Source organism: Gouania willdenowi, chromosome 7 (genome assembly GCF_900634775.1).
Source record: "Gouania willdenowi chromosome 7, fGouWil2.1, whole genome shotgun sequence".
Classification (NCBI taxonomy): domain Eukaryota; kingdom Metazoa; phylum Chordata; class Actinopteri; order Blenniiformes; family Gobiesocidae; genus Gouania; species Gouania willdenowi.
In genome coordinates this window covers 19,928,145-20,000,233 of record NC_041050.1, presented here as the reverse complement: position 1 = coordinate 20,000,233, position 72,089 = coordinate 19,928,145, and the positions used below count along the sequence as shown (strand labels likewise).

At 39.1% G+C, this 72,089-nt stretch overlaps 3 protein-coding genes across 3 annotated transcripts in view; 1 reads left to right on the top strand and 2 right to left on the bottom strand.

Annotated features, from left to right (window-relative positions):
* Positions 1 to 9,685, bottom strand: part of stk35 (serine/threonine kinase 35) — a 16,199-nt gene extending 6,514 nt beyond the window's left edge. Inside the window, exons 1-2 of the mRNA XM_028453467.1 lie at positions 8,956 to 9,685; positions 5,593 to 6,380 (exon numbers count right to left, since the gene is read on the bottom strand). Of these exons, the coding sequence (XP_028309268.1) occupies positions 5,647 to 6,380; positions 8,956 to 9,508 (1,287 nt within the window). The 5' untranslated portion in view covers positions 9,509 to 9,685 and the 3' untranslated portion in view covers positions 5,593 to 5,646. The remainder of the gene's footprint in view (positions 1 to 5,592; positions 6,381 to 8,955) is intronic.
* A 40,221-nt stretch (positions 9,686 to 49,906) lies between these two features.
* Positions 49,907 to 51,953, top strand: pdyn (prodynorphin). Its single transcript, XM_028453455.1, has 3 exons — positions 49,907 to 50,069; positions 50,295 to 50,434; positions 51,177 to 51,953. The coding sequence occupies exons 2-3, from the start codon at positions 50,309 to 50,311 to the stop codon at positions 51,663 to 51,665; spliced, it is 615 nt and encodes a 204-aa protein (XP_028309256.1). The 5' UTR covers positions 49,907 to 50,069; positions 50,295 to 50,308; the 3' UTR covers positions 51,666 to 51,953.
* Positions 51,954 to 52,835: 882 nt separating this feature from the next.
* On the bottom strand, positions 52,836 to 68,097 carry gmeb2 (glucocorticoid modulatory element binding protein 2). The gene is made up of 10 exons (XM_028454125.1): positions 67,824 to 68,097; positions 64,310 to 64,467; positions 63,005 to 63,090; positions 61,288 to 61,412; positions 61,088 to 61,191; positions 57,553 to 57,710; positions 56,263 to 56,331; positions 56,041 to 56,178; positions 55,749 to 55,871; positions 52,836 to 53,877 (listed from the first exon to the last, which is right to left on the bottom strand). The coding sequence occupies exons 2-10, from the start codon at positions 64,450 to 64,452 to the stop codon at positions 53,264 to 53,266; spliced, it is 1,560 nt and encodes a 519-aa protein (XP_028309926.1). The 5' UTR covers positions 64,453 to 64,467; positions 67,824 to 68,097; the 3' UTR covers positions 52,836 to 53,263.
* Between the last annotated feature and the right edge of the window lie 3,992 nt (positions 68,098 to 72,089).

Here is a 72,089-nt window from a genome sequence, read left to right as displayed (position 1 = left end):
GAAACTTGAAATAACTTTGGATAAATGGATACATAATGCTTAGCAATAACGCAGGACCACCGGCATTCTTGTGTAAATGCTACATGCACTGCCACATTTGCCCAACTCTGACTACGGGACAGGATGTATTATACTAGACACAGAAGGTGGTGTTGATCAACTTAAAAATATAAATCCAGGTCCTTTTTGTTGGGATTCTAAAGAGCCAACAACTAGAGTGACGTACTAGCACGTGTTCATACATGTTCTGGCACATTAGCAAAGCTCCCATTCATGTGTACCTATGGCATCCCCGCTGTCAACAACCTCACCTTACAGGCACAGCACACAACATATCCCCAGGGTTAAGCCACATGGTGAACACAAACACACGCACAAGAAATTTTGTGAAATTATTGAAAGTTTCAGGATTTTGTTAAAATTGAGAGTTCTTTCAACAATTTCAGATTAAAAAGGATCATGTGATATAAGCATAGAAAAATTGGGGGCCCAACAAATATTGTGGAGTTTCATTGAGTCTGTGTATCGTATTTTTATGACTGATAACCAATGCTTTTAAAACCTTAATGAGAAAATGTAGTTCATATCACCCATCGCTATTTGAAGTAAAAATAAAAAAAGTATGAACTTTAGTCCGTATTGCCCACAGCATAAGCTGAAGTCTGAAGTCCCAGACATAGCTGTGCATTAACAGTAGATGTATAAAACTCGCTATTGGAAGCCATCACGCTGCAATGGACCCACGGGAGTCAGCAGGGAGGCAAAGACACCCAAGGAGACCCAAGCTATCCACACATCTGCCCTATAAATCCAGTCGCCCACAGGCCAATCCCCCAAGCACAACTGAGCAGGCTTGTAGCACCAAGGGCACAATCGAAAGCAAAACTATACAGAAAATCTCAACAGATTTCAGCTAATGAAGGTTTGGATAAACTAGAACTTAAATGTATTAAAGACCTCAAAAAAAAAAAGACGACGTGTGATTCCGGCAGAGGCGCACACCTGCCCATTGCTAACAGTGGGACGATATCACATTTACTCTGTTAGCTTTTAACAAATACAAAATCCTAAATAGCAGTAGTCTAGGAAAGCACATCACACTGTACTTGTGAGTATTATCACCGTGTTGTTGTCATCTGTCCAAACATTTAACCGGCTCCTAACATAAATACACACATGCAGCAAAAACCAACAGGATCTAATCCCTCCCTCCAACTAATGACGTGTTCTCCCATTGAACCAGCGCCTGGCTGTAAGTCCAGTTGCATAACCCTGCTGTTAGAGAACGAGGCCAATGTGAACCAGAGTGCTAACACGCTACAGCATCTTCAAAATCCAAAACCACCATGCTGACAGCTGTGAGCTAAGCACTATTACATCACAGAGTGTACTACTTGCAGTCAGGGGTTGACTGCACAGTAGTTGGAAGGATTGGATAACTGTTAGAGTTCCTTACACAAAAGCCTTGGTCAGTAACGCGTAAAAACAGGCTGTTGGTGTGGGTCACTTAGCAATTAATTAGCGGCTGTTTGATGTACAACAAGACATTTCTGCTCTAAAAAGCAAATTGAAACAACTGATATCTTTAAATGACATTTTTGTCACCTGAAAAGATACTTCCTACTGTGTTTGAGTTTGTTTTGGAGGAGGGGCTGGGAAACATGTTTTGTAGACTGCAGTGGGTGGAGCAAACTTCTGGTACACATGAAGGATTTCTAACAAATGTTACATAACAGCTGGTCACCATGGCTAAAAACCTCAATTTTGTAATGATGCATCGCTGTCAATATTGTCTGCAATGAACTTACACATTCACTTTTAACATATTTATTATAAATTGTTTAATTCTACAGTCTCCATCTCTTAAAATATGATAGAGTATTTTTTGGCAGATAACACTAATAACTTATGTGGGGAACTGAGGCCTTCGTTGACTAAATGTGAAAACATTTAAATCACTGCGTAAGTCAAACCTTAACCCTAATCCTAACCCTAACCCATATCAGCTCATGAACTCTGAGTCAGCGGCTATTGTAGCCTTTTTAATGTGTCCAGTGTTGATGTATTCAATTTCATTTGTGTTTGTAAGGAACCTGTTTACACTTTAAGTTGGGAATTGTTTTATTTATTTATTGTTGATATTTATCGTGATTTTTATAGTTACCGTGATGAATACCAAAAATTATCAGGAAGTTTTTTTAGTCTACATCGCCCATCCCTAGTTGGCACACTTCAGGATATGATTTAAACAATCAGTATGGTCAGTAATCAGATCTACCCAGTGCTACTTGGGTTAACAGTACGCACCAGTGCTTGATGGCTCAAAAACTTTAGGTTAATTTCTTTGAATACATTTGCTACAAAAATGTTGAAAACTAAAAGCCCAAAATGCTTGTTTAGAGGCTTTGGCAATAGCAGGCATTTTGATGAGGTAAACGTGAACACATTATTTCAAATGTACCAACGCCGTTCATTATCACTACCTTCCTGCCAAATTGACGTTCATTTCTGCATCACTCTCTCACGCACACTATGGTTGTCTGCATTGAAACAAAGGTGGTTTACCCTCAGGGCCAGGTTGTGCCATACAAGGTTCATTTAACACAGTGTTTCCTAAACTTTTTCTGCTGCACCATCCTTTGAAGAATTAAAAACTCTCATGGCACCAGCAAAAGATGTATTTTTTAAAGGATATAGTTGCCATTGTGATTGTTACTCTATTGTTTCTGCTTTATGGAGTGTTTATTGTTCAAACATTTCTAAGCTTCAAACTAAAAAAGAAACTCTTGGAAATGACACTCGTTGATTCCAGTGTTTATTGATTCACTAGTATTTATTTAACTAATAACTAGTTATGCAGAGGATGTTTTCAGATAAATATTAAATGCACACAATTATTTTGAAGACAATGTTTGACCTTTTTTTCTTTGCTTAGTGTGAACTATTTTAGATAGATTAGTTGACAAGCTGGAGGAAACATCAGTGCAGTCGACAAAAAAATATTGTCCGTTAGCAACATCTCTAGTTTATACTAGAGATCTCTAGTTTATACTAGAGATGTTGCTATACTAGTCACTAAAACTCACGAAATTCAGAATAAACAAAGGTAAACACTGAGGTAAAAGAACAATTCGGTTAACGGAGGGGTTGACAGACCTTTGGTAGCAAAGTAGACTATGGATTATTACAGGACTATAGAATGGGTGAGTGTGCATAGCAGGGAGAAGATGTTAATAACATAAAATGTGGACATTGATGACATGTAACTAAGCACTAAAACATAAATGCTGTTTCAAGTTGGACTTTCTACGGTCAGAGTTAGTCTAACGCAGTGGTTCCCCAAAGAATAGCCACAATTGTTACCTTTTTCAATAAAGGTTCCATTTTTCTCCCTAGGAAAGGTTCTTGAAGTTTTGTTACCATGGGGGACCTGAAAATTGTTATTGTTCAAAGGAGGGCACTGATCTAACATGTCATTGTCAACAAAATGATACACGAAAGCTGATTACGTGATTATAAACATGGTAATGCCTACATTGAAAATGGAACTTATGTGTATTTGAAGGCTAAATGTTCATATAAATTATTACTATGTAGTCAACCAAGGTAATGGTTGGTCGACCAAAAAAAAAAAACGGAAAATGAAAGAAGATGCAGAGGATGATGAGGAGAAAGAAAAAGAGACAAATATTTTATTTTGGCGTTTTGTGATGCCAATTTGCTTTTAAACACAAACCATTTATGATTTGAACCTTATTCAAGCTTTGAACAGAACCAACAACGCAAAAGAAAAACCTACAGGTCTGACAGACATTAGGTATTTATATCTGTGCCCGACCTGAAACCGGCAATTAAAACTTATTTTTTTCCTCATACAAATGACATATTTACGTTTGTTTTAGTGGTAAGCATGCATTAATAAACTGTTAATGTCAACATCAGATCAGCGCATGGGGAAACAAACGCACGTATAACACAGGTGCGCAGTGTGCCTGCGGTGGCAGAGACAGCAGTGGATCTATTGACATTAGGGATGTAAAGATTAATCGTGAGGTTAAAAATCGATTCAAAGGTGTCACAACTGGGTTCACATCGATACTTTGATAAATTGAATAAATATATATATATATTTTTTTTTTTTTTTTTTTGGACCATCTATTTAGAATTTGAAATTCAGAACGCACCACTGTGTTTTAAATCAGAAGTGTGGAAGCATTTTGTCTTCCCCAAGATAAAATGAAAAAAGCGAGAAAGAAAGACCATGTGAAATCGAAGGTAAGAGGGGCACAGAGAGGAAAAGGAGAAACGAGAGAGAGAATGAAAGCCATAGTTTGTTTATTTATATTATTTCTTTGACATGGGATTTGTTTTAAAGTCCAATTGCTAAGACACAAAATGAATTTTCAGCCGCACTTTTAAAAAGAAAAGGAACTATTATGCAGTTTTGCATAGTTTACTGTAGAGCGAGGATTTAAATGAATAGGCTTCTTCTTCATTTGTACTATTTCTTCATTTATTTCATTCAGGATTTATTTTTAATTAAATTGCATTGTTTTGCAGAGTTTATCAAGGGATTCTTTTGACAATGAAAAATACAAGAAAATTGTACAGTATTTTTATTTTTGAACGAAAAAAAAAGAACATTTTTCAGTTTATCTACAGTGTCATTTTGTAAAATAAATCGTGAGAGAATCGTATCGTGAACCCAGTATCGTGTCGGGAGTTGAGTGAATCATTACATCCCTAATTGACATAAGCCACGTATTAAATATAAGGATAATCCTTGTTCTTGTGCAGAAAAGCATTGATTTAACATGCTTGCGTTTCAAGCCTGTCTTAATTCGTTCCCTCTCTGCTCTGAGGACAGCGCACTGCGCTGACAGCTGAACCGCAACACTTTTTTACAGCTGTTGCTGGACATAGAATCATGTTCGGTATTGAAACTGATACCATTCCAATGAAAATCTTGGTCGACCACGACGGCATCGACCAATTAGTCGACTAAATGTCCAAAGTTGGCCGCCCTATTTACTACAAAGAGATATCTTACACAACTTAGCAACGTTTTATATATATTACCTAATATGCATTTATATGATGATGTGTATCACGTTAGGATATCTAATTGTAGCAGGACATGCGGAATTCTGATAAATGCGTGAAACTTATTGTGACATACTCCAAAAGAAACAGAAATAAACAACAGATATATGCTCTATTTGAGAAACTTACCTGAACAAATGCCATCTGAAAAAATTCCCTACAATATAATTATTTAAAACCAGCAGGTTCACACGATCAGTAACTAAAAAGTAATTTCTACTCCGGTCAGTGACCGTGAGCGCCAACATTGTTAGAGCTGACAGGAAGATAACGTTTTTCTGCCCCAGTTAAAATACTGAATTCCCACATGTTACAAAAGCAGATCCTATGACTAATGGTTATGTTTCAATAACTGAGATTATATAGCTAAGAATAACTGTTGTAAACTACGGTGAAAGGCTTACTCTCTGATTGCTTAAGGAAAAAACAACAGTAAATACAAAACTGTGAGAGGAAGTTAAATAAAAAAATAAAAAACAACAGTCTCACCTGGAAAGGTAGGGGTTCCCTGCTTGTGCTGATGAAGATAGAAAACAAAAGCTGTCACGTAGCACACGTAACTTGGTCCATCCGCACCTCCAGCTGGAGAGCATCTGGTCGGTCCTGAGGGTTGACTGCTAGCATGTCCTGAAGTAGTTTTTTCACCCCCTCAGACATTGAGCTTCTGGCCTTCTGTGGGATGTGGAGCACCATCTTTGGGTTCTCCAACAGAGCCTCTCCGACAGGTACAATCTCTGTGCCTTGTCTGACGTATGTCCCCAGCAGTTCTCGCTTGGACTCTGCGTCGATAAAGGTGATTCGCTCGATCATGGCCCAGATGATGATACCCAAAGCAAAAATGTCCGCCTTGGCTGTGTAGTGGCCCTCCCACACCTCAGGGGCCATGTAGAAGTCCGAACCACAAGCAGACGACAGCCAGAACTTGTTTATATTGTTCTGGTTGCTGCCTCTGCTACTTTCTTTAGAGGCGGGCTGTTCTTCACTGTTCTTACAGTTTAGGCCAGCACATACTTTACTGAGGCCAAAGTCAGCTACTTTAAGAACAGGAGAACCAGATTTCTGTGAGATGAGGATGTTATCTGGTTTCAGATCACGGTGGACGATGTTGTTCTTGTGTAGGAAAGCCACAGCACTGGTCAACTGACGCATGAAGCTCCTATTAGTCTGCGGGTCAGGCCGACGAGACAGGATGTACTGGTTAAGGTCCCCGCCCTCACAGAACTCCATTACAAACCAGAGGTAACATGGCTCCGCTGGGTATCCCAGGATGCGCTCTCCTAAGAGGGAACATTTGAAAAGTTACAGATAAGGTTGATTAGATCACAGTTGTCAAAGAATGTAATCTAGAGAAACAGTACCCTGACATCAATTCTTGAACGTGTCAGACAATAGTCATTTATAGGAGGAATCTCACCGCATATTATCTTACTGATCAAGTACAAATGTTGTTTTTACTACATGTCAGATTAATTAAACTGAGCTTTTGAGAAATCTTCAAATTCAAGGGTAACTTTCCAAGTGTATTTTCATGGTATTCTTATTTCTATTCAATAGTAGTTTGATAGAACAAGTAGCACATTCAATTTTTGTGTAATTTCTGTTTTGTGTTACAGTAAAGTAATTACTGTAACATCAAAGCCCCCTATTAGCATTAAAGTCCCTTTTATTAAATGATTGTTATTGTCTGCACTATGGGGGCCAGCATTGCTGGACTGATCCCTCACATTTGACACTACAAAGAATTATGTAAATTGTGAATATTTCATCAGTTAACAGTTTAAGGATACATAGCTTTGAGTGAACTGTAGCATATCTTGTTTGTGCTTCAATTTGAGAAAGAAAATCATGAAGAAGAAAAACAAGGAAATGACTTTATCTTCTTGCTTAACCTCACATCTTTAAGTAATACATTGCTTTTAGTTGTATATGCAAGTAAAATTTTTAACATTCTTTTAACTGAACCATTCACTAATACTTCAGATATATTTACAAGTTCTTACACAATTTCAGTTTTTATCAAGTGTTCACTATGATGAAGCAACTAATGTCTTCTGTACTCATAATTACACTTCTTATATAATTTTTTTGTAGTGTGGAATGTTAGAAAAGGCTTGATCAACTGATGTTACTCAAACAGAGAACAATAGTCAACAACAGTAGGGTACTTTGTTGGAGTGTGAACCACAGCCACCTATAGATAGAAGTGATGGAGCGGAACATTTTATCAGAGAGCTTATATCGGTGATTTTAGATGCAGTCCGATAAAATCCGATATTTGTTTTCTGGCTGACATCAGACCGATATCAATATCGGATCAGGACACCTCTAGTTTTACTGTTATGTTGACAGTATTACTAATCAAAGCTCCTTATTTTAACTTAGTAGTGCAGCCATAAAGGTCTGTGTTCCCCGTTGACCACTACAAACATCAAAACGTCTTCAATCACAGACAAGTACAATCTATTACTTCAAAAAACTTAACTGATTGCTTAGTTTAACTTAATAAAATATAACTGGAAATGTTTTCACAATACCACACAAATCCTGAAATGTTTCTACAATCACTTGATACCCGTAGAAACAACCAGGTCCTACATATTTGATTCCTGCAGCCTCAGTGGTGATTCTTATATAACACTTAAGCTATTTAAAAAAAAAAAAAAAAAGCAGCCATCAAAAGATATACAGGGCTTAAATCTCAGATCTTTAACAACACGTTTTATTGCAATGTGCTTAAGATGCAAATGTGGGCTTTATGTCATTGATACAAAAATGACCATGTGTCTGTAACCATGAGACCCCACAACCAAAACAAAGGAAGCAAAATGTAGGTCAAACCGGCCACATGATGACAACGTTAAAGAACCAAAAACATTGAACCTCTAACAATAAAGTGCATCAAATTTGCATTAATACCATGTTGTATAAGTTAATCGTTACATTTCAGGGGTAAATTGCCCTGTGTCAAACAGTGAGTTCATGTACAGCCAAGTAGTACACAGTGTTCTCTTGCACACTGAGGGAGTCACTGTAAATAGACTGAGCATCTACTATAGATCATGTATGGAGACGTCAGACACAGAACACAGACACTGAATGTCAACAAACCCAATTTCTGTGGTTTTGTCAAATATTCACAATGCAACAGTTAACAATATGTTGTACCATTCCAGCGAGTATGTTGTGTAATTGTTTTTATTACATTAATAAAAAGGTGTGTGTTGAGAATCCTTGGAAATGGTAACTTATTAAAGCAACGCCAAATATTTTGTCCATGTAACTTAGCATTGAACAGACTTTTACTGCATGATGGTGTTTAGTACAGTTTGGTGTGAACATGAGACAGCTGGGGGTTCCCTGGGGCTCATAGAGAGATCACTCTCACCTTTAAAGCCGCTTAATAGGATTCACTCTAGGCCTGGGCAATGAATCAAGATGTCTACTTTTGGCTATGTAGATTATTACAATATTGCCTATGGCGATAATTTATTTCTGAGAGTTTATTTTGTATTAACATTTAGAAGTCGCTGCTATTACTACTTCTTAGAACAACATGAAAAGCACAGTTAGTGCCTTAAACAAGCCGCACTACAGAACTCACTCACACATGCTGTCCTTTAAGGGAAACAGCCAAAAGTGGCACACAATGTGCAGCCGTTTGTGAATAAATGTGGGATTTTGTATCAACAAATTGAACCCTGGACTGTCAATCATGCAAGACTTTATTAAGTTATAATATCGAAATTCATATCAATTATCGCCATTTTGAAAATAAAACATATTGAGATATGAGTTTTGGACCATATCACCCACAGATGTTTACTACATTGCTAACAAAACATGATGTAATACCTTTAAGAGAAGTCTCCACCAGGCGCAGATACTGTCTGGACCTCTTGTTTCCGTGGCTCATCTTCTGGGCCAAACCGTTCCTTTGCAGCACACATTCCTCCAGTTGCACGACATTCTGGTGACGGTTCTCCAGGCTCGTTAAAGCCCAGAACTCAGCCAGAGCCAGCTCCACGTTTTCCGGGGCGTCACACTGAAGCCTCTTCACCGCTACTTTGGCCCCAGTTTTCCGGGCAATAGCTTCGTACACCACCCCGTAGCTTCCTCGGCCGACCTCCCGCAGCAGGCTGTACCGAGGAGAGGCGAGCACAGAGGGCTCCCTTTGGTCGTGTTGGATGAAGCTAATGGAGAAACAGTCTTCGTCGTCTTCTATCTCCTTTGTGGACTCGATGTGGTTGTTGTTCCCCACAGTGAGAGACCGCAGAACTTTACCAACGTCCCGTTTCATCTTGGCGGCCACGCTTCGCCTACAGCCCTCCACACTTTCACAGCTTACCTTCCTTCTCTTCTTCCCCTCGCAAGTATCCATAACTTCTTTCTCCTTGGTAGTAGGCATGAATGGAGGAAATGTTTCTCTGTCATTACTTTGCCTCTAAACGAATAAAGTTGGCTGTCCTTGCGTCTTCCTGTGCCGCTGTAGTGTTCGTTAAAAGGCTAACAGCCGGCTAGACGTCGGTAAGAACCAGCTGTACAGGATTCACAAACAAAATGTTCCAGCTCTGCATGGGAACACTGGGCGGGGCCTGGTAGCAGCTCCGCCGCTTCTGATTGGTCCATGTACAAACGCTCGCAGAGATTTCGCTGTTATGATTTAAAAAAAAGAAGAAGAAAAAAACCGTTTTATTTCCTTTTTTCATGTTAATATATGGTTAACTTCCCAGATTATTTTATTGTTTTCTAATACACGTACTGTATAAAATGGATGCCGTTTCAAAGCAGTGGTTCTCTCATTCATACAAGCTGTAGTCAGGCCACGTGCGGCACACGCAGACAGGCGCATGTGTACAGAGAGAGTACGGTACAGTCATGTCGTGATTCCAAACCAGAGGTACGAGTACCCCTATGGGTGCAGAATCACGTTGCAGGGAGTCTTGTGCAATCAATTTAAATAAATATTTTTTTTTAATAAAAAGAAAATATTCCTGATTGTTTTTTTGGGGGACAAATTTACATTTAAAAAAAAACAAAAACAAAATTGCTCAATAAAAAATCAATCAATCAATCTTTATTTGTATAGCGCCAAATCATAACCAATGGTATCTCAAGGCACTTTACAGTAGAGCAGTCTTAAGGACGGACTCTTCATTTTATGGATACACACATATGCATATATACGTATATACACATACATATGTATCCCACACCCAACATGAATTCATCATGGCGGCAAGGAAAACCTTCTGTTAAGCAGCAGGAACCTTGTGTGGATCCCATTCCTATGATGAACAGCCATCCACGTTATGCTGTGTTGGGTGTGTACAAAAAACTGTCCTTTCTTGTAATTTATTCATACAAAATTAATTTATGCTGTAGAGTTCATTTAATTACACTTTTGACATGAGGAGACAGTAACTGGTTAGCTATATTTTACAAAGAAGATGGTATTCAATCACATGAAAGTTGTATTGTTTTTTTGAGGCACTTAGTATAATTGAGTTTGGATTTAGACTAGAGCTTGCTGATACATCAATGAAACAGCATGGAATTGAGGAGGGGGTACTTATGATATGAAGAGGGGGTACACCTGAAAAAGCTGTACACAGCAGGGCAAAAAAAGGTTGGAACCTACTGGACTGTTGTACAGCACCACACACAGATAGACAGCTTGGACATTTTGAATAAAAACACTAAAATTTTCACAAACTGAAATATCAGGATATACAATTTTGAGCTGTAGTGGAAGCCAAGAACGACCTAATATATTATACTACTTTACAAAAAAAAAATTTTTAAACTATAATAAGCTTATAAATCAGTTAACATTTGTGCAAACCAAAACACTTTCTCCTGTTTATTTTTTTTTTACTTTATCTTATTTAAAGCTTATGAATAAAAATGTGTGCTAAATGCCTCTGTCTGGTAGCAGTACAAGTTTTTCAATTGTACCGTATTTATTTATTTATTGGCCCTACATTTGGCATATTTTTTTTCGCTTTAAAAAGTAAACTAATATTCTACAATCTATATTTGTTTTAGATCACAAGATAATTCAAGCAAAGGCCACAAGCAGATCAACAAAGACACTCATGTTGACTGATTAGTTGACTTGTGACATTATTAAACCTTTTGCAACCACTGATCATTGTTTTTATGTCATCCATGATGCGAACACATGCTGCTTTCACAGTCGGGGTCAAATGTGTCAGTACCCGATGAAAGATGAAACATGTGTCAACAGAATTAAGAGAAAAAAGTGTTTATAAAATACTGTTGATATGTAGAAGCCTTTAAACGTATTTATGTATGTTTGTTGATTGAGTCATTTTGTTTATTAATATACATCTTTAGAAGTTAATCTGAAGTTTATCAAGCAAATATGCTGTTGTGACGTCCTGCATTCCTTGATATTTAGATATTGAGATTTAGGAGGCAGCTGACACCATAGCACTTCAATAACAAGGCCATGTTTATCACAAACAAAAAAGCCAAATAAATAGTCTAACAAAGTAGAAATCAAACACAGTTAACCCTACAATAAATACCTTTTACAAAAAAGTGAAATATGAAGTAGACCAACTTTTTTGCTCTGGGATAAAAAAAAACAACAAAAAAAAAGACGAAAAAACCTGTCAAATTAGGAAATGAAGGCGTTAGATTTTGTTGCAACTAATGATAACATCATATTTAAGAGTGCGGATAAAGGTGGAGCAGCTGGATAATGAAGAGTATTATAAGGCCCTGTCATTTATTCCCATAGAACAAGTTAAGGCTGTGCTTCCTGAAATGCTTCTGAAGGCCAAAAATTATGAATGGATGATTCAAAGTGAACATGATTTTCTGTTGTGCAAGAAACCAAAAAAAACTCTACTTTTTACGTGCTACCAACAATACACAAGGATTTAGAGAACCCTCCTGGGAGGCCAAGTATTAGTGGAAATGAGTCAATTATAGTACCAGAATCTGCTGTCAGTTTGTTGATTTTCATATCAAACCATTTCTATACTACACATGTGCTCAGTACAATTAAAGACGTAAAGAATGTTGTGAGCTAACATTGAACATAGGAATGACTAAAAGCTGTATCACACTATTTGGAAAGAATACAGTCAGAACAGATGCCCTCTGCTGCATTTATTTTGAAACTCACTGGATGGACACTAACAATGTTTTCTCGTTTCTGAATCATTGTTATAGACAGAATAAAAAAGGTACAGCAATGGGAGCATGTTTTCTACCAAACTATGCACACTGGTTCATGGGCTATTGGGAAGAAAAAAATGTATATTCTACTTTGAATGTTTTCTTTTACAACATCAAACGATGGGGTAGATGTATTGATAATGATACTTTTTTGGTCAGGGTCAGAGACAGAACATTTATAATTTCACTCTTACTTAAACAAAACTAATAATTATTTAAAGTTAAGTCTTGATTATTCCTGGACAGAAATTACTTTCCTTAAACTTAAAATCTACAAAAATAAAGTTCAGGAACGAAATTGACTGTAACACTGTCAATGTCTGTCAACCTTGGTTGATAGACAATATACCTTTCGGTCAGTTTCAAAGACTGAAACGCATGTGACTGAGGCTATTTTCCCACTGCAGGCCAATTCCATTTTTTTTGCCCACATCTGTTTTTTTCATGTCAATGTGAACAGTACAATTCCGATTTTTTCAAATCCAACCCAGGCCACTCATATGTTGATATAAATCTGATACGTATCTGATATTTTGCAATTCAGGAAGTCGAGCATCTGGGTAATTAACGTTTCTGCTTAGCAATGTCGGTCGCCATATTTGTTTGGGGTATAACAACATGTTGACTCCTGTTGTAACAGAAAAGTTTTCACCATGCTGAAAAGCTGCTTGGCTGTTTGTGGCAAAATAATTCCGATATAACGTTTTTTTATCATTTGAAAAGAGAAAAATCACAGAAAACGCTGGCTTTCCTTTATAGGATGGTTGAAAATGCTCGAATCTTGTAGGGGGACAAGGCTAAAAACTGATCTCCAAAAACGTCTCATGCCTACATGTGCTCTCTACATTTCATAACGGGTCAGTGAACAGTTAAGATGTGAGGATTGAGGATATTACGGGCATCTCAGTGGCCTTAGTTTTAATTGTAGATGGCAATATGTTGTATTCACAGTATATCCGTTGCTCCATTGTAAAGTAGACTGTGATTAATGGCGTGTAAGGATTTTACTGCATGATATTTCATAAAATGGGCTTTATCAGGCAAAGTTTGCATGAATATTTTGATGGCTGGGAGTTTGTATGGGCACTCAGATAACCCTAGTACTGTTAACATGGCCTTATGTTGTCCCCTCTTAATAATTCTATGCCATTTTATAAGAATACAGAGATATAAATCACTCCAGTATTTAAATAAAGCTGGTTTTGTCATCGAACAAACAGGAGAGTAATTTTCCTCATTTCAAGAAGGTGCCCGTTTATTTACAACCGCTAACGTCATCTGTGACGTAAGCTCGACTTCAGAGTTCATACGTGCGATGTGAATGTGTGATATGAATGAGCACACAAAAATCAGATTTTTCAAAAATATCTGAATTGAGCATTAAAGGTCCTATATCATGCTATATTTCACACATCTCCATTTGTTCTAAGAACCCCTGTTTTCCAGAGTTTTCGCCCTCTGAAAAGTGACTTTCTGAACTGTTCTAAAAACGGGCTGTTTTGGGGCCTACTTATGCATATTCATGAGTAGGCATGTCTGTAGACGCTGACTTCATGCCTTGCTTTTGGGAGGGAGATCAGTGATCAGTGTTGCTATCCACACACTTTCAGCGCTTCAGGCTGTGTGTGTATCACAGCAGCAGCAGCAGCAGTTGCGGAGTCATTCTGCTGCTTCAAACACCGGAGTTTTAATCTGCTGAGTCACTTTTTTTTCCCCATCTCTATTAACTACAGGAATAGTGCATTTAAGGTGATAATCATTTGTTTTGTCTAATCGCTGCGTCGCATTGTGTCACAAACACGTCAAATCAAGTCAAAGACGATATGAGGCGATATACTATAACAGATACTAAAAATGGAACTGCTCCCTTTCTTCTACACAGTTGCTGCCCACTGTTCCTCAGTGCTTGATTACCAGTTATTGGTGTGAGGACTGAACACTGATTCCACTGAAAGTGTCTTCTGAACCGAGACCATATTTTTAATGAGTGAGACACAACTGGATTTTGACTCTTAAATTTAGAAAGATCAGAGGTATAGTATATCAATGATCTCAATGTATTAGGGGAGAAAGCATGATTTTCCATCTGTTCCCAATCAGGTTTGCGAGATCCATTCCAAAATGACATACATCGAATATTACAGGACCAATAATAAAGCGGGAAGTTGGGCAATCCCATTCCTCCTATGGGTTTGGGTCTTTATAAAAAGGATTTTTTAATTCTTGGTGTCTTATTATTCCAAATAAAGGACATAATGAAAGAGTTTATTTTGGTAAAAAAAAAAAAGTTGTTATTAATAAAAATTGGAACACACTGAAATAAAAATAAATATTTTGGCAGAACATTCATTCTGATGATTTTAATTCGACCAGCGAGAGAGATCGGGAGATTAGACCACTTCTCGATCGGTTGCTCCGTTAGTTTGTATAGATTCACAAAGTTTTTGCTGCAGAGGCCAGAGATTTCCTGCGTGATATTTATTCCAAGATATTTGACACAGTCTGAAACAGTGAAGGAAAAAGGGATGAGCGTGTGTATTTGAATTTTTGCTTTAGAGCTGATCGAGAACAGTATGCTTTTTGATAGGTCAATTTTATATTCCGATACTTTACTGTAATCTGATAGCATGGTCATAATTTTTGGTAGAGACAAAGATGGATCTGAAATGTATAAAACCAGATCGTCTGCATACAAGGATACTTTATGTTCTGTACCCTCTCTTACAATCCCCTTATAATCGCCAGCTGAGCTCAGCAAAATAGCAAGAGGTTCTATGACCAATGCAAACAACAAGGAAGACAGAGGGCAACCCTGTCGTGTTGAACAGTGGAGAGGGAAAGAGCAAGAATCCTTATTATTTGTGTGAACACACGCTTTAGGCTGAGCGTAAAGTAATTGAATTAAAGAAGTATAGTAGGGGCCAAATCCGAACCTCGGCAGGACCGAGAAGAGAAAATCTCACTCAACCCTGTCGAAGGCCTTCTCGGCATCTAGTGAGAGCAATATTTCCGTTACTTCCTTATTTGGGTTTTGAGTGTAGATAATATTGAACAGTCGTCTGATGTTATAAAACAACTGCCTGCCTTTAACAAATCCTGTTTGGTCTGGTGACACAACAGTTAGAAGGACCTTTTCCAAACGCATGGCTAAGATCTTTGCCAGTATTTTGTTGTCTACATTCAAGAGACTTATGGGTCTATATGAACCTGGTTCTAGTGGATCCTTGCCAGATTTATGAATCAAAGAAATGCATGCATCGTATAGTGTAGGAGGTAGAGAACCTGTAGTCAGTGCTTCATTCTAAACACTTAAAAGAAGTGGTGAAATTTGGTCTATAAAAGTCTTATAAAATTCGACTCTGTAACCATGAGGTCCAGCATCAATAACTCTTTAACGAAGCGTCATCAACACACAAATTACACCTCTGCCATGGAAAACCTGCTACATGATCATTTTTATCAAACGCAGCAGAGTAAAAGTCTGTCTGTCAGTCTTTCTGTGTGGTGAGATTAAAAATGAAGCTCTCGTCCTAGTTTCCCCCGTAAATATCCAAATATCACATAAACAGAACCAGATTTAATTTTAAAACAGAAAAATGCTGCTTGTTTGGGTTTTCTGTATTTCTGTTTCTGGTTTTAAATTAATAAAACAAAAACAAAAAAACAATCAGTTTCTTAGATTTTTCTATTTGATTTTGAAACAAAATAACCAAAAAACGAACGGTACACAGATTTTTAATCTTTAACATTTTCACTTTTTTCTTGCTATATTTTTTGTTATTGTGATGCTTATTTATGTGAAATGTTTTGATACTTCAGTTTTATGTCAGTTTTAACTTATGTTGTGAATCTGTCTCTCTGAAATGGTTTTTAATTTGGCTAAGCAATCATGACATTTTTGATCACATGACTTTTTCTGATTCTTTATAAGCTGCAGCTGTGAAGTCTCAGTATATCTGCCCTGACCAAGGCCATGTTGGCTGAAACGCATATAGACTATATTTGAATGTTTCTACAGCCCACGCTTTAATAAAGGCTTTTTAAGATTTCACAAATGGGAAACAGCCTGATTAGGCCAGAAAGGCATCCGATTGAAGACAATGCCTCAACAAACATTCTGTGTTCATGTAGTGCAGGGGATGAGGAACATTTGAGTGGCAACAGGTGGGAGGAGCCGACGCACACTCTGATACTGACAAGACTGGGGGGGCATTAGAAAAGAAGACTATAACTGTAAAGAGATAGGGAGACCGGGAGAAAACCAAAATGTATTAACAATAACAAAAATCAACTAGAATTAAAACTGCAAGCAGTGATAACGGGCCCTCACAGAAGAAGAAGATAAGGCCTTTGCATCTAGTGTTCGGGGCCTAATAAAACATTATCAGAACAAAACCCTAAATAAGAAAGAGACCCACTTGGAATTGGACCAGCAACCTTTAAAGAAGCATAGGGCAGGATTTGTGAAAAAAAAACATTCATTTTAAGTCTTTTAATGCTAATGGGTGATGAAACGTGTGTGATACATTTCCCACGCTGTTCTGCAGACATTAAGTGAAATGACACAGATGGTGACGTCAAATGATGATAGTGCGTGTTCTCGACGGCTTGGAGAGGCGTCCCAATACCGGAAATAAAGAAGAATGAGAAGAAGACATCTTGGAGACTGAAAGAAGACAAGCATGGTGGACTAAACTACTGTTTGGTTCCACAGATTAATGCAGAGGCATGTGCACAGGTCTTGCAGTGAACAGTCACATGAACGGCAAGTAAATAAATAACTGTGTCACAGTTGGAGTGCGGATCGGGCCGCATGATCCAACAGTAAAAGCCTCATTTTTTTCTTAAATAAAAGATATATTTACATTTGTTTTAGTGGTAAGCACCGACTTTATTAACAAACAACTGTTGATGTCAAAATCAGATCAGTGATCAGAAATACAAACAGACCCAGTGGCTCTATTTACATAATCCATGTATCAAAGATAAGGACAATCAATGTTGTTGTGCAGATAAAGGAATGTTATATATGTTTATAATTGACCTCCTCTGCTCCATCCTCCCGGATCCTGCTCTCACTGATATACAGTTAAAGCTGCATTCTCCAGCGCTACAGCAGCTGTGGCAGCTGCAGCAGGAAAGGAAGAATGCTAAGCAACACTGTGTGACCAAACACGACCACCATTTATAAACATCTGTTCGAACCTGACCCGTCCGGTGTCGTCGGGTCCCGTCGAGCTTCGGTCGGGTATCCATCCTCTAGTTACAGTATCTAATTAGCTATCCTAAAGAGTTGATGCGCGCTCCCGCGGCAGCTTGGCTGATGGCTGCAGTTACACTAACCACTGTGGTGTCACTATGGAGTCTGATTTCTACTGTAGATTCTGCCCTATGCTCCTTTAATTGAGCCAACTGCACTTATCTCAAAGCACTACAGAATAACTGAAAATTAACTTGAAAGATGAACAAAACACAATCCACCAACCCCACGAACTGGACTTAATTATTGCACTTTTTGCTGTTATCTAAGTTTGCTATTAGTTTATTTAGACTGGGGTGCCCAACTCCAATTCTGTGTCGGGTACCTTTCAAGCATGTTTTAGATATGACCCTGCTCAAAAAGCTACCTTTACAGTCAGGTCTCTGGTAGTTTTTAACAGAAAAACATATCTATACTACATTTTTATTGGTGGAGAACAGCTCTTCTCCAGAGCACAAGACAATATCTGTATTATCTTTGCCTCTCAGCAAGTTTGTTGGTTCACCTCCAAATTTGAGTATTTCTGAACAAAATTTCCCTATCCTCCCAGAGACTGTGTGTAGTTTTCCACCAATAGCCAAAAAGCATGTAAAATACAAAATCAGTGAAAATAAGTCTACGATCATTTGTCCCATTTGTTGGTGAACTCGATTTCTGCAGTATGTACTCTTTCATGCTGAATAGATTTGTTCCATGCTACCTGAATAGATGGATGGATGAAAAGAAGGATCAATAACACAATTTTTTTTTTTTTTGCTTTAACCTATTCAACATGTTGATAATAGCTCCTATTTTTCCGAGTTTTTGTGTGACAAAAAAAATTGTACTTTTAAAAATACCCAAAGGACAGATAATAATTAGCTTCATTTTAAAAACATTTCAACTGCTATTAAAGGAAATAGTCATTGTAACAGAATTAGGGCAACCCTTTAAGAATAAGGCACAGCAGAACCTAAAGAAGTGTTATCTATTTTACTTCACTATTGTAATATTTTGTTACATTATTACATTGTTTATCATAAAGAAACCATCCCAGTGTATTATTATTATTTTTTTAGTTACAGTTTAAGCTACTGAGTTATCGGTGTTACGTAAAATGCATACCTTACGCGGTTGGCGGATGGGTGTGTGGCGTGTCCGCGCTGTGTGTTATAAGGATTAAACACGTAAAGAGCTGTATCCACGTTCAGACCGTGTCGTCTCTTTTCCAGCCTCATAAAAGATCCCAGAATATTACAACTATGTCTTCACTGAGCAAAGAAACACAATATGAATGGAAATTTGAAAAATATCTCTTCAATGTCAGCAGGAAGAGAAGAAGATCTGCAGACAGAGCAATTTTGAACGTTAAGATCAGAAATGGAATCCGCTCCAAAGCCAAACAACACAGGTGGAGGAGTTGTCTGTTACTACACACAGAAATTCAATGGCTCAGCAGGGGATGAATTCTGCAGTGGTTTTTGTCACTTTGTGGTGAAATCAAAGAGTTCATGCAATCCAAGGGGATTCTTGACCTCGCGTTTTTAACATATGTGACTGAGAAACTGAACCATTTGAACCGTGAGTTGCAAGTTAAGGTAAGACTGTCGCTCACATGATAAGTGCAGTAAACGCATTTAAAGCACAGATGAACATTTTCTCTCTACATTTACAGAGAAAGAAAATGCTGCACTTTCCCTCTGTGCAGGCAGCATTGAATGACAACGTTTGTGCACCTGCAGCTTTGAATAAAGCTGTGGAAATGTACTCCCAAGTCATGAACAGGCGAGGGCAGGAATTTGAAGATAGGTTTTTTGACTTTGATGATCTTGAGCCATGTGTGTCATTTGTTCCAATTCCCTTCATGCAGTGGACATGACATCCACTGCGGAGCAACCAAGTGCTTTGTTCAACTTGGACGCTGGACAGGTAGAGATAGAAATCCTAACATTGCAAAATGACCTCCACCTCAAAGCTCATCAGTTTGTGCCAAACTTTTGGTGCCTTGTGGACAAAGAAAAGTACAGTTGTGAATGCACTGCGGCTATGAAAATTGCTTGCTTTTTTGGTTCAACCTATCTCTGCGAATCAGCCTTTTCCAACATGAACTTCATAAAGAATAAACACAAAACACGCCTGAATGATGCATATTTAAGACTCACTCAGAGTTGCAGTGTCAAATTATTCACCTGATTACAATAAACTGGTTAGCAGAATTCAGTGCCAGGCTTCCCACTAACATACATAAATAGATAAAGCAGAGATAATATTTTCATTGTTTTCATAACAACATTAAACTCAAAATGTTGCACAAAATGTAAAAAAAAAAAATGTTCAGAAAGGACTTTATAACTTGTGTTGACAAGAGTAATAATTTCCTTGACTTTAAAATGTTAAAAGCGATTATATGCACTACGAATCTAGCAGGTGTTCACCCTGACTTTCAAATATTGGAGCGAATACATATAAATAAATGTTTCATGCTTCAATACATTTTTTCTTACCATTATTGTTGTGTAAATCAATGTGATTATTAATTGTGGGGAATTATTACCATTAATATAATATATAGTCTCTTCACATAGTATTATTACTACTTCTACTACTATTTTTAGTATCATTTTTATTATTAATACTAAAAAGTGATCCGTTATATTGGAAGTTTGTAGCAAACATGTCGCGTAGCCCTTTGTACTACTCAATGCCCATGTAGTAGCCCTCAGCCTCAAAAAGGCTGACTTCTGGTGTAAAGAGTTTTTGTCCTAAAACTGAACCTTGTGGAACTCCATGATTAACTCTGGCCTGCACTGAGGAGAGATTAATAACTTGAACAAAGTGGGTTCTGTCTGATAAATAGAATTTAAACCTACCTAGTGCGGTTTCTTTAATCCCAACAACACTTTTCAGTCTCTGCAGCAACAAATGATGATCCACTGAGATCTAAGAGCACCAGAACTGAGACCAACTCTCTGTCTGAGGCTAAGAGGAGATCATTGGTTACTTTTATGAAGGCAGTCTCTCTGCTATGATGGGCTCTAAAGCCAGTCTGAAAGCTCTTATATAAATCATTCCTATTTACTGTAGATGGTCACATAGTTAACTTGCAATTATTTTGCAAACAAAAGGAAGGTTGATATCAGCCTATAGTTGGAAAAATCACTTGGATCAAGGGTAGGCATTTTAAGGTTTAATTGCAGCTTTTGTAAAAGCCAGTGGCACATAACCTGTCACTAGAAATATATTGATCCATTTTTCCATATTAGTGCTAATCAGTGGGAAAACATCTTATAATCGTGGAGTTTAGATCCAACAGGTGGTTATGTAGCCACAGGGGAAAAAACCATAATGTAGTTTCCATACACTTTTGTGAAAAAGGGTACAGAGCAGTGGGCGCGCACTGTAGCTGTTCCCACTCAACGTTGTTGAAGCCAAAATACGGCGCTAAGGGGTGCTTCCATCTTGAAAATTTGATGTCAATTGGAGCCAGAGTCTGTGCAGATGGGTCCGGCGGGAGGAGCCCTGGTAACGCGCTCCACCCATTTAACGTACTGCCCTGATGACTTACGCAGCCCAGCTACGCCAACAACATAAGTATCTTTCCCTCTGGAAATTCTATCAACGGCTTTTTTAGATCATAGAGGTTAGTACAAAACCACAATATATTGCAACTCAAATATCAAGTTAAATGGTGTCTCGGCTTTCCTTCACAATGTAACTATGTAAAATATAATGAAGTGTGTTACATTTCATTATATTTTACCCGTGCGTCACAGAGCTTGTCAGCTCTGTGTGTGCGTGTGTGTGTGTGTGTGTGTGCCGCTGTGCGTGCCTCTGCTGCAGCTTGTTACAAACTCTGACAGACGTCAGACTGATGTCCAACTATTTTAACATTGTGTACAACGTAAAGCCACAGTTTGATCACACTACAAGAGTAAATAACAAGTGAAACATTAATGACAGATGATGATGATCATTTCTGAATGCAGGAATGTAATAAGTTAATAAAATCAGGCTTTTCACACAAAAAAAAATGTGTCCAATCGTTACATTGTTTATCAACGGAGGCCTTTCAAATTAAAAGTGCGTTTCATCATTTTCACGGATTTCAATGACATTTACAAGTGTTTGGAAAACTCCATGTTCTGTTCTAGACAGCCCCCCAAAAAATGACATCATTGCCCAGTTTGCCTTCTTTAAGTCCAGACGGGAGAATAGACCCCTAAGAGACCTATGCAAGATCCGCAGCTGTCAATCATTGTCATATATGACGTAAAATCAGGTTTTTCAACCTCAACTTATTTAAAACAAACTTCACAGAAAAATTAGCCCTTGAACACAATGTAGGGTGATAATAACTAATGATAACAGCAGAGTTTAGGTTTGGAAAAAAATTGCTTGTCCCATTCATTGTTTTCACAGTCTATGGTACAGAGTACCAAAGTCACACACGTCAAGCCGAGACAATGGTGACCTGTACTCCAGCTTCAGTTTCTTTTAATTTCCTGTAAATAATCTGTACAAACATGTTGGAAACGTTTTTCCAGCATTTACATTGTCAAGATTGGAAGAAATTCAACCTACGGCCTAAAACAGCTACATATAATGAACATCAATAACTCCAAGTCATAATACGTTTTCATAACGTATTGGGTTTTTTTTCTTTAATCAAACAATGTTTAGTTAACAATAATTAATTTTCTACAAGACAGGCTGAGTGAGTATAGAGCTCTGATTTTCAAAGCTAGACAAGGATGCTCTCCTGACCCCTTGTGGCCAATAGTATATTTATCCACTGGATTGCTCAAAAAGCACTGGTACATACACCGGTGAGTGAGTGAGTGAGAAACTGGGGAAAATACTTTCAACTTCACCATCTATTCAATGTATTCATATCTATCTAAATTTACTCTACAGTTTCTTTCTAATGTTACTGAAATGATATTCACACAAAGGACAGGTCGGATAGATGATGTTAATGAATTTGAGGTGAGTGAAGATCAGAAAATTTTATTTTAAGTCTATTTGTGATGCAATTTGTTTTACAAAACATCTTTTGTCTATACCTCACCTATTCAAATGCTCCGTGAGATTCAAAATGATGATTTTGATAAAGCGTAGGAGGATGTTCATGCTCTTGTGTGTGTCATTGGCCTTGCTTCTCCACTCAGTTTGCCTGCAGAGGTTTTGTGTTGGAGCCAGGCTCTGGCCATATATTTCCTGTTCTGCTCCTGGATACATATCTTTCACAAGTTTCAGGGACACTTACTTTAGCTTCTGAGTCAGTGCTCATAACCAGTGTTACCACGGCAACTCCAAGGCCAGTGTCACTGAATTGGATGGAAATACGGTGATAAGGTACTTGTCAAATGGTGTCTTTTGTTGGGTGTTTCCTCTGAGAAGTCTGAGCGAAGTACAAGTAAGAAAATAGGACAACATTCATTCAATCACGGATAATACGCCTGCTGTTTACACTGTTGGATGCAAAAGCATTTCAATATGTACCATTTTATAGTCAAAAGGCACAAGAAAAAAAACTAGAGAAAGTACAGGTTGAAGATCTATTTGTACAACACATGCCCCTACAAACTCCTTATCCAAAACTTGCATGCCTCTTCACGGCCATCCTAAAATAAAGACAGCCGTCAAAAGTTTCACATCAACTCCTTCAGTAAAAGGGTCCTACAAACTCCTCAAAGTGTCTCAATCTTCACAGATGTCTGCAAGTGTACTAAGTCTAGTATTCAGAAAAATATATTTGTGATCGTATTGTTCACATCAGTGACTGCCCATGTGCAATGATGTGACCTGTCCACCTCAAAACAACCATTTTATCCACAGGTATAAACAGAGAAATATTCAAAAGTTAAGTGTTTGTAAAAATACAGGAAGAAATTAAGACATTGCATTCATAGTCCAGTGTTATATCAATTTAACATAGATAACTGTAATGGGTTAAATACCACTTTAATAACATTTTAAACGAGGTAAAAGCAAAACAATACAAGAAAACCAAAAAACAATTGAGTTAAAAATGTACTTGTGATTTGCGGGAAAAAGTTATTCAACACCATTAAAATCCTCCCAGTTTACTACTGATAGCAAACACACTTTGGACCCATTCTCTCACAAGATTAACTAGAGCAATGTTTTTAAATGACTGACCTATCGGTACATTGGGTTTGAAAGATAAGTCAGCAGCTCTTTTGCTCAGCTGGAGTATCAGGTTTAGACTCAATCCTTGATCTTTCTCAGCAGAACCAACTTGTACGCCAAGCACCACAAAGTGTTGCAGACAAACCTTCCATAATCGTTTATGTTAGTTCTGTTGCAATCTCTAAAACGATGATATCAGAGTGTTAGCCCCGGGATGATGAAGTAGCGCAGAGCAAGCGACAGAGAGTGAAAGAAGTGCACTCTGTGGGACGTGACGAGGAGCTAATTAGGTGAAATTGAATAATTTCCCACGGCACACCTGATGATCTCTTACGGCACACAAGTGTGCCGCTGCACAGTGGTTGAAAAATGATGGTCTATTGGATACAATTGTTGCATAGTTCATTTGGGTCGTTTGTGTTCATAAGGCAAACAGCAGGTAACGGTACATAGTTGTGAACAAACACCATTTTCAGAGCAGCTGTTCTCTTAGTGGTCAGACTTTTTTACAGTTACTATATGGGGGGCCATGGCTCAGTGGTAGAGGGGGTCATCGAATAACGGATAACCGAAGGGTTGGCGTTTGCTGTGTCAGTTATGTTCTCACTGCAAACTAACCACTTCGGGTGTTGAATGGATGCGAGTCGAGACCACGCCTTTTTAAGCGAGCTTGGGCTGCTTGTTTTATTCTGCTACCGAGAGCGATTGCTGCGTTCACATATGTCCAAACGAATCGATCTTTGGAGAAAATGTTCAGAGCAAAAAGACAGGTGTAAATATGCCCTTACTAACAATTGGTAAAACAAAATGTGAAAAACCTTTCAGTAACAGGAACAAGGGTTCTCAGGACACATAGCTGTTAAGATATCAAGATGATCAAATGTGCTAGCACCTGCTGTTGGTTGAGAAGAGCCTAAAGAGTCAACATCTTGACAGGACACAAGAGGCAGTTGATTTTGCCATGTGTATTTTCCTCAAAAGTTAATTGACCTTGGGATAATCGCATGCAATTATGCTAATCAAAACCAGATTCATCCAACTGGAGAAGAAGTCTTAAATAGGGACCTGCAGCACAGAGAGCTAGATCAGTATACCTTCTGTAGTGAAAGGTCAACACAAATATAATACTCAGACACTTTGTTGTGATGGAAATTATGGAGCGCGATACAATTCTTTGTTAATTGTGAAGTAAAATACAACAATGAGCAATCACATTACGGCTGACTTGTTGTATCCTTTAATGGCTTTCATCGCAGTAACATCACTGCATTAACTGGAGGCTGAAAGACAGCCTTCTCTTTTATTCACTTAGCTTACAATGGAATAGTTGTTTTGTTTAATTTACAATATGCTTATTTATTTGTATTCATATGAAGGCTTTGGTTTTCTTCAGGCAGTCATTGCACAGGCAAAAAAACATCTAATGGACAACTCCCATGTCCTGCCCACAGAGAACAACCTGCTAAACTCGAGGAGGAGGTACAGCGTTCTGTGTTAACACAACAGGTATAAGTGTCCGTCAAGCTTATCAATCTCATGGCAGAAGGAGGTGTTGGAGGACTGAGATGCAGACATGGGAGGCAGAAGGCAGTAGTACTGCTCATAGGCATAGTTGATTATCAGAAAGCTCAAAGTAACAAAGTACACAAACAAGGAATTATCCAGGAATATGTCCTCACAGGGAAAATAAACCACAGTACAAGAAGTAGGGAGAACCAAGGCAATGACAAGACAATGAACCATTCTGTGTCCAAACGCTCAGCTAAATAGTGAGGGATGCTTGATTAGGAATAGAGAAAACATGGGTACAAAACAGAAGCTTAATCAATCACAACCCAAGCACGCCAACGTCACTAGGAGGTGGAGACATAAGCAGGGGGATATTTCATGAGCTTAAAAGAACCAGCCTTACGGGTTAAAGCCTGGTTTACCCAGACCACCTCTGACCACGCTGATTTATCCATGGGTTTTCCCTACCACACCAGCACATTGAGTCACGAACAAGACAAGCACACGTCAGCTCATCAGACAGAGGCAATACGAACGGAGTTTGTTTTCTAAAAATGAAACTGAATTTCTAAATGATGGCTGCACTTTGATTCAACACTATACTGAAGGCAAAGGTATTATTTGTTGATGTGAATCGCATTAAAATGGTTAAATCACGTATTGATAACTATTACTGTAAGGTTGGGTTAATGGAAACTAATGCAAATGTGCAGCTTTTGTTACTGCCCCTCAGCTGGCTTACATGTAGTCGAGAAACCTTCAGGGCTGTTTTCTCCTGCTGGAGACTGCAAACATTCAAATGGCCATAACTTCTTAAGATGTTATTTGGTTTCTATGCGTGTGACATCATTGGAAAGCTTAGAAACCACACTTTCAGAATCTATAAATCACTGAAAAAAAACCTTGCTGACTTGTTCATGGTTTTGTCATGATCACATATATGGTATCTTTCAGATGGCATGTATGGATAACATATTTATTTCTACTTTCTAGTTTCGCTTTGTATTGCATATTATTAGGGTTATTAGTTAAAGGAGCATGAAGCAGGATCAAGAAATAAACCTCCATAGTGACATGACGGCTGTTACGGTAACTGCAATCATCAGCCAAGCCGCCGCGGGATGGATACCTGACCGAAGCCTGAAGGTACCCAACAATCTGGCTTGGGTTTGGACAGATACAGTATTTTGAACTGGTGGTTGGGTTCGGTCACAGTGTCCTTGCGTGCAGCGTTCTTGGCATTTCTGCCACCTGCAGCTGTAGCAGTGAGCAAAGCTTCAGTGCTGCGGACAGGACCATCGAGCAAAAGCTGGCTTACCAGTAACACAAATGTAAAATGTCATTTGTGTGAGGAAAAACTGTCCGTTTTGGGTCGGGCTCGGATATAAATATCTAAATGCCTGTCGGGTTCGGGTCCTGTCTACTGTGACGTGGTTATTTCTTTATTCGCAGTTCATGGGACTGTTTATTGTAAGACCTCCACCAACCAAACAGTAGTTTGGTCCATCGCGCTTGTCTTCTTCCAGTCTCCAAGCCGACTTCTTCTTCTTCTTCTTCTTCTTCATTATTTCCGACAGAGTGGACGCCTTTTCAAGCCATCAAGAATGCGCATCAGCGCCATTTGCTGTCACGTCCGCAGGACTACGCAGGGAATTCGGGCCTGGAATTGCCGTACAAAATGCATCATACAGTCTGTTCAAGGCAATAGGGAGAAATTTGTGTGGGCTCATTCTTTTTGGTTATGAACGCTTCATCACCCATTAGCATTAAAATACTTAACACCTACGCTCCTTTTAGTGAGGTTAAGTTCATTTAAATGTGATAAAGTACAGTATTAGTTGGACTGGTATTTTTCCGTCTTTCATTTGTTACTTTGTAAAGTCAAATCAAATACAAAATATCCATAAGTAGAATTACAAACCGTAAAAACCTCTGACAAGCCAAACTCAGTGTTAGAGTGAGGAAAGCAGAAAAGCGAGAATATATGCTATTTGAGATGTACTAAATATATACCCTCAAACTATTGTGTGTTTGACTGTTTCCTCACCAAACTCACATGTTCCTGTCTCTATCATCTTATTTTGATATTGGTCGTTGACATTTTCAAGAATGATACCAGTGGCTCAAACGTTTTTTTCTTAATCTTCAGCAGTAACAAACATCTAATTGCTGTTGGTCTCTTTCAGGTGTCATCATACAGTCATACAGCCAGTACAGTAAATCAAAAGCCCTGCAGATCAGCGTCACATCACCAGTGTGATATTGTTAAAACTGAGGATGCATTGCTTTCCGGTTCCTCACGTGAAGTCTAAATAACATGCTGTGTCAGAACCACACAAAGGGTATGTGTGAAGTCAAGCTGGTGAATGTTTGATACATTATTCATTAAAGGGTCACACAACTGGCAGTATCTTATCTTCATACATGCAGCAGAGGCACAAAACGGAGTGGAAACACATTGCATGTCTTCTGTTGAGCCTGATGAGACCTTAACACCATTCCTATATGTATATTGATGAATTTGATTTGCCAGGTGTACATTTAGAACAGCGCTTTCAATCATCTTTGCATTTCAGCACACTTTTAAAGAGCTTCACCATCTCTCTAACATATTCTCTCGGCTCTGGAGGCCCTCTGCATTGATGGTTAATGTACAATCTTTGGAAACAGGTGTGTGGAAAATGGAACAACATTTCATATTTTTTTAGGCTGGATTGTGTGTTTAAAATAACCAGGCTTATGGGTTAAAGCCTGTATGGTTTACCCAAGCTCTGACCACGGTTGCTTTTTCCATTTCTTCAGCAGACCCGGAGGGTTGATCACAGATTTACTGATCAGAGACATGAGGACGCATGTGCTACAGCAGGGGTCACCAACGCGGTGCCCGCGGGCACCAGGTCGCCCGTAAGGACCAGATGAGTCGCCCGCTGGCCTGTTCTAAAAATAGCTCAAATAGCAGCACTTACCAGTGAGCTTTTATATATATAGATTTATTTATTTAGCTATTCTTGTTTAAATCACACTTACATGTAACTTATATAAACACTTAAAATGTAAAGTGTTTTTTGTGTTTAATACATACTTGCCAACCCTCCCGATTTTCTCCTGATTTCTGCCCGACATTGTCCGGGCGGACCATCCTTCACTGAGCGTCGTTTCCAGCCGGACAATAATAATGATTACACCGCATAAGAAGAGGAAGAAGACTCTTCTTCCTCTTCTTATGCGGTGTAATTATATTATTGTAATAATAATATTGTTGTAATAATAATAACGATTACACCGCATAAGAAGAGGTGTAATCGTTATTATTGTCCGGCCGGAAACGACGCTCAGTGAAGGATGGTCCGCCCGGACAATGTCAGTGAGGAAATCGGGAGAAATCCAACCATGTGTAGGGAAGTGTTTCTGTTATGGTTATAGCCGTTGTTGTATAGGCTATGTTTAATTTTCCTTTTGTTGATTATTTTTATTTCAAGCATACATTGCATAGATTGATGGATAATTTATGCAATGTATGCCTTTTTTGTTTAATTTTATGTTATTTATTTTATTTATTCTACTACTACCACCGTTTACCATTTGCACGGGTACTGTGGAATTTGTTCTTACTTTATATGTGTTTTTCAAATAAAAGAACACTGTGAAATTGAATTATTTCATTTTCTCTTTAAAAAGCAAACTACCCCCCCCCCCCCCCCCCCCCCATCTGTTTCTATATATATTTATTGTGAGAAATCATTGAGATGATCAGTGTTTCCACAAAGATAAATATTAATTATTAATAATAACATAGAGTTAAAGGTAAATTGAGCAAATTGGCTATTTCTGGCAATTTATTTAAGTGTGTATCAAACTGGCAGCCCTTCGCATTAATCAGTACCCAAGAAGTAGCTCTTGGTTTCAAAAAGGTTGGTGACCCCTGTGCTACAGCATTTACTCAAATTAAACAGCCAATAGACACAACGCTGAGACGAAAAGGATGTGACGTCAATTGTTACTAAGCAGCAAGCTAGAAGAGGAAAAGGCACGTTTAAGAAGTTTTGTGTGGTTTCAACATTTTAAAAGTCGTAAACTGTTATAATAATAATAATGCATCAATTTTATATAGAGCTTTATCATAGACACTCAAAGTCGCTATACAGAATTAAGGCATTATTCTTTCACTCCACACTTAGTGGTGGCAAACAACTATTGTAGCCACAGCTGCCCTGGGGCAGACTGACGGATGCGAGGCTGCCATAGTGCGCCATCGGCCCCTCCGACCACCACCAACACTCACTCACACATTACGTTCATACTAGGCAATGTGGGTGAAGTGCCTTGCCCAAGGACACAATGACAGATACCACTGCAGCGACTGCCACCCCACTGTGGCACCTGGAATTCTCAGTGGTCTCCCATTCAACTACTAACCAGGCCCAGACCTGCTTAGCTTCCAAGATCTAATGGGATCGGGCAATGACAGGCTGGTATGATTGTTTTTTATCATACATACATGACATGTAATTTACGTGTGTTTGGATGAACAGTTTCTTGGAACTCGGCACTAAACATTAAATTCAAATGTATGGAGGGAGCGGCTGTGGTGTTTTATTTGACGCAGCAGCAGAGCGGACACATACTGTAGGCTACAGCTTTCTGGAAAAGCGATATCGTTCATGGGCAGCCTTAGGGTTCTGTCATGTCCCAGAACACCCTCTCGCTTTGAAGCTCTATCAGTAAAATAAGAGCTTCCTCATCATGGATAACTGCATGCTTCGTGAATGTACACACTGTGGCAAACAGAGGCGATGGATACACACATATATATATATGTATATATACACTACCGGTCAAAAGTTTTAGAACACCCTAATTTTTCCAGTTATTTATTACAATTCAAGTCGTGCAAGTCCAATGAATAGCTTGAAATGGTACAAAGGTAAATACTGAACAGCCAGAGGTTAAAAAAAAGGTTTGGTTCCTCAAAACTGATAAATCATGTACATTTCAGAATTATACAAATAGGCCTTTTTCAGGGAACAAGAAGTGGGTTAACACTTAAAAGCTGTTCTGCAGCAATGAAGGTTGAATCAACCTTGAAAGCTGGTGCTACTAATCACTACAGGTGTTCCAACTTTTATTGGTTACTTCCAACTCCCTCTGTCTGCATAAAAGTAGTATTAGAACACACTGTGGTACCAGACCCTCATGAGCATCAGGTGAACAGTATTGTTCATAGATTCCATGATTTCTTGTTCAACTCAAATGGCTTACTTGTGGTTTATTGTTTATGTTTGTATGCTTTGATTTCAGAGTGCAATGACACAATAAACTGAATGATTTTCAGTAAAAAACTGGAAAAAGTGTGGTGTTCTAAAACTTTTGACCGGTAGTGTATATACATATACAGTATATACCCCGTCAAAGGTGAAGGCCATCTTGGTGAATGCATCTCACCCACTCCACGAGGTGCTGGTCAGTCACAGGAGCACCTTCAGCACCAGGCTGATCCCACCACGGTGCTCAACAGAAGGCCGCAGGAATTCTTTCCTGCCTGTGGCAAACTCTGCAATTAATCACTGTAACCTGACAGCTATGATTATATATATATTTGTACATTTGTATTATTATTATTTATTTTATTTTTTTCTACAGTAATCTGTGCACTTGTATTTAATTCTTATTCAATTAACAGTCTTTTACTTAATTATGTACATTTTTCTTTCTCTTTCTTTCTTTAGTGTTTATTCTTTTTATTTGTAATATTTCTTGAGCCTCTGTAACGCAAGTAATTTCCCCCTGGGATAAATAAAGTACATCTGATTCTGATACAGTGATATGTAATTAAAGAACCCTCTACTGTTCTGGTCAGACTGCCCTAAGCAGGCCAGATACTATTGCACACTGATAGCACACACTAAGTTCTTTAGCTGAGGACACTCAGCAATGTTTTGACAACCAGCGTCAGCAACATACATAACCCTGAGAGCACCGAACAGCAGATAGATTCGCAGAGGCACACACTCAAAGCTGGTTAACCTCTGAATCCCAGACCGGTCTGTTCGCTCCAAACCCTTTGACATAATAAACCCTGTGTCTGCATCTGACCAGCAACCCTAAAGCTTGACTCTCGTCATTTGTATCAATTTAAGACAAAAAAATCTAATGTTTACCTTGATATTTGGTTTCATTTCCTTTTAAAATACACATTAAAGCCGTAGATGGAAAGAAAATGTATGGAGAACGGTTTGTATAAGTCTTCTTGACTCCGTTTTCCGATTGTAGATACAGTATTTGTTGAGTGTTTTAAAACATCACTAATTAGGACTATAATATGTTGATTGACAACTTTCAAAGTGATAGAGCCGTTTCATGAGGGTGTCAGCAGGTAAACCAAGCCTGCTGCTTAAACCTGATCAGGAGCAGGTTTGGGGCACATACCTCATCACCATGGCTACTGATGAGTTCCAGTTGGATCCCAGATTACTTCAGGGTTGCACATAAATAGTGAGCAGATGCACATGCATGACCAAAACAAAAAATTATCTCCAGCCAGGGGTGAACTGGGGGAGGGAAAGAGGCCCTGAAGTCATTGACAAGCAGTCGCACTTCATGCGCGGTGTTGGGAGCCAGCCATGCAGCCAGCCAGCAACATAAGTTCCATGTCACTTGATGAAGAAAACTTCATTTGATCTTGCTTTGGACCATAATTATATTGTAATCCTTAACTTGAATCCTTAAGTAGTCTACAGTAAAATAATTACAGCAGTAAAGTGATTTTATAGCATGTAGTGATTTTAATGCAAACAGATCATTGAGACAATAAAATCTGGCTGACCCACCCCCCCAACCAAGCTCCAGTATCCCTTATATTTTAAGACAAGTGTACAGGAAATCTAAAATAGCCACTTGTCAACCACTTCCTAAATACAATACTAAATTCATTTATTAACAAACAGCTGCACAATATGTGCCACTTTTGGCTTTTTCACCTGTAAGGGACAGCACGTGTGAGTGAGTTCTGTAGTGTAGGTTGTTATGGGGAAGGTCTGGATTAGGACACACTCATTAATCCATCGAACTGAGCTTTACATGCTGTTCTATGAAGAAAAAGCAGTTAATCCTAAAACAAGTATTTTTATACAAAATATGATAAATATCAATATATGCGATATTGCAGTTTTCTATATCACCAAAATAGAATAGTTGATACATCTCAAATCTCGATATATCACCCAGCCCTAATTCCTTAATTATAAAACAGCCTAAATGAAAACATAAATGTGTATATGAAGCACACGTGTTTAATATACTTACAGTTCATATACAATTCAACACGTTGCATATTTACTGTTAATTTCACATTGCTTGTCTTTAAGTTAGACATTAACATTTTACTTTCATTACATATTTCTTTTCATTTCTCATGCTCACTCATGTGGTTCTCTGATATTCACTAATGACGTATTAGACACATTTGTTGCAGACTTTACATTCTTTAACACTTTTTTGAAGCAGTGTATATTTGTGATGCTTGTGATTGGATGATTTTTCATGCTGACTTACGTCGTTCCTTCCGCTGTGGTCGACGTTAAAATCTCAGTTATTAATCTAACAGTAACTGTGTCACATCCTGCTGCTCTTTAGGAAGATAAACTCTTTAGGAAGGTATTTACACAAGTTCTTTGTTTTGTTTTTTTAACAACGTCTTCGTACATCCATCTCTCTTCTGAGTTGTTTCTGAGTTTCTTGCCACTGTCGGCACTAATCTCGCGAGAACTGCCACCAAGGCCATTTCAGATGGCAGTTCTCGCGAGGCTAGTGACAGCGTTCAGTTTAGAGAGGCAGAGGAATGTTTTTATTTATTTATTTATCTTTTCATTATTATTACATTAAGATATGGGATATTTACGGGAAAATACTAATTCGGGACGATGGCGAGAAAGAGGGGTAAAATATGGGAGTTTCCCAGCCAAAACAGGATACTTGACAGGTATGGTAAATGGACTTGATTTATATAGCGCTTTATCCCTATACTGAAGTAGCCCCAAAATAGTCCCCAGCTCATTCACCCATTCACTCTTACATTCAAATACCAATGGGACAGAACCCCCAACCTCTTGATCAGAAGACGACCCCCTGTATCACCTGAGCCACGGTCGCCCTAGGTATGTTTATTCCCCCTTTTTTTGTTTTTCCCATGGCCCAACCCAGCGGCCCAACGGCCCACCGGGGAAATCTCCGGTGTTCCCGTTTGCCAGTCCGCCCTTGGCTTCAGCTCAAATGTTGGAACATACTCGCACTCCTGAGATTTCGGGTTGAATTGTATTGAAAGACAGAAGTCGGCTCCTGATTGGGAGCTGATTTGTTTCAGTTTTTCAGCCACACGTGCAGGTCAATAAGCCTTTTCACACTCTCGGAAATCTCGCTCTCGTTCAGTTCTCGCGCATGAGGTCAAAGGTAGGTCAAGAGGGACAAACTCAGAATAGCTGACAGTGTAAACAGTGAGTCTGACAGAGATTTAGATTATTTAACTAGGCATTGATTCTGTGAAAAAAAATATTGCAGAAATGTGGTATCGTTCTCCAGGGTAGAAATGCCTCGTTAACTGCTAAAACTAATGCTGCACACAAGCGAAAAAAAAACACATTTTTCCTGGCTTTTCAACGGTGACCAATAAACTGATCAGTGCTGTTTCACTTATTGGCTTGTCCATCTTGTGCACTTCCTTCAAATTTGTAACTTGAATTTAAATAATTGCTTAATAAAAATAATCATTGACCTGGTTAGTGAATGGTGTACCTCGTAAATTTACCCTTTCAAAGTGAGAACTCATTATGTCCTTTTCACACTCAGAGATCTCACTTGCCCCATCAATAATAATAATACATTATATTTGTAAGCGCTTTTCAAAAACTCAAAGAGACATTACAGTTATTAAAACAACTACAAAATTCAAAGCAAAAAACTTACCAACAATAAAGACAAATACAGAAAATACAGGAGTATGAAGCAGAGAGGTCTGTTGCTTTGATACTGTTCGCCCATCAATTATACAAAAGTGCTCGGATATGTGCATCATTCCTGGGTAGATTCCAAATTCCACCTGCTGGATACCCAGCTAGTCGGTTTTTTTGTGAACCAGGGGTCACCTGTGTGGAAGCAAGGGGACTGATCTTGCTTCCATGCTGCTGCTGAGCTGCTTCCATCGGTTTTTAAAAGTGCCCGGATCGGGCCAAAAGTGGCATCAGCGGAAAACCCTGGTCACCTCTTCGGGTCTGTATATGTAGAATTTTAATAACATAAACACTATTACAACACTAAAGATCTCTGGAATAAAATTACAAACACTGTTAGGTTGGAAATATCAACAGAGTGAATGAGCTTGTTTACGTTTTTATCCCTCTCGACCTATGACCCCCCCCCAGGTCGCTCATGCGCACTTCCAGTGTGAAAAAACTTAAATACACACCTCTCCCCCTCTCTGGCTGGCTCTTCTCTTGGAGTCGTGCAGAGTCGGACCACTGTCAATCAGATCTGCAGGAACTCAATGACTTTTGTCAGGAGTGGTTTCATCACCACTCTCAGGGACATCCGTATGGCGAGAAGTGCAGTCGGTGGTCGTTGCATTGGATGTCGGACCTTGAGGTCATGTCGGTTGCACCTGATCCTGCTATTTGCCTCTGTGACCATCCAATATGAGTCAGGATGTTTGTCAGCATCATCTATGAAGCCTGCCTTCCACTCAGATGAGCCATCTTCAGTGTACCAGATAGGCTGTTCTGGAACATAAAGTACTCATGTAGTGCTCTGTGGTTTTAGATGCGCATCTCTCTTGTCATAGAGGTTGAGCTTTTGCTCCTCTGTGAGATACGTTGACTTGGCCACCCGACCAAGAGTGTTTATACGCATGTTGAAGAATAACCGACTGGGGTGTCAAGATATGCAAGAATCGCTAGTGAGATATTAGCGTCCGTCTTGCATTTTCTAAGGATATTGCGCACTGTCTGAATCACACGCTCCGTTCTACCGTTGCTTTGGTGGTGGTAAGGACTTATGGTGGTATGATGAATTTCAAACTGATCACAGAACTCTGTGAATTTTTCAGAACAGAAACAGGGTCTATTATCTGAGATGATTCTCTCAGGTAGGCCGAATCGTCTGAAATTGTCGTTCAGGCGTGCAGTGACAACATTTGTGGTGCTACTTTGTAGTGGGTCTATGAATACATAGCCGGAGAAGTAATCAATGGACACAAGGATTGGCAGGCGAGTGTGCGTAACCTTTAGAACTTGCGCAATACTGACATCCAAGCCTGGGATCGTCGAGCCAGAATCCCACTCGACCAGCCATGATAGAGTGTCAGTGAGAAGGACACGTTTGGCACCAACATATTTGACATGAATGTCCTAAGTGTGCAGTCGGAGGAGCATTCTTTGTGGACGTGGTGGCAACAAACAGATCGGCTTGTTAAGAATGGACTTGAGCGGTTTATGATTGATGTGGATGTCCACATGCCTTTCAAATACATACACATATACACATGGAGTTTTTCACATGCGAAGAGCACTGCCATGAGTTCTCGTTCACTGTTTGAGTAACCACTTTCTGTGGCTATTAGCAATTTCCTCAGAAACTTCACCGGACGCCCGTCCTGTATAAGCACTGCTCCAAGGCCTTTTTATGACGCGTCAGTTTCAATGATTAGGTTTGTTGGGGTGAAAGTGTATGACCTTTAGTGTGGGGCATGGACGTATAATTCCTTCAGCCTCCATGCGCTCCAGCTCATGGTTGAGTTTGGGCAGCACACTTACGGGAACCGTATGAGGGGGCAGCTGTACAGGTGTAGCATCTTGTGTCAACCTCAGCTCTGCTTCACCTTCAAATGGACCATGTTGTATCACAGAGCCTTGTTATTTAGGAAGCCATTTTACATTTTTAATGCAAAACATTCTGGGCACAAGTACAAATACACATCAATACCACAAGGTGGCGGAATTACACAGGTGACCCATTATTACTGCAACAGCGGGGAAGCAGCGGCTCTACTTCGAGCCCCTCCCGGTATACTAAGCTTCTCACCTTGTCTCCATGGGAGAGCCCAGCCACCCTACGGAGGACACTCATTTCATCTGCTTTTATCCGCTATTTTGTCCTTTCGGTCATGACCCAAAGCTCATGACCCTAGATGAGAGTAGATCAAGCAAGCAAGCAAATTTTAAAATATTAGTGGTTGTACTGGTTTAGACTTTTTTTGTAAATATGCTCATGGTGATTTATAATCCCATGTAGGTTGTGTCGTAAAATGTGTTTATTTATTAATTCATTGTACTGGGAACCTGCTGGTAGAAATCAGAAATAAATCCTTAACAGTCCTATCCGCTCTGTTTTGCACACCTGCAGTGGACCTCCAAGAATTTTTGGTTCTGTTTGTTGACTGTGGTCCGACAGAATCAACTCTGTGTGCGGCGTGCTTTAGGATGCAGGGGAACAGAATCGAATTTACCAAATGAATTGACGAGAAAATATTTGTGTAAGCCTAAATGACAAAGCTGTCCTGCTGAATCTCACTCCACGGTTTTTTGTTTTTAAAGTTGGCAGCTCTGTATAAAATACTGTATATGTGATTAATCACATACATCTGAATCACCTCCCCATGACCTTCTCTGCCTGCTACATATGCACACATCACAAGCTATTATGAACCACAGCTGTAATGTAGTGATAGAGATGGCACACAGGAAAATTGTTTTACAGATCTCTGTTTTCAAAACAGTACATTTCTTACTTATACTTGGAGGCACCATCACTTAGTTGTCTTTATCTGCTCATCCATAGCTTAGAACTTCAGACCTTGCTCTAGTAATCAAAATTATTTTTGCCTCAACAGCATCAACTTGATCAAAGACATGTCTAAAAATGCTCCATTTGTAACATGATTAGCTTTGTGTCTGTAGAGCGTGATGTCCATAACACAATTACACCTTTGCGGATGAAACAGATTCCCCTGGTAATCCGCAGCACAACCTATTGTCCTCGTGCCTCACTTTGTTTCTACAGTAAAGTGAAAATGTTTAAAATGATCCACCACCCATCATGGGGGTTTATTTATGGTTGTGATGGCAGTATTTCTAACGGGTGCTATGGTTACCTTCACACCAAATAGTGTACAGTGTATAACGATCAGGTTGGCGGTGTTGTTTTTGTTTGTGCGCTCACCTCATTTTTGTCTCCTAAAGATCTTTTTCATTGGTGAAGGTGTGAGGTATATCACCAAGGAGCCTGTTGCTTTGACGGCGTGTTTTCTAATGATCAGGATGGCCAAGCTTGGAAAACCCTGAGGAGAGGTTGCAGGTTACCTATCCACCCGTTTGTTTGTGCCGAGTAGGCTTCCAAACATGTAGGATGAGCACATCACTGAGAAAGAAATAAGGAAAATAAGAGAGTCTTTTCAAACAAACAAACAAACAAAAGAACGTTACTACTTGCGTAATCTAGCTTGTAATTAAAATACTTAAGATAACATTGGGTTGTGTACAACAGTGGAGCATATTTCAGAGGTAAATGAAAAACAATCATTTAATTAATTTACAGTAAATAAGTTTAATTTAAAAAGCGTTTTTCTAATAATATACATGTGGACTGGAAAATGTTTTCATCAGGCCAACAAGTAATTTGTTCACATGCTTTGGAGAGACACATTTTAATGACAATGAGTTTAATCAGTTTTTAACAACTCCAAACCTGAAATTAAAATGTTAATATGAATAAATATCTTGAATTTATAAAACATTCTGTTGTCAATATAGTAAAGGAGACGCATACATTGTGTGTGAAGATTAGAATTATATTCTTGTAAAATGATGTATGACCAGTTAGATAACTTTCCATCTTGGTCAAATAGGAAAGGAACATACTGTATCTATTAGGAGTTCACTCTCCAACCTGAGAGTCTCTCTGTTCACTGACTTAGTCGAGAGTTGTTCAATTATTTTTGTGGTATATTCATGGTTTGTTGATTTTGTTTGTGCCCTGTTGTTTTTTCTCCTCATAGGCACAAATGTAAACAGTTTAAAATGTCTAAATGCTTTGAATAGTATTTTTTTTTGTTTTGATTTACATGATATCCACCCCTCAAAGTATTTCAAAGTGTTTATGTCAGGATGACATCTTGCTAAGCAGACTGTCAAAACTGCATTTCAGATCATTTCTTTCTTTTTCTTTTTAATAATAGCACACCTGCCTGAGGAAAGAGAGAAATTACAATTTCATTGATTTCCAGGGAAGTAATCTAGATCGTTAAACTGTGTATAATACTGTGTTCCAAGAGTTCAAGTACTCTACCTGACTTTACGGCAGAGCTCACTGGCAGGAGGAAGAGAAAAGGCAGCATTTGTACAGCATCATACCTTTTTTTATCACAAAAAGCTTTGCATATTCATTTGGACCCTAATCTCTCATGCGTGTAAGAGGGAAAAGCTGTTTGTCACTGCGTGCCTTAATTCCAGATATGCGGAGACAAACTCCCATAGGATTCGGGTGAGCACAAGAAGCAGAGGACGCCGATGATGTGGAGCGGCAGACGGAGTATCTGGTACACACATGAAAAGTTAAGTAAAGCGTGGCTGTATTTCCCCTGATGGTCTGTATATTGTTTTGACAATGCATTGTGGGATGCCGTCAGAGGACGTACTGGTATTGGAGGAAGAGACTGGTACACTTGCATAAAGCTAAGTAAAGGAGCGTTGAATACCCTCCTGAGTTAATACAGATGACAGTGGCTGTATTGTCTTGACAGTACATGGTAGAATGCGATTGGTAACGTACTGGGATTTGGAGGAGGAGCTGTAAACTCGCTTAAAACGACATTCCCGCGCTCCATACAACGGTCACACTCCAGCTAAAGGGACAAGCTTATCAGACTGAAGAACTGTGATGTTCTGATGTTTACCTACCGATAGGCGGCAGTGGGAGTTCAAAGAGTGATGTAAGCTACGTAAAAGAGGTGAAGAAGAGATACTAAGATGGAATGCTAATGCTGTATACTACCTCAATCAATCAATCTTTTATTTGTATAGCGCCAAATCATAACCAATGGTATCTCAAGACACTTTACAGTAGAGCAGTCTTAAGGACGGACTCTTCATTTTATGGATACACACATATGCATATATACGTATGTATCCCACACCCAACATGAATTCATCATGGCGGCAAGGAAAACCTTCTGTTAAGCAGCAGGAACCTTGTGTGGATCCCATTCCTATGATGAACAGCCATCCACGTTATGCTGTGTTTGTTACCTGTTGCTATTGTGAATCAAACAGGTTCAGAAACCCACAAGTGTCTTATTTCTATGACACAACATATTGGTGACAAGGAACCTGAGTCAACCTCCACCTTTTCTATAAAATGTCGAACAACCGCTAATGCCGTTTAAAGCATGGATACTGAGCTTTGAGAATTACCTGTTGGCTATGTTCTAAAAGGGAGCTACCGGATGCCAGAAAGCGCACACTGCTCATACACTGTCAGAGACTCTTTTATACATTGACTGTTGCTGACGACTGTACGACACGGCACTTAAAGCCATTGAGGATTTCTTCATTCCACAAGATAACGTCGTGGCTAAACTTTACCGCTTCAGACAATGGAGCCAACGCCCAGGTAAAACTACAGACCAGTTTGCAGCTGCTTTAAAGGGGACATATCATGGTTTTAAATCCTTCCTTTTTACATATAAATCATACAGTTATGGTCTATATAAAGCGGAACTGCAATGCTTGGGTCTGAATTCCTCATTATTATAGCTCCACAGGCTCCTTTTCTACCCCTTTTCTGATGTGCTTCTGAGAGCAACTCGTTTTGGTGCTGTCTCTTTAAATGCAAATGAGACACTCCATACCCCGCCCCCTCTCCAGGTGACACTTGGTTCAACTCCACCCTGCTCGGCCATTTTTGTAGTTTGATAGAAGAGATACGGGTATGTAGCGGCGCATAAACTTTTTATTCAGAGGTTATTTACAAAATGTCAACAAAGGACGACTTGTCCATCCAGCCTTACATGTTACAGCCAGAGTGGGACCCGGCGGAGCGAGATGAAAATGATGATGATGAACCTGCAGATCCCGAACAAGTGAGCTAACACAAGCACCGAGCTAACACAAGCACCGAGCTAACGTCACGAAATGCATTTTAATACAGTCTTTTCAAAGACAAAAACGGCAAAATGAAATGACTAATGAAAACTTTAGACTTAAATTAAATCGCGTAGGCCATATCATCAAGGATCTAAAACGAGCACACAGCGCTAACATATGAAGGCTGAAGACGGTGCAACTGCTAATGCTAACAAAACAATGACAGGGACGTCTTATCATCACACTTTTTAGCTTTATTTACAGCTTACCAAAGTGCTCTGTTCGTCATCTCCAAAAATAGAAGGAATTGAACCCTCAATCAGACAAAGTCTTTCGGCAAATCCTTCTTTATACTGGCGGAGGTTGCTGAAGCAGTCATCCTTGAAGTGCTTCGCGCACACAAAAATGACCATTTCTGTGAAAAATGAAACTCAATCAGGCACTTTGAAAAGGTTCTGATGCTGGGAGACGGTGTAATGAAGCGTGTGGGTTACTACATCCAACAACCCAACATTTTGACTTATCCTCTCGTAACTTCAGCATCCTTGAGCTTGGACTACAAAATAAAAGCGAGAAATAAAAATGGCGGATTGCTCGAAGGGTTGGACCTGGAGTTAATGTACTAATTTGGCAGTTCCGCTGCAAATACTGTGATGTAATAGTTCAAAAAACGTAATAGAGAATAGAAAAATCGAAACAGATTGAAAAATATGAGCAAAACAGAATATAAAGATATCTACAGAGCACCTTAAGAGACTAATTTGATTTTTTTCTGTACTTCTAAGCAGTCTAAATATACAACAAAATGCATTTAAGGGCTAAAAAAGTGGATTTAGCATGATATGTCCCCTTTAAAAGAGCTGGTTACAGCATGCCAGCTTGGGGTGATGGAAGAAGAAATGATTTGAGATGAAATCTTGGCGGTGCCGCTCACACTGTCTAAACGATAGCACGTCAGATTGAAACTGCAGTGACGGAGGCTAAAGCGATGTGCAAAAAAACAACAGATGACGATATGCATGCAGTTTACGTGAAGGGACCGCAGCATCATGAGTTGAATAAAGGTAAGTACAACAAACTACACTCAGCGTCACATACAACACAAAGGAAGACTTTTTGTCATAAACTCCTGATGAACCAAAGTTCATTTAGCCTTTTGTTATTCGACTTTTACACACGTCCAGAGGCGGATCTACCGGGGTGGCATAGGGTGGCAAATACCACCCCACAACAAAGCCTTGCCACACCTGCTGCCACCCTAATTTGTGCGCACGGGCACGGAACTATGCAGCCGCACCTGTAATGCCCCACTATCGCTTCCTGACTGCGGTGCCAACGTTCTAAAACACCAACAATGAAGATGCGGAAGTATTGCGAGAGTGGCACTGAAGTGCGTTGTTTACATTGGCGCATTAGAGGAAAGAGGTAAAAACATAGCTGCCAACACTTACGCATTCTCCGTGAGCACACATTTGTATCACCCCGGACTCTCTCTCCCCTCCCTCCCTCCCTCTGTGACTGACGTTCCACTGCCTTCAGACATCGGTGAGTGTTTGTGCACATGCAGGTTTTGCTCGTGTGAGTGTGTTTTGTGCTGCAGCTTGTGTGTTCATGGATTGTGTAGGTTTGAGAGTGTGTGAGGCAATGTGCACTGACGAGTGTCCAATGTGTGCTGAATGTGCACTCATTTGGGGAGCATATGTATGTGCAGCATCATAATCCGTGTACCCTTCGTTCTTTGGTTATTCCATTTTAAAACCAAATCAAAATAACAAATAAACGATGTGGTTATTTCATCATAAGCCCCTTTAAATAAGTTTTTATACTTAGTTATATAACAGTGTGGCACCATTAACATGTCAATGTTAAAAGAATAATAATAATAACAACATGCCAGTGACACTTTTTCTCCATCTGCTTACAGTTTGTTACAGTGAAAACAACTGATTGAAAGCCATATTTTTGTAAAATTAAAAACATATTGCACCGTAGTAATTTAAATAAAACTACCAGACACTTTTTTATCACTCACACAATTCCAAGTCTTACACTTTGTTAAATGTTACACAATGGTTCTTCAATGTGATGAATGTGACAATTATCCTGTTTATTTTCATGGACAGAAGCTGTTTTTCTGTGTGGATGTTATAGTCTCCACTGCAGTAAATATTAACAGTGTCCAGCTATTGGTTAGGAGGTTCATGTCCATTGACTTCTGTCTATAAATTAATGTCTGTCAAAGAAAACATGGTGAATATACTTTGTGAATCTCACAGAAATGAAGAGGATATAATCACTGTGCTTGTTAAGCAGCACTGATATGTGTCCATGTTTACAGAAAAGTTGATAATACCAGCACTGAAATTAGTATTTTCTTCATTCATTTTGTTTTTAATGATTTAAAGTTAATTTGCACAAAAATTAACTATATTTTGATGAAGCAATATTTTTTTATCAGCCCAGAAAATACGATAATAAAGCCCTGCTGACCCAGGTGGCTTGGAGGCGGGGGGTCATCCCACCTAAAACCTGTTTTTCCTGTATTTTGAAGGTAGAGGCTTAGATTTATTAGGCATTTTTGGAAAAACTCCTTTTATATGTCAGTATAACAGTATATCCAAAATATGTGGTTATAATGGGAATCAATGGGACCAAATCAGTCTCGAACTCAAAGAGTGGTAGTACATTCTATATCTCGTGTTCTATACATCTTGCAATAAAAGTGAATTATAAAAAAGTGGAATTATGAACATGACTAAAAAAGAAAACTCCTGTCTTAAGTTCACAGAATTAGCCTTTAAACTGAATGAGATATTGAGAGTTTTAAACACTGAATAAGCAGAAGCTACACACGTTTGGTCTCCAAAGGTGCCCGGAGGGTTTTAGGTGCTTCAATAAGTTCAACAGCATAGTCCATTGTTTTAGACGGGAGCATGTCTCATAAAAATGTGGAGACACTCAGGACATTTTGGAACAGGACAAGGGAAAATTTACATCAATCTGGGCCAATGTCCCTCTTGCTTCAACAGCTCTTTGTGGATGATTCTCAGATGCAATCTCTTCAAGAACCTGGACTATTGCAGGAAACCTGTCCTTAACATTGCGACAAGCTATGTTCCTACGAGCCCAACGTGTATCACTTAGTTATTGGAGCTCCCATGGCGCACCATCAAACACTGCCCCTGCACTGCCAGCTATTTGTTATGTACATAAGACCCAGACATGAATACATACAGTCGTTTTCATAATGAGAAGAAGTTACCTGCAACTACCACACTTTTTATAGGTTCTGCTATGACTAAGTTTTTGCAGTGTGCATTACAGTGAACATGGAAGGGATGTTACTTCTCTTATTTTTGCTTGGTCACCTGCATGTGCCCCATGCATCACTGCACCATCATAGCCCTGGTCTACAAGATTGTCCTTATACTCCAGCCCATGCTTTTCAAAGAAACGTTTAATCTTGTCAGTTAAGGTGACAGCATCCAGTTGTTCTGCCACTTCAAACTCCAGAAAGCTCTCATGAACCACACACATCTCTAGTTTCAGTAACAATAACTGCACATTGCTTGCTTGTTTTAACCTCTTGGAGAATTTATTCTTTGACCGATGCAGCCAAGCATTCAAGCATTTAACTCTGGAGAGTTTTACTTGTGTATTTTGCATTTTTAGCCCACTGTCTTTTTTTAATGACCGGGTTGTGGTTACCCAGCAAATCTAACATTGACAGAAAAACACACTCATTTTCTGAGTCACGAGACTCCCTCTGACCCCGCTGGGCTATGTTTTCTGTGGCTGTTAAAACAAAATTCCAAATTGTGTTTTCATTTTGTACTGATTCTCAGCCACTGAAGTATTTCTATTCATAATGTTCTTGTTCTCTGTCCATGCAACCATTGTGTTTACATGGCCTTCAGATCTGGCATCAGAACAAAACCTATTGTCTTTTATTGTAGCCTTGTTCCAGTTATGATATTCCTTGAATGAGATGAAAACTGTCCTTGAAGCATCAGGAAGGAAAAATGTCTGCAGGCAAAACAGTACACTGCATCTTTTGATTGTGAGTATTCTTACCAGCGATGCTTTTTGTACCAGTTGCTGCGGAAGCTTTTTTGGCTCCTCCCTGAAGAGTCTAAGGGAAACTCTCTCGCACTGGCTGTACTGGCACTTCACACTCGGACTTGGATATGTCTAGAGTGGAGTAAATAATCAAACCGCTTTACATCAGAACAAATAGAACAGAACTACCGTATTTTTCGGACTATAAGGCGCACTTAAAATCCTTTAATTTTCTCAAAAATCGACAGTGCGCCTTATAATCAGGTGCGCCTTATGTATGAAATTAACTACTGTGCTTCAACATACTGAACTGAAAAAGTGAGTGTATTCTGTATTTTATGTGTTAAACCTGAACAATGTTTAGAGTTATTGTTAATGAGTTGAATAAAGTTTGACTTATCTGACTATTTGATTTCGCTTAATGCGTCTTATTATTATTAATAAGACGCAATAATAATAATAATAATATTAATAATAATAATAAAACAACAACAAACCGGTGCGCCTTATAGTCCGAAAAATACGGTAGCAAAAACACAATCCATTTGGAACTGTCAGTAAAAGTTTGTTTTTGTTAGTTTATTTGTTTGATTTTTAAATTTAACCTGAGCAATAAGTCCAAAATACACAAAAAAGCAATCTCATCTTTCTTGATCTGTGCACTTCCAATTTTCACAACTGGTCATAATTAAGGAAATATGTATTTTTATTTGAAGAAGTCTAAGCAATAGCTCATAAATACATCTCATAGCAAAATGTCAATTTTACCAATTGTTTTTCTCATTCAGTGGAACTTAGTGTACTTTACGTACTATGTAGACCAGCTCAACAGGAGATCAATGGTGATGGCACTGGCGCTCTCTTTTCCCTTTCAATGTGTGAGTCAAAGTCATATCGTCTCCCACTTTCTCCTTCCTCAGTCGCTTCAACGCTGTGGTATTCTCCGTCTTCCTCCAGTCCCTGATCGCCTTGGCCTTGTATTCCATCTTTGTCATGCCCTTCTCTCCTCTTCCACTTCTCTCTCTTTTTTCAATTTCTTCCTTTAGTTGGAACCAAACAAACCACAAACGTCAATCTAGACCCCGGCTTGTGCCCAGCGTGAGCCGGAGATAGGCACCGGCAGACCCCTGCGACCCTGAAATGGGACAAAGCGGGTCTGAAGATGGATGGATACAGGGCCGGCCTTCCCGACAGGCAACACAGGCAAAATCCACCTTTGCCTAGGGCACCGAATGACCTAAAGCAGGCCCTGGATGGATGGATGATACATCTAACACTACTGGTAAAAGGATGAATAATCAAAAAATATTTTTAAAACCATAATATTAAATTATGTTGAATGTAGAAAAAATTGCATGTAATCACTGTAATGTATCAATTAAAATAAATGTATTATTAAATTAATCCTAATTTAAATGAAAATGTAAATTTTGGCATAAGTGATAAAGTAATAATAAAAAAATTTAAAGCATTCTTGGTACAATCTAGGATTGTTTATTTACTTATGTGTTATTTTCCATCTTTAGTAGAAGTGGTGACGTAGGGATATACTTAACTTCATTGAATATTGTCTGTAACTATTTTATGTATAAGACCCAGGAAGGACAGCTACGGACATGTGATAATGCTATTGGGAGCCAGAGTACTTGGAACAATAAACAATGTAATGTAGTTCAAAGTAGTACTAGTGTTATACTAAAGGCACATCAGTGATTAATGTTGATGCTGCTACTCTCAGAGGTCCCAGGTTTAGATTTGATCCTTTCACAGAGACATTCTGACTCATGAGGGGAGTGAGTGCTCGAATAAAAACACTTTGACAAAGGGCACATTGGGCATCAAGGGGCAAAGGGGCGGGTGCTCCAACCCCCTACCGTCGCCCCCTCACCCCCACCCCTCACAAATACCTGTTCTGATGTACAGACACCGTAACCTTTACAGTGATGCTCTAAATGCTTCAACATTGAAATGGGTTGAGTCTGAATAATCAGTGTCTCGCTTTCCTCCCACTGCAAAACAACAGATTATTGACAAACTGTGCTGTTGCTTTTCTAACTCACAACCCCAAAAGCAGTGACACCATTCAGGTCAATGAAGAATGAGGCCGATGGCTAATTCTGTGAAAGCTCTCATAACACCATAGTTCAAAATTACTTCAGTTTTTCTGAGCTGAACATTAACTGTCTGTTTGTCTGGGGTTTAGGGGTATTAAAACGTGTGCAAACGTCACGCCATGCGCTAATAAGGCGTACCAACTCCAGGGAATCAGGACTGCACGTCTTCTGCACATCACAATGCACCCTCAATCCATTTAGTGCATTTCGATGCTATGATGATATGTAAAGTAGGCGGATGTCATAAGGAGCGCAAAAAAACGGGAATGCAAATAAATTAATGCAGCATGCACAATGCAATTCATCAAATCTAGAACGGTTTGCAGTGATTGTTTTAGCACGGGAAAATAGTATGACTGACAAGCAGATGCAAACACACACGCAGAGATCCACTGCAGTAAATGTTGACACAAAACTCAGCTGAGATGGAAAAAAAAAAACCTTTCTAGTCTAAGAAAATAATTTAAATAAAATAATTGTCAATATTAACAGCCATTGAATAAGAAAATGCAGAGTAAAGTGTGTGTGAGGGAGAGCCAAATAGCTTCTGAATGAAAAAGCATTATTTATTTTATATTGCTAACTTGTAGTGCCATACCTGCTATATTGTGTTGAGGTGTGGGGGAACACCTACAAAACCACCCTACAAATATTATGTATATTGCAATAAGGATTGTGCATAAAGTGGGTTACAGAGACCACACCAATCAACTGTTTTTAAAGTCAAGAGCATTAAAATGTGTGGATCTGGTCAAATTTAAAACAGTGAAAATTGTTTATGGTCAGAGGGGGAGGGTATAAACTGAGGGGAGAACAAAATTTAAAACAACCCAGTGTAAGAACAACTCTCAAAAGTAACTGCATTACTGTCTGTGGGGTGACTTTGTGGAACGATTTACAAGAAAACATCAAAATGAGTCATAATGTCATAAAACTGAAGATGTGTTATTAAAAAAAAGCCAGTATTGAGGTATAGAGTACACAGAAGGAATGAAAATGTTGAGGATGAATGAGTGAATGAATTAAGAATCAGTACTAGGAGTAAGACATGAAAAGCCTTTGTTTCTTCCTACACCTTTTGGGACAAAACATATTGTATGGGGTGTATGAGAGTTTAGGAATTATTTTTGCATTATTTTATATTGTAGTTATTATGGTATTAAATTGTTGTTTGTCCAAAATAAATAGATAAAAAATAATAATTTTAAAAAAAATCTGCACAACGGCGGAGGTGCGTGCCTGGTGTGTCTGCGGTGGGGAGAGGATGCTGTGCGTGCTATGGACGCAACGCTCCAGTGATGTTTTGATGGAAGGAGCATCAGGCCAGAATCAGTTGATCAGATGCGTAATTTATGCAGTGATGACACAATGTTCACATATGAGAGTGTGATGACACAGTGCTACATAGGAGGTCAGACCTGCTGGATGATGATCAGAGGATCATCTTCAAATGGTGCTGTTCGACTAACTGACAGACTGTGTTGCTGCATTAACTCAGATCAATGGCGTCAACAGATCAGTTAGATGGTTTCTGTCCAAATCTGTCTAATTTTCATGGACTGATCAGAGCAAAGTTACAGAACCTTCTAGAGCAGCCACATTAAATTTATTATTATGAAAAAATAATATTTAAAAAAAACATTTTTATTTGTTTATTTTGTTTTCTACATTATTAAATATTTGTGCAGCAGACAGAGAAATCCGTCTGTCTCCAATTTAACTTCTGTGCACTCACCTCTCCACATTGAACAAGCAAAACGCTCATTTAAATAGGACGGTCTGCACCACTTCTGCATGTGCACTAATCATTGCTGCAATCTTAGTGAATTCCTCGCAGCAGATGAGGAAACTGTCACCAAAGGATTTAGGGACATAACTGGTTTACCACCCTTTATTTCAGATCTTTGTGAATCAGCCCCTTTGTGTTTTACGTTCAGAGTGCAGAAGTAGAGGCATTTGACTTATTACAAGACACAAGAATGAGTGAAAGGGAAACTGTGATCTGCCTGAGGATATCTGCAGATAAATGTAAGATTTCCTATTCATACTTTGAATTTAAATCACATTAAATTGTTTTTGTTTAAATTTAGATTCTATAACACACAGAGAAGGTCACAAATCAAGTTGTACAATATATTAAATATTGACCCTCTAATTATATTTTGTTATTGACTAGAATTGTGCAAACTAAATGCTCTTTGGTGGATGGTCTTTGGTTAAATTGAGGTACTTGAAATATCGCAATTACATTTGAGTCATTAAAGCAGAATTAATTTGTTGTTTTTACCCATCCCTAAGAATTAGTTCAGTAGCGCTGATGTTTTTCTACGTGTACTACACTTCACTCATTGAAGTCCAGTAAATCAAGCTTGTCCATAACCTACACTAACTATTTCTTTATTCTTCATTTACCAATTTTTATATTTTTATATATTTTAGTTTGAGTCTATTTTCACTCAACTACATTCAAAATTATTTTAAATGAATTTATCTGTGAATTGTTTCTCTGAAATTACTTAAATCTAATACTCAACTGTAATTAATATATTTTAAATGCTTGCACGGGGATTAGCCCATTGTCTTAGATTGGCTCATTTAATATCAGGTCTCAATATTCACAAAATTGACCTCAAAATTACCATTGGTTGCATGAAATCAGTTCAGAATTATTTAATTCTAAACATTTCTGTTTAGTTTCTTTTATTTTTCAGAAACATAAAATAAAAGCATGTAATTATTTGTAACTTGGTTACAAGAGGAATACAAATGAAATGTATACTCCTTTTACCTGATTTTTTAAGGTGCTACTCAGGAAATGTATAAAAGAAGATTTTGATTTAGTTCAATTTTAGGTAGGTATGGCTAATTACTATTAATAACTATTTTTGGTAACAGTAAGTTGGCTAAAACCACTCAGAACTATTGTAGATTCATTAGTTCCCAAAACATCAATGAAGTTATAAATAAATACATATTAAGTGTTTGGATCCCTTACCCTTTGCCTATATTCTGATCACCATTATACTTCCTTTCATTTCATTTCCTTTCCTTTCACATGTTTAAGTGGAAAAACAAAAGTGGTAAATTATAAAAATGGAGGACTTTGTGAACATGACCCCTAAAATTGTCCAAAGTCACCCCTGCAGAGAAAACGCCTTCCTTATAGATGTCAGTGTGATGCAAAACTGTGAATTTGATCCGGGAGCCCCAAAATGGAGTGATGAATAGTATGACTGAGGCTGATAATGACGATTTTGATGATGCGTTTGCAAGACGCGCGTGTCTCTCCCATATACCTTACTTGTGTGGGTGTTGCAAATAAATAAATAAAAAATACTCTAAAGGAGGCGGTGGGATTGTTTGCGCAGTAGAAATCCCTCCCATTGGCCCTCGAACACACGCTGCTCTGATGACACAAGCAACACTCCGCAGATAAAAAGAAAGTGGAGAAGACCCGCAGGAGTGGCAAGAGTTGAAGGGTGGAGAGCAAACTGTTCAATGGTTGATGCACCTCTGCGAGTCTACAACACGATTGGAAGTATTAGTCCAATTCCTGAGGTAATAATCTCAACTGTGTGTTTGTGTTGCTGCTTGTTGTTCACCTGTTAGTTTTCTGGTTCGGTCATAAGGTGGGGAAGGAGCGCAGTTTGGCACAGGCGCACCATTACGCAGAGCGCACAGATCCACATGGATGAAACAAGGAGTTGGAGCTAATGCGCATCTTTCTTTCTTTCTTTCTTTCTTTCTTTGCCTCCTGTGTGTGTGTGTGTGTGTGTGTTCCAGGGTTCAGGGTAAGGATGGAGTGGCTTGTCCTGGTGCTGATGCTGAGCTTGACGCCCTTCATCCACACAGATTGTTCTTTGCGGTGTCAAAAATGCGCACAGAGAATCCTGAGTTCAGGATCAGAGGAAGGCTTCAGCATGGTGAGACACACCTCACACACATCGTTCAGATGGAGAGCTGTTGTCCGGATTGTTTGGTTAACTTCTGCGTCTCTTGTATTTCTAGCAAAAAAAAAAAAAAAAAAAAAAAGTAAAAGTTCACACTGCACGATCGTCTTTACTTTAAACAGCAGTGGTTTGTCTTTTGGACCCAGCAAGACAAGCCCCGATCCAAGGAATAATTCAGCATTTCAACAAGTACTCAAACAAATACAGTGTAGATTTTGTGTATATCACAATGTTTCTCTTCATCATAAATATATCGAAGACGATTTGTATGTTTTGCTATAGGAAAACGATTTGTTAAAAACGATTGACAACCTCGATCTGTCATTCAGAACCTCAAAACAAGTTCACCAGAAACTTCTCATAAAAGAGAAAAGATGAATCTTATCGTATCTTTTATTAGACACACACACATTTGTTCTACTAAATGACACTCGCCAATAGAAATACATCTCTTTATAAATTAAAAATTATTTAAAAAAAAAAAAAAAAAAAAAAAAAAAAGAATTAAATTATTATTATTATTATTATTTTTAAATAAAAGCTTTTTATTTCTTTATTTTCTCCTCGAGAGCTTTGTGACTTCAGGCAAAGCAGGTTTTAAGTAAAGTGAGATTTGATCATGATTTTATAGTGTGTGTGTGTGTGTGTGTGTGTGTGTGTGTGTGTGTGTGTGTGTGTGTGTGTGTGTGTGTGTGTGTGTGTGTGTGTGTGTCAGTCGTGCAGTGCGGAGTGTGAGGACCTGCTGGAGAGCTGCGCTCCGGATGTTCGGCTGGCGGACTTCAGTGAGGACGAGGGCGCAGAGGAGGAGGAGAACCAGCAGCTGGACCTGGTCAAGCGTTACGGTGGCTTCCTGAGGAGGATTGACAAGAACAAGAAATCAACTTCTCCGTGGCGTGACAACAACGTGCTGAAGTCTGACCTGTTGTATAAGGACTTACTGAGCGGGTTGAAGCAGCGGGACGTGGCCAAACGATACGGCGGCTTTTTACGCAAATTCGGTTCCAAAACAAAGAGAAGTAGTTCTAGTGAAGAGGGTGAGGAGCAGGCGGCCCAGGAGCTCCACAAACGTTATGGCGGCTTCATGAGGAGGGTCCGACCGAAGCTGAACAACCTGAAGTGGGACAAGCGCTACGGAGGCTTCCTGCGCCGACACTTCCAGATCTCCGTGCGCTCTGCGGAGGAGCCCTATGGTTATTCCTTATAGGAGCCTCTGCTGACAGACTGCTGGCTTTACCGCTAACTGTTGACTCCACTGCCCCCTGTGTAACAGCTCATCTATCCCATCACTGTCAGACGTTCAATAAATAATGTGTGTTGACTAAAGTCAACAATCCACCTGCACTTTTCTTCTGCACATTCAAACAGGAGCGGCTTGCACCGTGCGTCCATGCAGTGCGTAAAGACACTCCATTACAGGGCTATTGGAGATTAGACATTACATTAAAAAGGGAAAAAAAATAACTAATGGACAATTACGTTTTACGCAATATTCTAAAAATCCTCAAAATCTTCCAAAACGTGTTTTCTTTTCTTTGATTTACATTTTTTTTTTTTTTAAATTATTTTTCCATTAACAAGAAACAATTATATATACATATCAATGAATGTATATGAAACTACAAAAACACAATCTCATACCCACCACCCAACAGAACAGAGGGAGACATTGACTCACTTCGTGTGGCTTTGCTACTTAAAAAAAAAGAGAGGTTTTGTTTAACATAGTTATGGATTCACCTTCATCCCCTCCTCATGCAATCATCATCTGACCAATTTCTGTTTCTATTTGTGATCCATGTAAAATGTGTTTTCTTACAGAAATCGTTGGCCCGTAATGTCAAACCATTATGTCAAACAGTAAAAGGTAAAGACACCAGAATCAAAGTCAGCCATGAAATGAGTGGAAAACTGCAAATCACCTGCTGCACGCTATAAATGTGAACTTATGACTAAATGCTGCTGTCTGTGTGCTATACACTAAGAGTGGGTTATGATTAAAAAAAAAGAAGAAAAAAACAAACCTTTTCATACTGATGAATACCAATCAGACGTGTTGTATATCATGTAAGTGTATAATAATAAAAGTGTAATATAAAATTAAAGATCATAATAAAAAAAAATATGGAAATTGTTCATAGGTTGAATAACAATCATCAAAAGTTACAATTTTTCCAAAGTACAAACGTGTCTAACATGAGTGGATTGTTTGAAAACTCTCGTTAGTCCAAAAGGATTTAAAACGGCATTCTGTCGCCATCGTGTGGACAAAATCAGACACGACGTCTGAAACACCCGCAGATAGAACACAGCTGAAATGATAGACTTATGATTGTAGTTCAATATCAACCAATACTTTATGAAATGTTTGATCCGCATTCTCAGCACAAATAAGCCCAGTATTTTCATTTCAATGAAAATCAACAATCACTGACACAATGATTTGTATCTTAATGGATAACAATATACATTTGAATTTCAAGTCATTTTAAAGCCATTAAGAAAAGAGTTTAAAACTGAAAAAATATTGTTTATGTTTTATTGAAATATTAGCAGATATCTGCTGCACACATGCCAAAAAAAAACCTTTCCTCACCCTATTGTCTAGCTAGGGAGTTTGTTATACACACTGTTTGTATACACACTGTGTAAGAACTAGCTATAACTATTAAACTATACAACAACATGGAAAACTTGCTTTGATTAATTATCAATTCAGTTACAAATGTGTGTGTGTGTGCACATGTGCGCGAGTGTGTGATGAATAAATAAATCTGGGCAGTTCGATGATGATGGCAGCTGTTTTCACTCTCCCTGCTGTGCCTCGTCTTCCTCTCTGACCTCTGCTGGCTGACCTTCATCATTTCCATCAGTTTGTTCTCCGTCTTGAGAATCGTCAGTAGCGGTTCCTGTGGCCTCCACCACGCTGATGGTGCTGACCTGCTGCTGGACCGTAGCACCCGGAGTGGTGGAGAGGCTCTGCAGCGAGGCTGGAAGTGTCACCAGCTGGAACTGAGGGCCCACCATTTTTAGGAAGGCAGTGGAGGCCCCTGCTGCCCCCTCCTGACCCACTGCTGTGGACAGCACGGTCAGGCTGGAGCCATCGGCGGTCAGCTCGGGCACAGAAAGCGGCGAGGTCAGCAGGGTGTAGCCACCCAGGTTGGTGCCAGTCTGGGCTCCTGCCACCGTGAGCACTTTGCCCACTGGCAGCCCCGTCAGCTGGTTGAGAGGCAGCGTTATCTGGGTGGGCGCGGCGTTGATGGTGGCTGGGCCGGAGACGGCTCGGGTCAGACGTGGGCGTTTGGGCGGAGGGGCCACAGGGAGCGGAGTGAGGTTCATCAGGACGTTGTTGAGATGCTGGGACTTGCTCTTTAGCTCTTTGGCCCTCTTCCTGTGCTCGTCACACTGCTGCTCCAGAGCTGAAGGGAACAACACCTCATTAGCACTCAGCTAAACATTCACACAGCCGTCACGCAATAAAAATTAAAAGGCCCTCATACCCACAGCCATCCAACCAATGAGAAGCCTTTGTTTTAATTGGTTTCACAAAAATACACATACAAATCAAAATTTCAAAGTCATTTTAAAGCTACTGAGTTTGAAACTGAAAAAAAGATGGTTGAGGACTAATAGAGCCCACTCACTTACAAGTACCATGATGAAGCAATTCTCCCTGTTATTTACTTCATCTGTCCCTGTTCAGAATGTTGTGGCTGATCACCATTTGATCCATTAAAACAGTGTTTCTCAAACGAGGGGAAGTGTACCCCTTGGGGTACGGGATAGTGCTACAGGGGGTACGTGAGAAAGATAGAGAGAGGAAAATTTACAAATAAAGTGTCAGTCTTGGTCCCACCCTAGGCGTGAGATGACTGGAAATGATAAAAAAAAAATATCTAGAAATACATCTAGGAGCCACTAGATCAGTCTTTTTCAACCTTGGGGTCGGGACACCATGTGGGGTCGCCTAAAATATCTGAAAAATTAAAATAGCATTATTATTCTTTTTTTTTTTTTTTTAATCAAAACAACACACAATCCTAAACAACTGTATTTCTACACTTTCACTTTGTGAAATACTAAGTAGTTCAGGGATCTGCGACCTTTACTCTCAAAGGAGCCATTTTGCCGCGTCTCACCTGGATTAAAGTCTGATTAGAGCCGGAAAAAAAAACCTTCTCAATGAAGACAATACAATGAATGAAATTCTATACAGTTAAAATGACATAGAATAATGTTTGATTTCATGATTTGATTTATATTATACATGATCAATATTCATGTAAATGGCAACTTAAAAACAGATAAAATAAAATGAAATAAATTAACATCAAGAAATAACAACTAAACAGTATCTTGCATCTTCAAATTCTTACACATCTCAGTTTACATGAACACAATGTTATATTAAGATTATTTTTAGTTAATGTATTTAAAGGGCCTCAAAAAGTAACTCGAAGTTTGATAACACATGATCATGTGATCAACACATGCTAATTTCTCATTTCTTGTTACACATAAAACGTGCATATTTAACCAGCACATTGGTGGTTAAATGAATCTGTTCCCACACAATTAAAATCTCTATTTTCTTCCAGAATAGTGTTTTTGTTGGTTTAGTTTCTTACCAGGGATTTAAAACTGAAGGTTAGCCACAGGTGCAGGAAAGTTGATGGTCTGTAGATGTTGCAGGAAGTGAAGTAGGAAGGTGCTGAGTCACTGCACAATGTGATTTATTTTTAGGTTAACAAATTGTTATAACTTGATTTTATTTGTCATTAATCAATAATAGCCTCTGTAGGAAAATAACAACTCTTTATTTCAATAGGTTTTTTTTAAAGCTATAGGGAGCCATTGCAAAAGAGTCAAAGAGCCACATGAGGCTCCAGAGCCGCAGGTTGCAGACCCCTGAACTAGTTCAACTAAAATGCAGTAATAATAAAAAAACAAAAAAACAATTATTTACTCAAACATGATCAAAAAACTGTCTTTGAGGTCGCCAGAAATTCTTGATATCAAAATGGGGTCACAATCCAAAAAAAGGTTGGGAACTCCTGCACTAAATACTGTTTCTTTCCACTTATTTACAGGATCAGATTCTTTAAAAAAGTGTGTTATCACTCGTTCAGTCCATCATTATACTCATAGTTGTTTTTAAATAAGTTTTCTAAGCAAAATGTTGTAGCTGGACATAGGGGGTACTTGGATTCAGAAATAACAGAAAGTTTGAGAACCACTGCATTAAAAGATCACTAAAGTACAGTATGTGATTGAGGATTGATGTACTGACCGGCCAGGCTGCGAGTGTACTGTTCTCTGTAACGGTCCATCTGGCATTTATGACTGGCCAGTACCTTCTTCACCAGGTCCAGCATTCCAAAGTTCTGCACAATGTTGTTCAGCAAAACGGCATCTGAGAGCAAAACCAATGCAGCTGAGAAGGTGAAACACTCAGGGAAACATATCAATGTTACATATTTGTTAGAAAGCGCTAACAGTTACATCAGTGGTCCCAGGGATTCCACTTATTTCCCACTCGAACGCAAAATAACCTCGCTCAATGTTACGTGTGTGTTTCTTGCCTTTGATTTGCAGAGGTGGGTCACTCGCTCTTTCTAGGAGACCCTTCAGCACCTCCTGCAGCTCTATTTGAAAATCCTCCACCACCTCCTCCAACAGGCCCACCTCCATCACTGTGCGCCAGAACGCCACCGAGTCCTCTACACACAAACAAACATCACATCCTTCCGGTCAGATAGTGGATTCCTTTGATCGGGAATGTTACCGTGCATAATGTTAATCACCTCCAATGGCAGTCACCCACTCACAAGTCTCTTCTGTTCTCTCAGAGAAGGAAGACGCTGCTCCATTCACTGCAGCACAAACCACAACATGTGTCACCTTCCATCCATAACGACCCTCAGGATTTCATCAGGTGGTCAGTCACTGATCTGTCACTCGTAAAATGTTTTATCTATTTTCTTTACACTCAGGGTTGTTGGTTCCTATTCCAGCTCACACCAGGCACAAGGCAGGGCTCACCTCACATACATTCATATATAGACAAATATCCACACGCACACAGGCAGAATGGACACTAGTCAACATAATGTGCATGTTTTTGGAAAACTAAGTGCCAGAAGAAAATCCATGCAGTTTCAGTAAAAAAAAAAAAATCAGTTTTGCTATAAATTATACAAACAACTAAATAGTTCACAGGCCAATTATTAAATTCATTATTTATTATTCTTAGTAGAATGTGATCTGATATAGTTCTAGTAGCACATTTCATTACTTTAATTTTAAATCTATTACTTTAAAAAGTATGTAGTCCTATCAATAATTCCATCTTAACATTAAAAAAGATTGCTCTTTTTGATCTGGGATTTTTAAATCCCCCTAAAAATATATATATTATCTATTTATTCTCAACTTACTTATTCTTTCTTCAGCAATAAGGTAACTGTATATACTAAATGCTGTAATATCATATTTTACAGTTATTACTTTGTGACCTCTGCTGTGTTCCATACTACACTGTAGTGAACAAAATGTCTGCGCTGCAAACTAAAGTTTAAAATTAAAAAGTTAAAGTAAAAAAAATTTTGAGTGGTTGAAAGACTGTGACGGACTGGCGCCCCCCACCTAACGCCCAATGAGAGCTGGAGATAAGCACCAGCAGACCCCCGTGACCCTGGAAAAATAGAACAAGAGGGTAAGAAAATAGATGGATGGATGTATGGATGGATGGATGGATGGATGGATGGCTGAAAGAGACAACAACTATCTCGTGAGGTCAACGTTACACTGCAGAGATGTGTTTTTGTTTGCTCCTATCGTGCATGCGAGCAGAGCTGCTGCATTCCTGTCTGTAATAGTCTCTGAGGTCTCAAACACTTGTTTTCTTGCTTTTCTATTTCTGGTTTAACTATTTGCATAGCCCTAATCTCTGAAAAAGGTGAATTATAAAGTGTGGGTGTTACTGCACCAATACCAGCATTTAAACTGGACTCGTGTTGGTGCAGCTTTTCCTCTGATGCATGTGTGTAGATATGGTAACTATACGATCCACTGTCAGAGGCTTTACCACTCACGATCAGTGGAGGAGGGGGTGGCAGGAACAAGATCTTCAGACTGGTCACCACTAATGGACACTTTGTTTCCCACCAGGTCGATCTTTGTGCTGCGGCACGTGTTGGAGCACACCTTTGGGTGCTGGTAGAAGTCCAACTCGCCTGAGTCCATGATCTTCCTGTGACAAGAAGTCCAAGTTTTTAGAAAATCATGGCAGACTGTGGATGAACCATTGATCATATAGCACCACACTGAGGTCGATCTGGTAACTACCGCTAAACAAATACCCACATTATTAGACATACAGTATAGATCATCTGAAAAATTAACTACGGTACTGGTGTGATTAAGCTTTTTCCCCCAAAATTCCAGACTTCTTCCCACTCCCATCAAACCTGGTATGAGTAGAGCTTCAAAATGCAGAAAGGAGAAAAGGGAACCAAAGAAACAACAAATACAGCAGGTGGTATATTAAAAACTACAGTTAACCTCACTTTTCATATGATGGTCAAACTTTTAAAATTAAGAAGTAGAACAAAATCCTTGCACTTTTCATAATGGACTACTTCTTTTATCTTTTCAGTCAAAAGGTTTATCATAAAATAGTTTTCCCAAAGGTCTGGAATGGTCTGAACAGCTGAAGATAAACTGCTCCCTTGTTATGAAAAGAACCCGGATCATGATGGAGCCTCCACTGTGCCATGTAGAAAACCTCAGCGTGTTCTCCTTATCATGGCAGCAAATCTAAATGTACATACACACATATGAATCTCAAAAAGAACAATCATTTATTAAAAAAGGTGTAATGATTGGGGAGAAAACATGTCATTGTCAGGGTAAATATTCATTATTGTGCTGTACTACAATGCTGTTAACGTCTTCACAATGTAAATCACCATGGTAATGTCAGGGCAAAAATTGTTAGTTATGTTTATTAACATATTTACTCATAGACCTTATTCTTTTTAAGGCTTTAAGTTGAGACTTTTCATTTCTGCTGTCTCATGTTTTCTGCTCTCTTCTCGAGGTCAGCTTCCCAAAACACATCTTATCCCTCAGACACAGTGGCATCACACACTCACATGCCTACACACACTCACATAGTCACACATACACACCCATTCATACACACAAACACCATACACGCACATGACATCTGGCGATACGATTTGTATCCCGATACATAGGTCACAATACGATACGATACAATATATCTCGATATTAAAGTTTAAGGGGATTATTGCAATTTCTTGTACTTTCTTTTTAGATTTTATTGAAAAAAACACAAGCTGGTCAACATGCCCAGGTTTCAGAGCACTTCTTTGTGGAGTTACAATTTCTCCTGCAGTGGAAAACATTTTCCTGGATAAATAAAGGTTAAAAAAAAAAAAAAAAGTAAAGAAAATTAATTTTTAAAAATGAATGCATTTTGAATTGATTCCAGAATCACGTGACGTAATGTGGCGATACATCGCCGAATCAAATTTTTTCCAACACCCCTAATGGCAACCTATGCTGAACGGCTAACCTAGCCGGGACCAGATAAAGTACTAGAATAAAAGTAGCTACACGTTGCTGCGCCACAGCTGGAAGGGGACAGGAAAGAAAGAATATTAATGTATTGATCATTTACTCAATGACATTTGTGTGACAATTGTCAGCTGATGGAGCCTCATTCATTCATTCATATTATTACACTGTTACACTGAGCCTCAGTCCTGTAGGATAATACCAGCTATGTAAAATACAAATGTTGTCCTCCAAAATGAGGCAGATACACGAATAGAAACACGTCTGTGCTGTAATAAAGTGAAACTGACCAGACTGTCCATTTATTCTCTGATGAATATTGTATAATCTCCCAAATTTACGCATTAACAGTCATTTATCTGCCTGAATTCCCGCCTTCCTGCTTTTTCTGCAGCAAAAATGTTGTTTTTGGTCTGAATTATGGATTTCAATCCTTCATATTTTTTAAGAATTGTTCCTCATGGTGACATAAGTTACTCTGCGCGTGTCTTCATGTTTGTGATTGGTCAGACGCTGCAATCTCCACCCGTTTTATGTGAGCATGCACGCAGCCAGGTGAAGAAAAATACAGTTACAAAACACCTGGCTCAAGCAAATGTGTTGATAACCAGCTTCATAGTACAGCTGCTCTGGGATTGTGAACATTTTGTTAAGTGAAGCCCGCTAGAGGAGAGACATCCCAGATATGTTTATCCAGATTTGTAGCACAGGCCTTGAAGAACAACTGAAATTTAGCAATCAGACAATTTTCACACAACTATTACTGTGTGTGTCTGTTGAACCTTCAGGTCCATTATTGAATATAATCCATATGTTCTTAACAATTCTGATCAAAGCCCAGCCACTTTCTTGGGTTCAGGTTGGGGTTTCTACCTATTATGTTGTTACCCGCATTAGGGGTGTGAAAAATAAATACATTTCACGATATGTCGCGATTTTATGTTGGCAGAGTGTAATGCCTGCAACATTTATGTATGCATTTTATTTCCATATAATCTGTTCAGATGAGTGTTAAAACTGACAATAGGATAAATTATTTTTTCTTATTTTTGTGCATTGTCAGTAACTCAGGGTGGTTTATCCTTAATGTTCTCACTTACAGTTATTACAACGCCGTCATTATGTTGTCATGGTTACTTTGAGACTTCTACACAGTAGTTTCAGTGAAAAAAAGCTTGTTGCACTGTATTTTATGATGGAAGTGTGTAACACTGCGTTTTCTTTTTTTCAGTGAAATTGTGCAAAAACACTAATAATAAATAATAAATAGGATGTTTTGAAGCAAATAGTTTTGACTCAATTTGTCCTCTGAATGATCAATATCTTCTGATGAACATATACAGCAACTTGATTTTTCATCTCTACGTTTAATTTTGATATTAACTGGGTAGAATATCTCGATACGTATCGTATTGCAACATCCTTGCCAATACTCACCCCTAACACACATGGCACATTTTGCATGGCACCATTTTAGAGTTCATACATTTATCTATACTCAGAGTTTGAGAATTCATTTTATTTTGAATTGAATTCATTTGTGTTTTTTTTTTTATTTAAAAAAAGAATTGTACATTTTGACAAACCTTTTATTTTATACATATGCCTTTGTGGAAAATAAATGAAGTTCCAACTGTGCAAGATTTGGTCTCTTCCTTTTTAAGTTTATACATGAGATGTTTACTGTATGCAGAGATTAATTACCAAAAATAAATGTGGGGGTTGAAAGTGACTAGTTAGTTTTACTTTAGAGTATTATTTTATTGAGCTACTTTTGACTTGTTCTTGAGTATTTTATGCATGACTTACTTGTACTCAAGTAAAATTCAATCAAGTACTAGTACTTTTACTTGAGTAGGATATATCAGTACTCTTCACACCTTTGCATACACCTGCCCACTTTGGTTCTACTTTAACTGACTTGATTCATCAAAGATTCCCAAAGTTTAGAGACCTCTACTATAATGGGGAATTATTATCACTGGTAAATTAGCATCAATTGCAGTAATAAAAGCAGGTCCTAACCTGAGCATGGTGCCGTTGATCCGGATGGCTCTCTTCCAGTCTTTAAGAGTGGATTTGCCAGCGAAGCACACAAACTCTTTGGGGCTGATGAGCTGATCATTGAACTGATCAGGGAGAGAAACAAGGAGACAATCGGTTAATGAGCTGCTTCATCACACATGAATCTCACTTCTCATCGTGACTTTCAGTGTTTGCTGTACCTGAACACATTTTATGTTGATGCCAGGGCACACAAACTTCTTCCACACCAGATTAGCCTTAGCATCTCCACAGGTGATCGGGTACAAGAAATCAGCCTCCACGTCGACTTCCTCGCTTAGCTTGACTGCACACACACAAACACTCATGTTGGCCTCGTGCCGCAGTGGGTGTCAAAATGTGTTTGCGATGGAGGTGAAATTCACAACAGGTGGAGACTCTAGTCTAATGATGAGTCAGAACAGAGAAATTACGCTGATATAAACCTAAAGAAGAATTAAAAAAAAGTTGTCATAGTTCACTTAACCCCCAACAGTCACCAATGAGATGACGTTTTAAACACATCAGCATAAATACGAGGGGTGTGTATTGCCTGGCATCTGGCGATACGATTTGTAGCCTGATACGTAGGTCACGATACAATACGATATATTCCAATATTAAAGTGTAAGGCGATTATTGGGATTTTTATAATACATATATGACATTAAGAAACAACTAATCTGTAAATGTCTACACCTTCATGAGAACATTATGTATGAAATATATTTTATTGGCATATTTTACACTCAAAACATTGGCTTTAACATGCCATGTGCCAGCAACTTAAAATAAAAAACATACAATCTGCCTGTGGTTTTTAAACCAACTTTGACTTTAGTGCATCATGACTTTAGTGCAACATGACTTTAGTGCAACATGACTTTAGTGCATCATGACTTTAGTGCAACATGACTTTAGTGCAACTTAACTGAGGTATAAGCCTAGAACAACAAATAAATGCAGAAAGTACATGCCCAGGTTTCAGAGCACTTCTTTGTGCAGTTACAATGTCTCCTGTAGTGAAAAAAACTTTCCTGGTTAAATAAAGGTAAAAAATAAATAAAAACAAAAAAAAAAAAAAAAAATTGATATGGATGCATTTTGAACCCATCCAAGAATCGCAATATATCGCCGAATCAATTTTTTTCAACACCCCTAATAAATACTATTATTTTATGCATTTTAATATAAATATCTTAATAGGAACAATACATAAGACAGCTATACTGCGCCAGGAAGATGAGAAAAACCTCAACACACACTGCATTTGAATATCACATAAGCTAGGAATCTAGTTTCTTGTCAAGCAGTGCCATCCTTGGATTGGTGTACCTGGAATCCAGGTACACCAATCAAATGAATGAAGAACAGTTGCTTGAAGAGTTGCAAAAAAAAGCCAAATATTGGAAATGTTTGTACTATTGCTCTTGGAAACATTAAAACTGAAATGTTCACAATCCAAAATATTTAACAATTGAGCTGTGCAGAAAGCCTTTGGTTTGATGAAGGGTGAGATAAGACTGAGTAGGATATGGTGTAGGCATCAGAACGCCTGGGGGAGCTTCCATGGAATGTTTGGACTGCATTTCTAAAAAATGCACTTGTTGAGTGGTGAGATGCAACAAGCTTATACTTATTAACTTAACAGTCCCAAACATACAGCATATATGAGAACTATATTTAGTTTAAAGAAGAAGAACTCCTGACCAACATCCACACATGATCTGTGAACTAGTTTTATCTAACAGGATTAAACAAGTCGAGAAAAATAACAAAATAACTAACAAGTTCACGCTATGCAATTTGTTTATTCTGTAATTAGTTACCAGGTGAAATATACTGTATTACTAACACTTTGCTCATGTCCATACTATGATAGTTTGTTAGGTGTGTTACCAATGACAGCCTCTTCTTTTGACAGTAAGTCTGATCTGCTGACATCGTCCTCCACTTCTGCTGATGCAGCTGTGAGGACGTCCTCTCTAAAGAAAAACACACAGACTTATTAAGTCATCATCTTATTAATATCACCTTTTCCCCATTTGTTTGTGTATTCCCTTCTGTAAACCTGTGATCTGCATAAATACTATAAAACTAGTGTCTTCTTTTGAAGCCCCTTCATGTCCGTTTCTAAAGACTCTGCTACTCACTGGTGCTTTTAAATGACCTCGTTTTGTTAAATGTTTACTGTTGCTTTACATGTTGCTGATATTTGTATCTTGCTCACTCATCATTCAGCTAAAGAAAAGTATTTCTTTATATACAGTATATTAGAACTTGTGGGTCTTTCTGAAACCACTTTAAAAACCAACACAATCTCCTGAGAGGCTAGCTCCAAGCTGACAGTGTCATTGCTGCTGTTCACTAAGCATTAAAGAGGACATATTATGAAAAATCTACTTTTGCAGTTTTTTTGATCACATATGAGGTAACTTGAGTGTCCACCAGCACACATGTGAAATAAAACCACCCAGTTGTTTGTTTGTGGTCTGTGTAAGTCTTACAACACAGAGAAAATTGCTCCATTTCAAATGTTCTACATTTGTGACGTCACAAGTAGAATCAGGAATCTGTGTTACCAGATCAGATTGACAATTTACAGCCCAATCACATCTTAGCCCAAACACAAACCACAAATCTGGCAACACTGTGTTTGTGACCCAATGCGACGCATCGGTTTTGACAAAACAGCGGAATATCAGCTTGAAAGGACTATTCTTGTAATCTCTACATGTGATGATGGCAAGAAAGCAACGTAGCAGCTCCGGTAAGTGTTTGAAACAGCTGCTTTTGCTGTTGAAACAGCTGCTTTTGCTGTTGAAACAGCTGCTTTTGCTGTTAAAGCAGCTGTTGCTGCACGGCGCATACACATCATCAAACAGTGTTTTTCTGACTCACAATCACAATAATCGCTTAAATAGCCATGTGTTTTACTGTAATGTAACGTTGCTAGTGATCAACTGTCGTGTGGAGTCCGCGTCTATAGACACGCCCACTCAAACAGCCTGGTATTATAATTGGTCAGAAAGTGACTTTTCAGAGGGCTAAAACTCCAGAAAACAGGCGGGTTTGGGAAAATAAACCTCAAATACTATGTTGTTGGGGTTCTTAGAACAAATTGAGATGGGTGAAAAATAGCATATTATGTCCCCCTTTAAATAAACGTACATTGCAATTGATGAGAAGAAGGAGAAGTCTTACTCTGGCTGAGTGGCCAGTTCTGCAGACACTAACACAGCTTTATCCTCCTCAGACACTGAAGGCAGGTCCTCACCCACAGATTCTGGCATGGTGACGATCACAACCTCATCCATTCCCTGCATGCTGACCTCCGACAAAGCCATGGAGGACAGATGGAGCTTCACAACACACAGCAGATCAGAAATAGAAATGAGTTAGTTTTTATAACACAGTTTCCTTCAAAACGTCTAGTCACAAACTGCAAAGACCCGCACAGTACAACTTGGCCATGGCAAAACAAATTAATTTGAAAATGACATATGCCATGTCCATCGATGATGAATGAATTATTTCTAACTGCACACATACACACACACATATACAGTCGGTTTAAATCCTAAAACACAGGCTCATCTCAACACTAACCCTCCTCTGACTGCAGGTGCCCCTTGGCGACTTTTTCAAGTTTTATTTTATGAACTTGTCTCTTAATATCTGATGAATGTCTCTTATCAAATACTGTTTATTTTTTTAATAATATGTAATATGGAAGTGTGATATGTTATTATGTAGCTACATTTTTCACTGTATATTTTATTGTATATTTCCTTTAATTTGTATTCTTTTAGGGTGACATTTGAACATTCCATCCAGGGACTACTGATGAAAAATAGCCTTCTGGTTAAATCTGGTAAATATTCTATCTGGATATTAATGTACACTGTCCCTGTTAAATAATATATACTGTAAATAAATAAAAAATAAACTATGTTTATGTGTTTGTAGAAAATTGATTTGGGTGACAGCTTTATCAGTGGGGTGATGGATGATGGGGTGAAGAATCACTGCTCTATAGAGATTATTTTTCAATAATAGATTATTTAAGTGGTAACATACACAAAGTAGTATAGAATGAATATTTACAGATATTTTAAAAACACTATGGTTGAGTGAATTTATTCTATAATCATAGTCAATCAAATCATGATCAATTCCAACAATGTCTTTTCTTGTCTTAAAGCATCTGCAAATGTTGGTTTTGTGCCTTGTGTTGAAATTGACAAACTAACTCACTAACTTATGTGTTACACAATGAACATGAACTTCAAACATCTCTGAGGACACATTTTGCAGGGATGGCAACTCTACCATAGCGGGGCCAAAAAACTGTGATTGTATCTGACCCGAGGGCCACATCAACAACATTGTCAGCATTTACACGAGGGGGAAGGGTTTCATCTTTTTTTATCTTTGTCTATGGTTTTGATATTTTGTGTGTTTTTGTTATTCTTTGTGTTGTAATTGTGTGTATTTTTCTGTCATTTTATGTATACTGTTATTTGTGCATTTATGAGGTCACTTTCTGTATTTTTGCTTGTTTTCTGTATATTCCTGTCATTTTGTGTAATTTTGTTAATAGTTTGTGTGTCTTTGGAGCTGTTCTGCAACGTGTTGTTGTTTTGTGTGTTTTTGTATTCGTTTTCTTTAAGTGGTTGCTGTTATTTTTGGATTTTCTTTTTTGTGTGTACTTTAAGCATTTTGTTGCCAGTTTGTGTGTTTTGGGAATTATTTTCTGTATTATTGTGAGCTTTACAATTACTTCCGGCCTCATGAATTACAACTTTGTAAAAAATCTGCACATAGGAGAGAGGAGAACAGTTATGGGACGCAAGCTCAGGCTTTATCACCCTGTAGCTAGCCACCTTTGATGAGGATGTGTAGTGTTAAAAGGGCTGAAGCACCCCCTGATTCAAAGAAACACCACTGATGATGGGTCCCAAATTTACATCCTTCTCATATCTGAGACACAGCTTCCACGCCACTCTCAAATGGTAAACCTCATGTGATTACCATCTTTTGGCACAAATAAAATAAAAGGACATTAAACACATCCCGGGTTTAATGATTCTGATTCTTTTGTGGGATTGGATTTGGGGGCCGCAAAAAAGGCAGTGGCTATACGTAGCCGTATCAATATACCGGCATTCTATCCGTACGTAGCGCCCCTCATTGGCCATATTAGGTCACGTGAAAGGTCACGTGATTAAGACGCTACGTACTTGTACTTCAGTTTGCTATTAATACGTAAATTCCTAAAATGCGTTAAGGATATGCTACTTAGTTATGAATTGTTGTGATATTCATACGTAGCAACCCTCATTGACCAGTACTTCTGTTTGCTCTTAATACGTAGATTCCTAAACTACTTTATGGACTAACCAACCCTAACCCTAACTATGTTACGGACAAACTAACCCTAACCCTAACCCACGTTACAAACACGCTATGTATTTATGAATTGTTGTGATATTCATACATAGCACCCCTCATTGGCCAGTACTTCTGTTTACTCTGAATACGTAGATTCCTAAACTATGTTACGGACTAACCAAACCTAACCCTAACCCTAACCCTAAACTACATTACGGACTAACCAACCCTAACCGTAACCCTAAACTATGTTACGGACTAACCAACCCCAAACCTAACCCTAACCCTAAACTACATTACGGACTAACCAACCCTAACCGTAACCCTAAACTATGTTACGGACTAACCAACCCTAACTGTAACCCTAAACTATGTTACGGACTAACCAACCCTAACCGTAACCCTAAACTATGTTACGGACTAACAAACCGTAACCCTAACCCTGAACTACATTGCGGACTAACCAACCCTAATCGTAACCCTAAACTGTGTTACGGACAAACGAACCCTAAACCTAAACAACGTGAAGGACCAACTAACCCTAATCGTAACCCTAACCTTAAACTACAATACGGACTAACTAACCCTAATCGTAACCCTAACCTTAAACTGCATTACGGACTAACTAACCCTAACTCTAACCCTAAACTATGTTCAGAATTAACCCTAACGTAACCCTAACCTAAACTATGTTACAGACTAACTAATCCTAACCGTAACCCTAACCCTAAACTATGTTACAGACTAACTAATCCTAATCGTAACCCTAACCCTTAACTACGTTACGAACTAACTAACCCTAACCCTAAACAACGTCAAAGACTAACTAACCCTAACTCTAACCCTAAACAACGTGAAGGAATAGCTAACCTTAATCGTAACACTAACCCTAAACTATGTTAGAGACTAACTAACGCTAATCGTAACCCTAAATCTAAACTGCGTTATGGACTAACTAAACCTAATCCTAACTAAACCTAATCCCATCCTTTTTCTTCTGATTGAAATGTACGGAATGGCCACATGACTTCCGGTCAGGTCGTAGGCCAAGTACGAATAGAACCGAGGGTTGTCCGTACGGCTACCTACGGGTAACCACTTTAGACTGAGGGCCACATGTGGCCCCTGGACCACCAGTTGTCCACACCTCCAATAGACCAACCTAGGCTAGGTTTGCTGCTGACTTGACAGACATCCTGCAGTTTAGTGTATCGTTTATTCATGTGTAAGATGTTTTTTTTTTAGTTCATTTGTTGTATTTGTGATCCTGCATTGTAGCTTGTTGACAGTTTGGATGAATCAGAGCAATCATATTTAAACTTACCTAAACAACTTGTGGTAAATTCACAGAGAAGCACAAGATGAGCCAGCAGTCACTGGTGAAACCACTGGTTAGCTTCAGTCCGTCTGGTTACTCTCCCTCCGCTTTTGTTTGTGGAGATTCCAGCCTGAATATGACGCTATTCCGGTAAACTACAACAAAAATAAACTGCAGTCAATTTATCCGTATTTACTATGGACATTCCTGGTATTTACACCCTTTGTAAAATAAAATAAAAAAAACACACACACACTTTTTTTTTTAAACCCGGAAGTGATCATTATTTACAGGGGATTCTTCTTCACTGTGGATGTTTTCAGTGTATGTCGCCCTATGTCGCCTCCTAACGTAGAGGAAATGACAGCTTCCCGATTTCTTCCATAATATGGACATTTTTTTTCTAATTCAGTAATTTACTATAAAAGAAAGCTTATATTTTGGGTCTTGTTTTCTGATGGTTGATGATAATAAGGGGGTGAAGGGGTTGCATTAGGTTTTCTACTGGGAAAGAATTGATCTGACCAAGACTGAATCACTTTCATGGTGTCTAGGCCTACACTCTATTACTCAATGATGTTTCCAAAAAGATTATAAAATATATCAATCACATGAAATTGGAGGAGCAAAGCTCATTATATGAAAAACAGTTGGTGGCTTAATAGTTATAGAATTGTATTGTCTTACTAAACATTAAAACTAAACGGGATTAAAACTTGGTTCTGGCATGTCAACTCATTCTGGTACAGTATTCCTACTTATTTATGTTAAAAAATCTGAGGATTCTGACTCTTTCTTACCTCAGATTTTGAGATCAATAGACTGTTATGTTGGATTATGTTCTTCATTCTTAACTTTTCAACTCACAGTTTGACTCTATGGAACGCCAGATACATCTTACATTATAGCAAATCATTGTTAATCAGTCGACTTATTGGATTCTAAGGGCAACTTTTTAAGTTATGAAAAGCTCTGTATGAAGCATAGTTTTAAACCATCAAAATGAAACAAGATGTAAACAAATTGTATGAAGTAATCCCTGAGGAAACTGAACTCGTGATAAAAAAAAAAAAAATGTACGGAAAAATGTACCGATATTACAACCAACCTTTTTTCTAGAAGTTCTATTGAGTATCATGACATTAAAGGCCGTGGTTGTGTTTGTTATTGTAATTCTCAGAATAAAGTCTCAGAAGCATGAACTTTAATTTCTGGTTTCATTTGCTGCCATAAAAGACACAATTGCAAGAAGATGGAAACCATTATGATTATAAGAAACTGGAAATTCATTTATTTTTTTTTTTTTCCTCCTTGCTCTTAGAGGAGACTGATGCTTTTTCCTTTGCTCCTTCCTGTTTTCCTGCTCTTTGTCTTCATTTAATACGAGACTCTATCTGCATCCCGATCCTAAATCTAAATCATGGAATTGATCAGCTAGTTTTTCTACGCTATTGCTCAAATTTCTCAACAAGGAGGACGGTCAATAGGAGAGCCCGTATGTCCTGAGGACGTGGAAAACGTCCACTTGATTGGAATTATAACAACAGCTTTTTTGCTGTTTGGAACTGGCATTTTCCTGATTTATCGCAAAATTCGGATTACGTTGGCAGCAATATTAAAAGCCGGGAGTCATCAACTGAGGGGGCCGTACTCTCAGAACTCTCAGATGGATTCCACTGTGGTGAACTTTAAGGAGGAGTAGAGAGTTTGTCTCAAGAGAAATGGCCACATTATTGAATTATTGGATACAAATGACCAAGAACAATAGGGCTGGCAGTCAATGTTGTGACTAGCCCATCTGAAAACAGCCTCAGTAAACAGGCTTACGCTCACACAAACACTGTCACTCCCACACTCTGAAGGCCTTCAGAGATGGTGACACACAGGAGCTCAAGCGGATACAGAAGGAACTAAGAGTCCAGCTCAGAGAGGGGAATGAGCAATACAGAAGGAAAATAGAACAGAGGATGCAGAACAACAGCATGAGGGAGGTATGGGAGGGGATGAAGACCATCACTGGCTGCAGCTCAAAGAAAGGAGCCCCCATTGAGGCTGATGTGGGAAGGGCAAACCAGTTAAACCAGTTTTTTAATAGGTTTGATCTCCCTGCACCTACGAGCACAGCAACCCCCACCCACCTAACCCCACAAGCCATCTCCAGCACAGAAGAGGACACCTCCCCCCCCCCCGCTCACATCACCCACCATCACAGCAGCTCAGGTATGTGGAGAGCTGAGGAGGCTACGCCCTGGCAAAGCTACAGGTCCAGATGGAGTCTCCCCCAGACTACTGAAGACCTGTGCGCAGGAACTGGGACACCCCCTGCAGCGTATCTTCAACCTGAGCCTGGGACAGGGGAGGGTGCAACAGCTGTGGAAGACATCCTGCATCATTCCAGTCCCCAAGAAACCACATCCTGGGGAGCCGAACGACTTCAGGCCGGTCGCCCTGACGTCCCACGTGATGAAGACCATGGAACGGCTGCTGCTCCATCACCTGAGGCCACAGACCCACCACGCTCTCGACCCTCTGCAGTTTGCTTACAGGGAGAAGGTTGGAGTAGAGGATGCCATCATCTTCTTGCTTCACCGTTCTCTTTCTCACCTGGACAGAGGCAGTGGTGATGTGAGGATTACATTTTTGGACTTCTCCAGCGCCTTTAACACCATCCAGCCTCTGCTCCTCAGGCACAAACTGTCAGAGATGGGAGTAGGATCAGACCTGGTGGCATGGATTACAGACTATCTGACTGGCAGACCTCAGTACGTCCGACTGGGGGACTGCAGGTCCGACACTGTTACCAGCAACACTGGAGCACCGCAGGGAACTGTGCTCTCTCCGGTCCTGTTCACCCTGTACACGTCCGACTTCCAGTACAACTCGGAGCTCTGCCACGTGCAGAAGTTCGCGGACGACACAGCCATCGTTGGCTGTATCAAGAGTGGACAGGAGGAGGAATACAGGGAACTGATCCAGGATTTCGTCACGTGGTGCGACTCTAACCACCTGCTCCTCAACGCCACCAAGACCAAGGAGATGGTGGTGGACTTTAGGAGAACCAGGCCGCACCTTGAGCCTGTCAACATCAAAGGTGACTGTGTGGAGGTGGTTCACACTTACAAGTACCTGGGAGTGCAGCTGGATGACAAACTGGATTGGACTGCCAACACAGAGGCCCTGTGCAGGAAAGGACAGAGCCGTCTGTACTTCCTCAGAAGGCTGGCGTCCTTCAACATCTGCAAGAAGCTGCTACAGATCTTCTACCAGTCTGTAGTAGCGAGCGCCCTCATGTATGCAGTGGTGTGTTGGGGGGGCAGCCTCAAGAAGAAGGACGCTGGACGCCTGGACAAACTGGTGAGGAAGGCAAGTTCTGTTGTTGGCACAGAGCTGGACAGCCTTACATCTGTGGCAGAGAAACGGACTCTGAACAGGCTACTGTCCATCATAGACAATCCACACCATCCACTGCACAGCGCCATCTCCAGGCAGAGGAGCAGCTTCAGTGACAGACTGCTGTCATTGTCCTGCTCCACTGACAGACTGAGGAAATCGTTCCTCCCCCACGCCATGCGGCTCTTTAACAACTCTGGGGGGGGGCGATAAAATCAACCATAGAACACTGGACTTAATGCTAATCACACCATGCACACTCTGTCACACACGCACTTTATCACACACACACATCTACTGTATCTTGCACACTGTCATCTGCACAACTGCACTTCAACTGGACTGGCACACACTATACTGTATTTCGATATTATACCATTATATTTTACCTTAGTACTTTCTTTGCACTGTTTTAAATTTTTTTCTAAATTTTTTTCTTAATTTTTAAATTTTTAAATTTCTACATTGTACTTTCCCTGCATGCCCCTGTGTTCCCATACCTGTAAGCTGCTGGAACTGTGAATTTCTCTTGGAGATGAATAAAGTATCTATCTATCTATCTATCTATCTATTACACACACAACCCGTTTTTTTTTTCATCGTCTCCTCCAACCCCAACCCTTCCTCCTTCCCTGCAGATGGCAGCAGTGGGCGAGGCTGTAAGGGCAGCGCCACCATGTGGCTGACCTGCATACGACCCATCCTTAAGACCCTTCCCCTGTGCTAAGATGCTGTTGTATTGAATTGAATTTGATGTTTGTTGGTTTCTCCCACCCTGTTCCCCTATGTTATATGAGATTGTCTTTTCATGTTTCTTTGGTCGGACTGTAACTGAAACAACATTTCCCCTTGGGATTAATAAAGTATAATCATATCAAATCA

Bases quoted from the DNA above. Each gene is read 5' to 3' on its own strand.
- gmeb2 (XM_028454125.1), bottom strand. From the start codon at position 64,452: ATGGCTTTGTCGGAGGTCAGCATGCAGGGAATGGATGAGGTTGTGATC. The intron at 63,091-64,309 runs GTAAGACTTCTC...GTTTTTCTTTAG, and splicing joins GAACTGGCCACTCAGCCAGA to AGAGGACGTCCTCACAGCTG. The intron at 55,872-56,040 runs GCAAGAAACACA...TTTTGCTCTCAG, and splicing joins CCCACCTCTGCAAATCAAAG to ATGCCGTTTTGCTGAACAAC.
- pdyn (XM_028453455.1), top strand. From the start codon at position 50,309: ATGGAGTGGCTTGTCCTGGTGCTGATGCTGAGCTTGACGCCCTTCATC. The intron at 50,435-51,176 runs GTGAGACACACC...TGTGTGTGTCAG, and splicing joins CAGAGGAAGGCTTCAGCATG to TCGTGCAGTGCGGAGTGTGA.